Raw genomic sequence first — 62626 nt, 5'->3', positions numbered from 1 at the left:
ACCCATCCTCCGCGAGCTGCACTGGCTACCTGTCGGTCTCCGGGTGCACTTCAGAGTACTGATGACCACCTTTAAAGCACTCCATGGTAGTGGATCTGGGAACTTGAGAGACCGCCTTCTGCCGATTACCTCCCTCCGACCGATTAGATCGCACAGACTGGGCCTCCTCCGAATTCCATCCGCCAGTCAATGTCGACTGGCGACTACACGGAGGAGAGCCTTTTCTGTTGCAGCTCCGACCCTGTGGAACGATCTCCCCGTCGAGATACGTACCCTCACCACCGTCCAGGCCTTCCGCGTAGCCCTTAAGACCTGGCTCTCCCAACAGGCCTGGGGATAAGCCCTCAATTGCCCCACCCGAGTGTTGAATGTAGAATGCATGTTGTGTTTTTACTACTTATCTTGTTTATATATTGTTTATTTTGTATTGTACCCCCTCCCTAATGGTTGTGAGCCGCCCTGAGTCCCCTCAGGGAAAAGGGCGGCATATAAATTTTAATAAAATCTAATATATATATATATATATATATATATATATATATATATATATATATATATATATATATATATATATATATATATATATATATATATATATATATATATATATATATATATATATATATATATATATATATATATATATATATATATATAAATAAATAAATAAATAAATAAATAAAGGCAGAAGCCGGGGGTTATATATAATTTGAGGAAGGGCAATATCAGTTTTGGGCAATCCACAAAGCCAAGTCTTATTTGCAAACTATATTGCCCACAATCCCCAAACTCCTACATCATAAGTGTCATCAGAAGATTTGCACTCCTCTTTGTCACAGTCAATGATTTTAGCCTCAGCACCTGTCTTTCTCAGGAGGGGGCAATTCCCGAAGAATGAATACCCAATACAATAAATCACAATAAGGGTAAGCACACTCACTAAAGCAATAGATAGTGCAGTTATGGCTATGAATACTTGACTTTCCATACCTTGACAGGTGCTCGGACTTTCCAATACATCTTATATCTAATAAATGGAACATTGTCCTCCTCCTCCAAATCTTCAGCCATAGGTAGAGGAGTCAGCTTCCCAGGGTGACTCCCAGTAAGGCCTCTTCTTCCCTGTTTGTAGAATGCTCGTTGCAGGTAGGACAGTTATAGGGGGCGCTTCTTCAAGCGTACCACTAGAGGTTGGGTCTCGTCCTGGTCTACCTTCCAATTCTCCTCAGCAGCTGGCTTAACTGGTGTCTAGTGAATCCAAAACTTGGATTCCAACACTCTTACTGCAGGTGGAGAACACATGACCACACTATATGGGTTCTTCCACCTGGGTTTCAAGTTCTTTCCTTTCCAGTGTTTTACCCAAACTCTGTCTCCCACCTGAATATTATGACTAGAGGTGTTCAGAAATGGTGGACTGAGGGACACACAGTATTGCTGGATTTCTTGTATTTGCTTATTTAATTCAACCACCATTTGATTCACCCATGAGGTCCCCATTTGACCTAGGTCCCCTACGTGATTTTTCAAGTTAGCACTTATAACTGGGGGGTCCAAACATCATTTCAAAAGGAGATAACCTAATTCCCTTTCATGGAGTGCATGCACAGACCAAAGTGCCAGCGGCAATGCATTCCCCCATTCAAGGTGAGTTTCAAGACACACTTTGTCCTTGAGTAAGATTCTACTCACTTTAAATCTACAGTTGCCTGGAGTTTCTCTGCTTTAGAATATCTGGGGCTCAGTCCCCTTCGCATTTCCAATGCTGCATAAGCTGTCATGTCAGGGTGGCTCTGATCCTCTCGGGTTTCTGACAGCTTTGCTTCTCTGTCAGCTGCTCTTCCCTTTTCTGCTGGATCCGACCATCCAGCTTGGAGACATAAGCCACGGGCTGCTGCCAACTTCCCTTTTCTGCTGGATCTGAACATCCAGGTTGGAGATTGTGTAGATCCCCCATATGACAAACTTTAAATCAAATTTAAGTTTTATAGTGGAAATCCAAGTTTGTTCTCTTGTAACTTATAGGTGCAATTATTCTTTTAATTCCGCGAAGGCTTTTTTATTAAATTGCCATCATAATATGAATGCTCTTACTGTCAACTTAGAGGGATGCGGTGGCTCAGTAGCTAAATGCTAAGCTTTTCCATCAGAAAGGTTAGCAGTTTGGCAGTTCGAATCTCCAGCAACGTGTAACGGAGTGAACTCTGGTTACTTGTCCCAGCTTCTGCCAACCTAGCATTTCCAAAGCACGTAAAAAATGCAAGTACAAAAATAAGGGCTACCTTTGGTGGGAAGGTAACAGTGTTCCGTGCATCTTCAGCATTTATTCATGCCAGCCACATGACCACGGAAATGTCCTCAGACAGCACTGGCTCTTCGGCTTTGAAACAGAGATGACCACCGCCCCCTAGAGTCAGGAACGACTGGCACATATGTGCGAGAGGAACCTTTACCTTTACTTTCAACTTTGTCATTTGCTTGTAAAATATCCCCAGTGTTTTGAGAGGTGTCTTACTTTAATTTCATTCAACTCTCACATCAATATTGCCCTTTGAAGAGGAAGATTTCCCCAAAGAGCTCTTTTTCTACTATGAAACAGCCTGCTAGCCCCACCTCCCAGCTAATGACTCATTCGGGTGCTCCAGAAAAAAGGTTTTCAAATGTTTGCAATTTTTGAAAAGTTTATTATAAAAAAAATATTTAAATTCTTTAAAATCCACTTTTAAAATAAAAGTGTTGTTTCCTTTTTAGAATTTTTTTTTGCATTTTTTAACATTCAACTAATCTGCCAGCAGATGTTCCATCATGGGGGAATCCGTATATGCATGGAATCTGGAAATCACTTTAATCAGAAGGCAGACCTTAATGGATCCACCGAGGGGATCCTACCAATGCTTCCATTCCCCCACTCCAGTCAGAACTGAAGAAGCTTCTTGGATGAGAAGTAAAATGTCTTCAATAAACAAACAATCAAGAAAGTCCAGTTGCCTCAAGAAAAAAACATTTTTGGGTCAACCAGGACCTGGATGACTGAGAATCTCCATAGAAATATAAGCCCCATCAATGAAGTGTGTGGAAAGAGCTTTCCCCAAAAATACGTATTCCCCAAAAATACGTAGTCAAAAGCATGAAGCAATATCCACGCATGAAATGTGGAAGGAACCTCAGGTGATGGACTTCGTTTTCTTCCCATCAATGGATTCATTCAGCAGAGGGACCCTATAAATGCATGGAATGTAGAAAGAGGTTCTGTCAGCCCTGTAGTCCTAATTCCCATCAAAATACCCCCACAGAAGAGAAACCAGATCAGGGCACAGTGTTTGGAAACATCTTCACTCTGAGCATTTTCCTGGCAGACCATAAAAGAACCCACACAGCTGAGACTATGCCCTCTCTTTACTCCTCGTTCCCATCTCTTCACCCCTTCTTTCAAGGAGTGCCAATTCCCCACATGCTGTTACAGGTAGTACTAATGGTGCTGGATGAGGAGAGAGAAAACCTGGATTCTAATCTTGCTTCAGCTACGGAACCCACGTGGGGGCTGTTCTCTGAGCTTGGTGGTTTTCTTGCAGACCTTTCATTACCAAACTGGGTAACATCATCAGGACTGAAGAGAAACCATGCCTTGTTTTCCCCAGTGCAAGTCCTGAAGAGCAGTACAAGACTCTGTATTCAGAATAAGGCTACCTGTCAGGTGAGCTCATGGATGGGGGTGGAGGGAATGCTAGGACATTTTGTTGCAGCACTGAGGATTTTACTTCCCCCCCCTTTTCATGAATGATATGTGGACCCACAGCCCTGCATGGCCTACTTACCACTGGAGGCATTTCAGAATCCTGGCTGCTGGCTGTAATAGAGAGGTGAGAAAAAGCAAGATTCATGATGATGTGGAGTGTCCTCTTCTGCCAAACAATATAAGGCAGGGGTGTCAAACTGGATTTCATTGAGGGCTGCATCAGGGGACCTCGGGGAAGGGGAGGGGATGTGGCCAGGGTGGGTGTGACCAGCTGGGGGTATCGTCCTGCAGCCCTCTGCCAAAAAAAAAGGAGCTCACAGTCCTCCTGGGCTCCATTTTTCCTGGCAGAGGCACTGCAGGCTGTTTCTTGGCTGTTTCTCAGCAGGTGAGATCTAAGCACCCTAAGGGCCAGATTTGGCCCACAGGCCTTGAGTGTGACACTAGTGATCTAAGGGATCACACCAGGGGTGACATCCAGCAGGTTCTGACAGGTTCTGGAGAACCGGTAGTAGAAATTTTGAGTAGTTCAGAGAATCAGCAAATGCCACCTCTGATTGGCCCCAGAGTGGGGAGGGAATGGGGATTTTACAGTATCCTTCACTTGCCATGCCCACCAAGCCATGCCCACCAAGCCATACCATGCCCAAAAGTTATGCCACGCCCAACAAGCCATGTCCACTGAACCGGTAGGGGAAAAAATGAATTTCACCACACAAGAAATGCAAAGTTCTAGGCATCTCCCACATGTATTCCCCCTTTTAGAAAAACATCAAAAGAGTTTCCTTTTGCCACCTCATAACAACCATCTTCTAAAAAAAGAGTTTTTCAAAATATGTTCCTCAAGAACTGAATGGATATAACTTTTTTACAAAATGCCCTCAAATGCTGTTTTGTTCACTTTGGTCCCATCTTCTGTAGAGTCATTCTGCCCCGGCACTCGTTCCCTCCCATTTCCCAAAACAAGATTTTATGAAAGGCTGATTGTTAAGCACAGCTGGCACTTAGTTTCATTTATTGCAGCTTTTCTATCTCTATCAAGAGCTTTGCCTCTTGATCCAGGCTGGGGAAAAAATCAATGAATGAAACCCTTGATCAATGGGGACCAACTTTTGCCACCATCTGCATATCTTTCAGCTCATTTTTTTTACTGTGTTTTATTGTGAAGCGCCCAGAGAGGTTTGGCTATTGGGCTGCTTAGAAATTCTCATGAATAAATCCATAGCTACATGAATATGTACAAACCTCCTTCTTTGAAGCCACACAGCTTAAGCTCATTGTTGAGTTCTTTCCAATCTTCTAAACAGAAGCCACAATCTTGGCAGGCCTTGTGGTTGCACTGGATCCTGGGAATTACTAGAGCTACTGAGCGATCTGCAAAAAAGACAACTCTGCATTCAGTCATACAAGCCCTGATCCTCTCACACTTGGACCACTGCAATGCACTCTACATTTGAAGACTGTCCGTAAGCTTCAGCTGTTACAGAACACAGGCAGCTCTTGGGCAGCTCTTGGGGCCCCTAAGTAGAGGTGGGTTCCGACCGGTTGAGTCCGGTTCTGCTGAATAGGTAGTAAATATCTGGCATACCTTTCCCAACTGGTAGTAATGGCAGCCTGGTCAGACCCCTGAACCGGTTCCCCAGTCACCACTCGCTTGCCCAGCCCCACCCAGTCTCTGCTCTGCAGCTTGCCTGGTTAAGCACTGCATCCCTGATCTGTCTGCCAGGTAAGCCAGCGAGTTGCGGCTTAGCTAGCTGCCCCTGCTCCCTTGCCCGCAGCCCTGCCATGCCTCCTGGCTTTCCATGTGGCCTTCTCGGCATTTCTGTGACCATCTTGCAATGACAGGCAAGCAGAAGGTTGCGTGGAAGACAGGGAAGCATGGTGGGACTGCTGAGAAGGGAGCAAGCAGCCTACTCCCTTCCGCGTGGCCTTGCCATGCTTCCCTGACTTCCAGGTGGTCTCACTGGCGGTCCCCCATGCCCACCTGTCTTCTGAGGTTGGTGTCCAGCCTGGCTTGGCCAGTGGGTGGGCAAGCGGCCCTTGGTGGAAACACGGATGCTGTGCTGGGGCTGAGAGGGGTGGTGGCAGTGATGCTGCGGGAGGGCATCCGGGGCTGCTGCACATGCACCCGCTTCGTTTCTTCAAAGACAGAGCCCCCCTGCTGCAGGGCAATCCAAAGAGGGGAGGGGATGCTGCAGAAAAGGCTGCCTTCCACCCGGGCTGCATGCCTCTCGTGCCGGCTCTGTGGGGCTTCAGGCTCCAAAGCAGCCCACTGGCTTCCCACCAAACCACCTGCCTGCTCCTTGGCCATGCCACTGCTTACTTCTAGTGAAGAAGCAGAGCAAGAGGTGGAAGCCACTGTGGGGTGGGTGGGTGGGGCACCCGCTCATGCCGGGAGTGAGCTGCAGCCAAATCTCCTCCCCAATGGAGTGCCGGACTCCGCAGTCCAAGTTCCCAGACTAGTGCCAATGGTTGGATGGGCCAATCTGGGCACATTTCTGAGAGTTGGACTCCTCCCTCATGGCCCAGCCAGGTTTCAGTAATACATGCCAGGTCTGCCCCCTCGTCTAATAGTAAGTCCCGGATGAGGGGAGCTTTATGGACCACAGAGCTGGCATTTAGCAACAGCAGTCTGAGACCAGGGCCTTGATTTCCCATGTCACCTGGTTCCCGAGTTGAGCTATCAGGGCCAGAACAAGGGATCGCTGTGATGTAGCGAACGCTCCTTCCCCAGTAATGGCTAGCCCTGAAGCTCCCGTCGTAGCTGCCCCTCCCAGTCGTGACCATAATGCTCCGGCCCACCCCCATGCCCGTGGACCCCCCTCTATCTCTCAAGGCCCCTGCTCTACTCAGCAGGCCATTCAACTCAGACATTCCGGGATGAGAGGCGGATCCGGGCCCCACTTCTGCTTCCACACTCAGTGGAGGGGGCTCCAGGCCGCACTCTCAATCCCCTCATACTTGCCAACCAAGCATTCTCCACATACATACCCCACAATAGTTTAAAAAGATACAATAATACAATAAAAATAATTATGCTAATTTAAAAGAAAGTGGGATCATTCGCTCACAGACATACACATACACTCCACATACTAAAGAAGAGAAGAAAGAGGGATTGCGCAGATATTAAATTAGTGTTGAAAATTGTGCGAGTAGATCGTTAGTCCATAGGGTGAGGACACACAGTCAGGTCAATGGCAGGGGGATGCAGAGGAAATAGTTTGTCTTCTCTCCCAGACAGTGTGGTAGAGGGAGGCAGAAGTCTGGGCGGCCGAGATGGTGTCCCGCAATAGTCGGGACAGGGCAACAGGATTGAATCCAGGAGTCCAAAGTCCAGAGTCCAAAGTCCATAAGCATAAGCAAACGCAGGGAGAGCCAGATGGTAAAAAATAATAAGATGGAAAAACTCTGCAGCCACAAAAAGGGCGAAGGAGAGGCCACAGTGTGGAAAAAGTCCATTCGAATGGAGAGGGGGGGGGGCGCCCGGAAGGATCGTAATGATGATACGTAAAAAACAACTGTCCCCTCCATCCAACGCCATACAAAGCAACCACCCCACTCTGAGGAAACAGACGGCGGGCCGATGCCACTCTGAAAACTCCAAGGGCTCTCCCAAATGCAGAGAATAAGGACAAAGGCTGCCAGGATGGCGCAAGCCAAAATACGATGAAGAACAAGGGAAGGGGCGCCTGGGATGGTCGTGGCGGCGGTAGCAAGGCCAGCCACCTGGTCCCATTCGGCACCATCTAGACCGTCCACCCCCTCATTGGCAGATAGTGTTAGCGTGGCCCCAGAGGTTCTGTGAGTTTCCCAAGTCTAAAAGTAAAGTCCCAAGTCCAGAAATAAAACAGAAAACCGCTGGGAGCAGCGCTGTCAACGCAGCGCCGCCATCTTCACTGTCAAAACGAGAGAAGATGCAACAGCAACCGAGCAGGCTGGAGACCAGCCAAAGGAAGCAGCCCCCCAGCTGATTGTCTGGCCGAGACCCCCAGATCATGTTCTACCATACGAGTCCTTTCTTGCGGGGCTCACCGCCAGAGATCAGGGTGTTTTTCCGGCGTTTCTTTGCCTATCTTGCTGGAGCACGGAGCTGCTGGCCATTCCCAAACTCGCACATGCACAGAAGGAAGTACAAACACTTCAACTTCTGAGACTTCCGGGCATTGGAATAGGGAATGCCATGCCCACCAAGCCATGCCCACCAAGCCATACCATGCCCAAAAGTTATGCCATGCCCAACAAGCCATGTCCACAGAACCGGTAGGGAAAAAATGAATTTTACCACACAAGAAATGCAAAGTTCTAGGCATCTCCCACATGTATTCCCCTTTTTAGAAAAACATCAAAAGAATTTCCTTTTGCCATCTCATAACAACCATCATCTAAAAAAAGAGGTTTTCAAAATATGTTCCTCAAGAACTGAATGGATATAAAAATGTACTCAAATGCTGTTTTGTTCACTTTGGTCCCATCTTCTGTAGAGTCATTCTGCCCCGGCACTCCTTCCTTCCCATTTCCCAAAACAAGACTTTATGGAAGGCTGATTGTTAAGCACAGCTGGCACTTAGTTTCATTTATTGCAGCTTTTCTATCTGTATTAAGAGCTTTGCCTCTTGATCTGGGCTGGGGAAAAAATCAATTAATGAAACTGTTGATCAATGGGGACCAACTTTTGCTACCATCTGCATATCTTTCAGCTTAATTTTTTTACTGTGTTTTATTGTGAAGCGCCCAGAGAGGTTTAGCTATTGGGCAGCTTAGAAATTCTCATGAATAAATCCATAGCTACACAAATATGTACAAACCTCCTTCGATGCAGGCATACAGTATAAGGTCTTTGCGAGTTTCGAGTTCATTCATCGAGAGTTTCCAACCTTCTGAACAGAAGCCATAGTCTTGGCAGTCCTTGTGTTTGCACCTAATCCTGGGAGTTACTTCAGCCACTGGGCGATCTGCAAAAAAGACAACTCTGTATTCAGTCACACAAGCTCTGGTCCTCTCACACTTGGACCATTGCAATGCACTCTACATTTGAAGACTGTCCATAAGCTTCAGCTGGTACAGAACACAGGCAGCTCTTGGGCAGCTCTTGGGGCCCCTAAGTAGGTGGGTTCCGACCGGTTCAGTCCGGTTCTGCTGAATAGGTAGTAGAAATCTGGCATACCTTTCCCAACTGGTAGTAATGGCAGCCTGGTCACAGCCCTGAACTGGTTCCCCAGTCACCACTCGCTTGCCCAGCCCCACCCAGTCTCTGCTCTGCAGCTTGGCTGCTCAAGCGCTGCAACCCTGATCTGTCTGCCAGGTAAGCCAGCAAGTTGAAGCTTAGCTAGCTCCCCTTTCTACTTCCCCGCAGCCCTGCCATGCTTCCCTGACTTCCAGGTGGCCTCACCGGTGGTCCCCCATGACCGTTTGTCTTCTGAGGTTGGTGTCCAGCCCAGTTTGGCCAGTGGGTGGGCAAGTGGCCCTTGGTAGAAACACAGATGCCGTGCTGGGTCTGAGAGGGGTGATGGCAGTGATGCTGCGGGAGGGCATCCGGGGCTGCTGCACATGCACCCGCTTCGTTTCTTCAAAGACAGAGCCCCCCTGCTGCAGGGCAATCCAAAGAGGGGAGGGGATGCTGCAGAAAAGGCTGCCTTCCACCTGGGCTGCATGCCTCTCATGTCGGCTCTGTGGGGCTTCAGGCTCCAAAGCAGCCCACTGTCTCCTCACCCTGCTCCTTGGCCATGCCACTGCTTACTGCCAGTGAAGAAGCAGAGGAAGAGGTGGAAGCAACTGTGGGGTGGGGGGGCACCCGCTCATGCCGGGAGTGGGCTGCAGCCAAATCTCCTCCCCCCTGTAGTGCCAGACTCCACAGGCCAAGTTCCCAGACTAGTGCCAATGGTTGGATGGGCCAATCTGCAAAGAGAGCAGGCAGGTGGCTGTTTTGGAGCCCGGAGCCCGACAGAGCCGGTACGAGAGGCATGTGGGCCCTGGTGGAAGGCAGCCTTTTCTGCAGCATCCCCATCCCCTCTTTGAATCACCTGCAGTGGGGGGGGATCTGCCTTTGCAGAAATGGGACTGGCACATGTGCAGCAGCTCCTGGATCTCCGCTTGCCTTCCCAGAGGACTTTCTTCCTTCTCCCTCTGCCAAAAGAAAGAACATCCCATAATCCTGCTGGTCCTGGAGGGCGGAGTTCTGGGATGGTGGGATATTCTTGCTTTCAGCGGCAGGACAAGGAAGAAAGTATTCCAGGAGATCAGGGGGTGGACATGTGTAGGAGGCCTGGGACATTTGCCTGGTGCCTGCCCTCCTACAGCACTTTCTTCCTCCTCCCATTGCCGAAAGAAAGAATACTCTGCTGTCCCAGAACTGCACTGCAATGGGGAGTTCTCCTGCATGGATGTGGCCGGTGGCAGCAGTGCCAACACCAGCAACAGAGCGCACCCTGCTTTCAGAGGCCCATTTACCTAGCCGAATCAACCACCTCAGCACCAACAGACAGTGGGATCATCTTTCTTTCGGCGGCGGAAGAAGGAAGAAAGTGCTCCAGGAGGGCAGTTGGTGCTCAGATGCAGCCGTCCCAGGACATCTGCCTGGTGCCTCTCTCAAAGAGAACAAGGCAGGTGTCACCCCTCCCCTAAGGTGGCCCATGTTTCGTGAACTGCACTGGTTTTCAATTTGCTTCTGAGTCCATTCCAAGGTGCTGGTTATCACCTTTAAAGGCACACTTTTCTGCCTCCTTCTCCATCCAGCTCAGTTTTATTTTAACTGCATTTTTAAATTTAAGGCTTTCATTTATTATTTTACTGGGTTTTTTGCTGTTCCTTGGCTGTTTCTCAGCAGGCGAGAGGTAAGCACCCTAAGGGCCGGATTCGGCCCACAGGCCTTGAGTGTGACACTAGTGGTCTAAGAGCCAAGGTGGCGCAGTGGTTAAAAGCAGCACTGCAGGCTACTGCTAGATCAGCAGGTCAGCGGTTCAAATCTCACTGGCTCAGGGTTGACTCAGCCTTCCATCCTTCCGAGGTGGGTAAAATGAGGACCCAGATTGTTGGGGGCAATATGCTGACTCTCTGTAAACCGCTTAGAGAGGCCTGAAAGGCCTATGAAGCGGTATATAAGTCTACTGCTATTGCTATTGCTATTGCTAAGGAATCACACCAGGGGTGAAATCCAGCAGGTTCTGACAGGTTCTGGAGAACCAGTAGTGGAAATTTTGAGTAGTTCGGAGAACTGGCAAAAGCCACCTCTGACTGGCCCCAGAGTGGGGAAGAAATGGGGATTTTGCAGTATCCTTCCCTTGCCATGCCCATCAAGCCATGCCCACCAAGCCACACCACGCCCAAAAGCTATGCCACACCCAACAAGCCATGTCCACAGAACCGGTAGGGGAAAAAAATGAATTTCACCACACAAGAAATGCAAAGTTTGGGCATCTCCCACATGTATTCCCTCTTTTAGAAAAACCTCAAAAGAGTTTCCTTTTGCCACCTCATATCAACCATCATCTAAAAAAAGGTTTTTCAAAATATCTTCAAAAGAACTTCCTGGGAGGAGCTTGCTGATGGTGGCAGCTTAAAATTAGCTGCCCCCGAATTCCTGGTCACGTATCTGTTTAGATGATCATCCATCTGATGTCTTAACAGGTTTCTTATCCTTCAGGCAAGAATGGAAGAAGATATAGTTTTGCTGGCAAATGCCCTTCAATTTTTGCAGCTTTTGTGCCTGCAGAGAGAGGGGGGCCAGCCCAAAGCAAAACGGCGTCCGTGCTGGGAACTTCAAACTGCCTTGTGCAGTACAAAGTAAGATCTCTCCCACTCAGTTCACAGCTTTGATTTATTTGATTTTAATATGAGCTGAATCTGTTTATGTGGACATTAATTGTTTACCAAGATCCTAGCTTCTTTTTTTTACAAGATCTTCCTCTGAAAATCTATTTACTTACAGGCTTTTAAAATGGCGCCGAGCTGGCTGGATTCTCCGGTAACAATGATTATCTTCTTAACCTCCTTGTTAAATGCTACAGAACTCTAAAACTTCAAAGGAGTGTCTTATCACCTGTTTCACAATTGGCCAGTAGAAACTTTTTAATTAGTTTCATTTTCACAAGACTTCCTTTCTCTCATTAATCTTGCTTATCTGGAATTTAAATGGTGATGAATCTGCTGAACTGTCTTGTTACAATGATTATCTTCTGAAAGTTTTGCCAAGCCTCAAATTTCAAAGTAAAGGGAGAAATTCAGCATCTTTACTTATAGCTGCACAGTCAGGCAGCAGAGTTTTATTAATTGCTGGAAGATAAAATTTGGAATGGCCTCAAAACCAAATCCTAATTTGAAACCGTCGCCCTCTATTCCCAGGGGCACATCCCCAGTGCCTGGCACAAGGTTGCAGTTTCCGCTCCCTACGCCCCCTGCTGGAGATTTGTTAACACAAGAATTCTTTTTGAATGAATTAAGTGACACAGAGACAATTAACACAGAGACAATTAACACAGAGACAATTAAAATGGAAGATAAACTTAGAGATCTTAAAGAGGAGATAAAATAGGAGATAAAACAGGAGGGAAAAGAGGAAATAAAAGAAATAAAAGGGGAAATAAAAGGATTTAAACAGGAGTTGTATGAGAAAATCGATGCCAGGGTTGTTAAAATTAAAGATGAAATGCTGGGACTTGTAACTGTATTGACAGAACATGTTTCCGGAATTGAAGATAGTCTAGAGGATCTTAATGAGGCTAATACCAACTTGACATTGAAAACAGAGGCGGTGGAACAAAAAGTGGAAAATGCTGAAAAAGAAATTATTATGATACAGTATAGACAAATGGAGCTGGCATTAAGAGTAATGGGGCTGCGTGAGGAGAAACAGGAGAACCTGAAACAGATCCTATCAGAAGCCTTTGACCGCCTGGTGGGAAGACCAGGGACTAACCATGACTGGCAGATTGACAAAGTTTATCGCGTTAACTCCTGGGTGGCAAAGCAGAAACAGCTTCCTCGAGACATCATTATATACCACTACAAGAGAGCTTAGAAATATGGTACTACAAGAGTCTTATAACACTAAGCTTCAAATTGGCGGTCAAGACCTGATTGTTTTGAAAGAGATACCACCTCAAATGTTAAGAGCCAGGAGAGACTACACTTTTTTAGTCGAAGAACTCAGAAACTGTCAGATACAGTATAGATGGGACACACCATTTGGTATTATATTTACATTTGATAGGCAAAGATATCGCCTCAACTCTGTATGGAAAGCCCGAGATTTTTATCATAATATTTTGAAGGCTGGATATCCTGCATTATCTGGACCTGGAGAAAGACCACAAGAAGGACAGGACAGACAGCAAACTACACAACTATCAGATAAGATGGAGCATCTCTCTCTTCTAGAAGCGCAAGGTGTTATGGAACAAAGACCTAGCCGTATGATTACTAGATGAATGGAGAAACAAGCAAAAAAGCAACAACATCAACAATCACCGGCCATCGATCAAGGAGCTACAATAACAAGTCTGGAAGCATTGGGAGGAACTAGGCCTAAGGTTAAACAGGCCATGCAGGAAACTCTAAAAATGCTTCAGCCAACCAAAGATGACAACTAAGATCTTAACATGGAATGTCAATGGATTGTATTCTCCACAGAAGAGAAAGAAAATACTTCACTGTCTTAAACAGTTTAAGAATGACATAATTTGTTTGCAAGAAACTCATATTAAATCAACTGATCAAAAATATTTGATTAACTCAAAACTTGGTCAACATTTTGTAGCTTCTGCTATGGAAAAGAAGAATGGTATAGTTGTATACTTAAGAAAAGACATGAAAGCTGAATTAATTGAAGCAGATCCCTTCGGAAGATATATCGCTTTAGACCTAATCCTAGAAGGGAAAAAGACATTACTTTGGGGAAATTATGCTCCTAATCAACAGCAAGATAGATTCTATAGAAAACTTCATGCCAATTGAGTACAGTGGGACTATAGGTCCTGTATACTATTGGGTGATTGGAATGGTGTGATAAACACTAAGAGAGATAAGAAGACTTCTCGCCCAAATACTAAGATGCGAGCAAAGCTATCCAAACCTTTTTTTGACATGATGGACGACTTTGAATTGAGAGATATTTGGCGAGAAAGAAAGGCAGAGGAATATGATTTCACTTTCTTCTCTGATAGACATCAATCCTTTTCAAGGATTGATTTTATACTAATCACTAATGATTTGCTTTCTAGGGTCAAGAAGACAAAGATTGCGGCTAGGGTCCTTTTGGACCATAACCCAGTTTGGATGGAGTTGGGAAGGATAGTGCAGGCAAGAAGGTCTTGGAGATTGAATGAAAACTTATTTAGATATGAAAAGTATATTAATGATTGTAAAAAATTGTTATCTGAATATTTCGTTTTGAATATGAATAAGGGTACATCTATGGAATTCGTATGGGATGCAAGCAAAGCATATATGAGAGGAGTGCTGATGAATATAAATAAAACATATAGATATAAACAAGGGTTAAAACGAACAGAATTGGAAGAGGAAATTAAGAGAAAAGAGTTGGAGTTAACAATGAATCCAGGCGATACAAAGGTTAAGGAAGCTATCACCATATTAAAATCTCAATTTGACATGTTGATCTCTGACCAGGTAGCCACTAATTTATTATATGAAAAACACAATACCTTTTGTAACGCAAACAAACCTGGCAGATGGTTAGTTTATCAGATTAGGAACAAAAAAGGAAAACTCGAAATATATCTAAACTGATTTACAGAGGGAAGGAGGTGTTTCAACAGGAAGAGATTCAAAAGGTATTTCGGGAATTTTTTTACAGAATTGTATAAAGGGGATAAAATTAATGGTCTAGATATAGATAAATATTTAGATAAAGAGAAAATACCTTCAGTTAGAGAAGAGCACAGGCAAAAATTGAATCAACCAATAACCTCGGGGAAAATCCTGCAGGTAATTAAGCAATTAAAGTTAGGGAAAGCACCAGGTACAGACGGTTTGACAGTGGTTTACTATAAAAATTTACAGTTAGAAATGGTAGAACCTCTTAGAGAATTATTTAATATGATTCAAACGGAAGGTAAAGTGCCTCCATCTTGGAAGACAGCGTTTATATCTTTGATACCCAAAGAAGATCAAGATACTACCCAACCAAAAAATTATAGACCTATTTCATTACTTAATGTAGATTATAAAATCTTTACTAAAATACTAGCAAATAAGTTAATGCTGGTTATTCAACAATTGATACACACTGACCAAACAGGTTTTATACAGGGGAGACAGATGAAAAGTAATGCCAGATTAATTATTAATGCATTAGAATATTTGGGAAAGAACAACCAGATCCCTGCTGCATTTATATTTTTGGATGCTGAGAAGGCCTTTGATCGAGTTAATTGGCAATTTCTGTTGAAGATATTACAAAAAATGCAGATAGGAGATAATTTTTTACAGTCAATTAAAGCAATATGCCAACAGCAAACAGCACAAATTATAGTCAATGGAAGTTTAACGGACTCTTTTCAAATTGGAAAAGGTACAAGACAGGGCTGTCCTTTGTTCCCGCTATTGTTTATTATAACTTTGGAAGTATTGTTGAATAAAATACGGGGCTTGGATGGTCTAAAAGGGATTAAGATTAGGCAGCAAGAATACAGAGTGCGCGCTTTTGCGGATGATTTGGTCATAATATTGGAACAACCGCAGGAATCCAGTAGGGTTTTAATGAATACGATTAATCAATATGGTCAAGTATCTAGTTTTAAAATAAATTTAGGAAAAACCAAAATATTAGCTATAAATATGAATACTAAACAAAAGGAAGAACTAGGAGGGATGCTAGGATGTGAGGTGGTCAAAAAAGTCAAATATCTTGGAGTCAATATTTTAACCTCAAACGGGAAATTATATAAGCATAATTATAAACCACTTTGGCATAGTATACAGATAGAGATGAAAAAATGGGAGAAATTGCACTTATCTTTGCTGGGTAGGATAGCGGCAGTGAAAATAAACATTTTACCAAAATTTTTATTTCTTTTCCAAATGTTACCTATACTTAAAAAATATGCGAATCTTTTAGAATGGCAGAAGGGTATCAACAAATTTGTATGGGCAGGAAAGAAGCCAAGGGTAAAGATGAAAATAATGCAAGATGTACGCGAGAGAGGAGGATTGAAACTACCTAACCTAAAATTATATTACAATGCAGTGGCGCTGTCAGCATCACTCCATTACATAATTAGGAAAGAAAGACTAAGAGACTCCATGGGAAGGAAATCCAAAGTACTTTTACTAATTATAAATGGTAAGCAAGCAGTTGCGAAGCAAAGTCTGCTTAATTAGGCGCGAAAGCGGTTGATATATAGAATAGCCCATTCCCCACCCCTTAGGATCATAGCTCCAGGACAATCATAAGTCCTTCAAGTGTCAGGTGTGAGATAACTTCAAAAAGACAGGCCGTTGATGCAGGCGGGAAACACACACGCATGCGCAATCCCAACGTCTGGTACATCCTAGAACATTCCTCCAGCACATCAATTAACCCCTCCCAAATACCAGCCCCCCCTCCCCGTTTCATGGCAGCTGAAGCAACAGCAAGGCAGAAGCTGACAGGCGCTATCTGTAATTAGTGATTGGACTCATTTTACTAATGATAGAATACTGAATATCGAGGGACACGATCTGGTATATGGTTGGCATGCTTACCTGTTATTCAACAAAAAACTGGATAAGAAGTTTAAAAGTCATATTTTAAGAAATGCTTTACTGCGGGTCTGGAAAAAATACCAATATAAATTAAATGCAAAATACCCATGTGGGCAATTCCTAGACATACAATTGAAAATATGAACATAGCACAAAAACAGGATAGAACTACCTATAGACAGCTTCTCATTTTGGAAAGGGGGGTACTACAACTAAAATCTTTAGAGGTATTAAAAGAGGAGAAGGTAGTTCAAACATGGTTCTAGTATGGGCAATTACAGGCCAGGTGGAAAATAGATCAAAAAATTGGTTTTATCCAAGCTGAAGATAATTTGTTTAAACAAATAAGAGATCAAAGCTTAATGCATATAAAGAGGATATATAATGTATTAATACAGATGGATTCGGAAACAGAATTAGTTAAAGATTGTATGATAAAGTGGGCTCAAAATATTGAAGAACCAATAATGTTGGATACATGGGAAAGAATATGGGTAACAAATGTGAAATTCACACAAGCTCAAAATCTGAGAGAAAATTTTTACAAGATGTTCTATAGATGGCATTTAGATCCTAAAAAGTTGGCTTCTATGTATCCGAATGTACAGCTTAAATGTTGGAGGTGTGGTTCTCTCGATGATACATATTATCATATATGGTGGACCTGCCAAAAGGTTAAGGCATTCTGAATAAAAATATGGTGGATTATGCAAAATATTTTTAAAAGAAGGATAAAGTTTACTCCTCAGTTATTCTTACTAGGTATATGTACTGACTTTACAGTGGTAGAGACTAACTTGATTCTGCACCTAATAACGGCAGCAACACTGTTGGTGGCACAATACTGGAAGAAGGAAGACTTGCCTACAACTCAAGAATGGACATTGAAAGTTACAAACTTAGCCAAGATGGCTAAAATATCGGCATATCTTAAAGATCACTCAAATGAGAGATATAAACGAGACTGGAAAAAATGCATTGACTATATACAAAATAAATACGGGACCAAGAAATTCCAGTTAGCTTATGCTTAAGATCAGAAATGATTTAAATTGTTTAAAGTTAGTTCAGCAAGAAGAAGCTAAGGTCAATGTAGAATGTCATTAATTTCTTTATTTCTTTTTTCTCAATAGATTTTAGACTGTGTTTGTTAAAAATCCATACCGTGTACGGGTTCTGGGAAGTCGGGGGGGAGGAGGAGGGGGGGTGGGGGGAGGGTGGAGGGAGGGAGGGGTATACATTAGGCTGGACAAGAATTTGGTGTCAAACTAGAATTATTTTGACACACAAAAAATTGTACTTTGATGTCTTACTGATTGAAGAATGATGAAATGTTTGTTTTAAAAGAAATAAAACTTTTGAACTGAAAAAAAAAAACTCTGAGAAGAGTCAAGTCAGGATAACATTGTGGATCCCCCACACTTTTTCCATTGAGAGAGATATTAGAAGCTGGAAAGGAGGGTTTTTGGGGTTTTTTTTGTTACCAAGGATAGCTACTTTATATTTCAAGAGGCTTTTATATGCAGTTTTTATTTAAACTCAACATTTCAGGTACCAACTCTGTGTGAATTAACTTCAGTAGGAGAATCATCACATACTTGTTCCTGGACTAGGTCTGGTCTCAAGAATCACTATCTCCCGTCAATTCAGAAACTAAGAAAAATGAGTAGTCCTTTTGGCAATTCTATGGAATGGCATGTGTTTGGGGAAAATATTTAATATATGTTTGGAATGTTTGGAATGTTTATTAACATTTATAGGCCGCCCTTTTCCCTGAGGGGACTCAGGGCGGCTTAAAAATGGGGGAAGGGGGGATACAAACAACAGACACAAAATAATACATAAAGATAAAAATAAAAGCAACATTCATTCATCATTCGGGTGGGGACAGCTTATCTTTATCCCCAGGCCTGGCGGGCTAGCCAGGTCTTAAGGGCTATGCGGAAGGTCTGGACGGTGGTGAGGGTATGAATCTCCACGGGGAGATCGTTCCAGAGGGTCGGAGCTACTACTGAAAAGGCTCTCCTCCGTGTGGTTGCCAGTCGACACTGACTGGCAGATGGTACTCGGAGGAGGCCTAATCTATGCGATCTAATTGGTTGAAGGGAGGTAATTGGCAGGAGGCGGTCTCTCAAGTACGCAGATCCACTACCATGGAGGGCTTTATGAGTGACAAGTAGCACCTTGAAGCGCACCCGGAGATCAACAGGTAGCCAGCGCAGCTCGCGGAGGATAAGTGTTATGCGGGCGAACCGAGGTGCGCCCACAATCACTCGCGCGGCCGCGTTCTGGACTAGCTGAAGTCGCCGGATGCTCTTCAAGGGCAGCCCCATGTAGAGCACATTGCAGTATTCCAGCCTAGAGGTCACAAGGGCCCGAGTGACTGTTGTGAGGGCCTCCCAATTCAGGTAGGGTCGCAACTGGCATACCAGGCGAACCTGGGCAAATGCCCCCCTGGTCACAGCAGTCAGATGATGGTCGAAAGTCAGCTGTGGATCCAGGAGGACTCCCAAGTTGCGAACCCTCTCTGAGGGGTATAAAGTTTGACCCCCCCAGCCTGAGTGATGGAACACTGATCGAATTATTGGGAGGGAAACACAACAGCCACTCGGTCTTCTCCGGGTTGAGCACAAGCTTGTTAGCCCTCATCCAGTCCATAACGGCCTCAAGACCCCGGCTCATCACGTCCACCGCTTCATTGAGTTGGCACGGGGCGGACAGATACAACTGAGTATCGTCCGCGTATTGATGGTATTTTATCCCGTGCCTTCGAATGATCTCACCCAGCGGTTTCATGTAAATGTTAAATAGTAGGGGGGATAAGACCGAACCCTGCGGCACCCCATATGGTAGGGGCCTAGGGGTCGATCTCTGCCCCCCCACTAACACCGACTGCGACCTGTCCGAGAGGTAGGAGGAGAACCACTGCAAAACAGTGCCTCCCACCCCCACCTCCCGCAGTCGTCGCAGAAGGATACCATGGTCGATGGTATCGAAAGCCGCTGAGAGGTCGAGGAGAACCAGAATAGAGGGATGGCCTTGGTCTCTGGCCCTCCAGAGATCATCGGTCAATGCGACCAAAACGGTTTCTGTGCTGTAACCGGGTCTGAAGCCCGACTGGAAGGGGTCGAGATAGCTTGCTTCCTCCAAGGACCGTTGGTGCTGGAAGGCCACCATATCTAGCTGATATTGGGAGAAATCATAGACAATCCAATATTCTGTCTTTATTTTTTTAATTTTGAACTCACTTGAGATATTCTTGCCAGCTGATTTCATATTGTAGAATTGTTTCCATATACTGGTAATAAATGAACCTGGTTTAAAAAAAAAAAGAACTGAATGGATATAACTTTTTTACAAAATGCACTCAAATGCTGTTTTGTTCACTTTGGTCCCATCTTCTGTAGAGTCATTCTGCCCCGGCACTCCTTCCTTCCCATTTCCCAAAACAAGACCTTAGAGAAGGCTGATTGTTAAGCACAGCTGGCACTTAGTTTCATTTATTGCAGCTTTTCTATCTCTGTCAAGAGCTTTGGCTCTTGATCCGGGCTGGGAAAAATATCAATGAATGAAACTGTTGATCAATGGGGACCAACTTTTGCCACCATCTGCATATCTTTCAGCTTAATTTTTTTACTGTGTTTTATTGTGAAGCGCCCAGAGAGGTTTGGCTATTGGGCAGCTTAGAAAATCTCACGAATAAACCCATAGCTACACGAATATGTACAAACCTCCTTCTATGCAGCCATGCAGCATAAGGTCAGTGTGAGTTCCGAGTTCTTTCATCAAGAGTTTCCAATCTTCTAAACAGAAGCCACAGTCTCGGCAGTCCTTGTGTTTGCAGTTGATCTTGGGAGTTACTAGAGCCACTGGGGGATCTGCAAAAAAGACAACTCTGCATTCAGTCCCACAAGCCCTGGTCCTCTCACAATTGGACCACTGTAATTCACTCTACATGTGAAGACTGTCCATAAGCTTCAGCTGGTACAGAACACAGGCAGCTCTTGGGCAGCTCTTGGGGCTCCTAAGTAGAAGTGAGTTCCTACCAGTTCAGTCCAGTTCTGCTGAATAGGTAGTAAAAATCTGGCATACCTTTCCCAACTGGTAGTAATGGCAGCCTGGTCACACCCCTGAACTGGTTCCCCATTCACCCCTCGCTTGCCCCACCCTGCCCAGTCTCTGCTCTGCAGCTTGCCTAGATAAGCACAGCATCCTTGATCTGTCTGCCAGGTAAGCCAGCGAGTCACGGCTTAGCTAGCTGCCCGTGCCCCCTTCCCCGCAGCCCTGCCATGCAGCATGCTCCCCTGCCTTCCATGCACCCTTACTGGCATTTTCGTGACCAGCTTGCAATGGCAGGCAAATAGAAGGTTGCATGGAATACAGGAAACATGGCGGGACTGCTGGGAAGGGAGCAAGCAGCCTACTCCCCTCCCCGTGGCCCTGCCATGCTTCCCTGACTTCCATGTGGCCTCACCGGCATTCCCCCATGCCCTCGTGTCTTCTGAAGTTGGTGTCCAGCCCGGTTTGGCCAGTGGGTGGGCAAGTGGCCCTTGGTGGAAACACAGATACTGTGCTGGGGCTGAGAGGGGTGGTGGCAGTGATGCTGCGGGAGGGCATCCGGGCCTGCTGCACACGCATCCGCTTCGTTTCTTCAAAGACAGAGCCCCCCTGCTGCAGGGCAATCCAAAGAGGGGAGGGGATGCTGCAGAAAATGCTGCCTTCCACCCGGACTGTGTGCCTCTCGTGCCGGCTCTATGGGGCTTCAGGCTCCAAAGCAGCCCACTGGCTTCCCACCCAACCACCTGCCTGCTCCATGGCCATGCCACTGCTTACTGCCAGTGAAGAAGCCGAGCAAGAGGTGGAAGCCACTGGGGGTGGGGGGGGGGCACCCGCTCATGTCGGGAGAGGGGTGCAACCAAGTCTCCTCCGCGCCGGGTGCTGGACTCCACAGGCCAAGTTCCCAAATTAGTGCCAATGGTTGGATGGGCCAATCTGAAAAGAGAGCAGGCAGGTGGCTGTTTTGGAGCCTGTAGCCCCGCAGAGCCGGTACGAGAGGCATGTGGGCCCTGGGGGAAGGCAGCCTTTTCTGCAGCATCCCCATCCCCTTTTTGAATCACCTGCAGTGGGGGGGGGGTGTTTCTGCCTTTGCAGAAATGGGACTGGAACATGTGCAGCAGCTCCTGGATGTCCGCTTGACTTCCCAGAGGACTTTCTTCCTTCTCCCTCTGCCAAAAGAAAGAACATCCCCCTATCCTGCTGGTCCTGCAGGGCGGAGTTCTGGGATGGTGGGATATTCTTTCTTTCAGCAGCAGGACAAGGAAGAAAGTACTCCAGGAGGTCAGGGGGTGGACATGAGCAGCAGGCCTGGGACATCTGCCTGGTGCCTCTCTCAAAGAGAACAAAGCAGGTGCCACTCCTCCCCTAAGGTGGCCCATGTTACACTGCAGTTTCACGAACTGCACTGGTTTTCAATTTGCTTCTGACTCCAATCCAAGGTGCTGGTTATCACCTTTAAAGGCACACTTTTCTGCCTCCTTCTCCATCCGGCTCAGTTTTATTTTAACTGCATTTTTAAATTTAAGGCTTTTATTTATTATTTTACTGGGTTTTTTTCTACGTTTTATTTAAAGTCTGTAAGCTCCGCAGAGTAGCCTTTCATGAGATTTGTGGCATACAAGTTTGATAAATGTCCCAAAGGTGCTTTTTCAAAGGGCATTCTGATTTTTCTTCAAGGATGATTTGCTTCTCATCCAAGAAGCTTCTTCAGTTCAGAAGAACTCTCTAAAAGAATGCAAAGGTCCAGCTCTTGGCAAGAAATATAAATACAGGGAATTCCATTCTCCACCATCCAGTCAAAGCTAAAGAAGCTTCTTGGATGGGAAGCACAGTGTGTCAGGTCCCCAAAGGGATTAAAGAGTGAAAATGAGCTTAACACTTTACACAGACTTTTCAGATTCCACTTGGCTTCTCTGCAATCACTGTCTCTCAGTAAAAGTTTCCTTATGAACTACCACCATTTCAATGCTTTCCTGAGAAGATAGATGAGGCTGGTCCTTACAAAATGTTTTCAAGGAAAAATTTACTTGGACTTGAATAAGGCATTTTGAAAAGGTAGATAACAAGCTACTTCTTAGAAAGCTAGAAAAATGTGGGATAGAAAGATGGATTTGTAATTGGCTGACCAACTGCACTCAGTGTCCATTCCTCAATGGAACTGCATCTACATGGAGGGAAGTAAGCAGGGGGTACCACAAGGTTCCGCCTTAGGCCCAGTACTCTTCAACATCTAGCCATTGGGCTGTATGTTGGTGACTGGGTGTTAAGTACTTGGAGTGATTCTTATGTAAATAGCATTATAAGTAGTTTCCACTCAGGTCCTCTATTACCTACAGGAACTCATTCAAACCTGATTGGTCGATGGCCTTGCTTGAGCCCTATAACAGAGCTGCTGCCAGGCAGGGTCTTTGCTGGTTATCTGAGTTACTAATAAAGAGCTGTTCTTACTGACGCCTGAGTCTCCCTCATCCGTTCCCATGATCTAACACTGGCGACGAAGATGGGATTGGAAGGCAACTAGGCACGAAACAACCCAGCAAGCAATCCAGCTTGGAGCGAAGCACGGCAGTGAGCAACCATCTTAAAAGCAGCAGATTTGAATCAGCTACAAGCAAGGTACGCGATGATGACGCATGCCCCACCAACTCCGTTTGATCCAGCCACTGAACACTGGGAGTCCTACATGATGAGGTTTGACTGCTTCCTTGAAGCAAACGACCTCCTCGACTTTTCTGAAGGCTGGAAGAAAGCTGTGTTCTCAAGCTCCTGCAGACCCAAGGTGTTTGAGACGATGAAGGATCTCTCTGAGCCAACGCCACTTCATTTGGTCGCTTGGTCGGTTCTCCAACAGATGCTGAGGATGCACTATGCTCCCAGACCATCTAAATACATCTGGAGGGACGAATTCAACCTCTGGAACCAAATGGAAGGTGAGTCGATAAATCAATATGTTGCTGCACTCCGAAAAACTGCAGCGTATTGTGAATTCAGGGATCTGGATGAGTTCCTCCTCGACAGCATAATTGGTGGTGTTCAGGACACTCGTTTGCAGAGAAGGCTGCTTGCGAAGACTAACCTCACACTCCAGATGCCCTCAATGAAGCCAGGGCTACCAAATCCTCGACCAAGTTGACGGAAACTCTACAGAAACAGAACAGCCCAAAGAGCACGCGCAAAACCACCAGTGTACATCACGAGACTGGAGGGCCTGAGGCGTCAGACAGCGATGATGACGTATATCACATGCACAATGATCGCAAGGAATCGGCACAGAAATTCAAATGGCAGTTTCCACCCTGCGCCACCTGCAGAGGCAATCATCAGTGATCAGGTCGCCGCTTCAGGGACTCTATCTGCCAGCACTGTGAATGGAAGGGGCACATCGCCAGAGTCTACAGGAGAAAATTCCCAGCAGCCAACCAAAATCCACGACATCCACCGACGCACTCAAAGCTGACTCACCCGGACAGCAAAGCTGAAGATCTATGGAGATGGACACAGGGTCATTGCTGACCATCATGTCCTGGGCCACTCTCAAGAAAATCATTGTCAACCTGAGAAGGCACAAGCTGTGAGTTCCAGACATAGTGAGCAAATATCAAGGGAACCGAGTCCGGGTTCTTGGTCAGGGCACCTTCTGGGTGCAATACAAGGCATTCAGTGGATTACTTCCCATAACGGTAGTGAGCGGCATGTTGCCAAGCCTCCTAGGACTGGATTGGTTCAAACCACTGGGCCTTGAAGTAACCGGAATCAATTCCATCCGGGCCAACAGCACCGAAGAACTCTTTAGGGGGTTCGCAGACGTCTTTAGCACTGGTCTTGGTAAGTATGTGGGGACCTCCATATCATTCAATCTGGATCCCAATGTAGCTCTGATTAGAATGAAACCCAGGAGAGTGCCTTCCGTTTTCCAACCCAAAATTGACGTAGAATTGGACAAGTTAATTGGCCAGGGGATCCTAGAGCCAGTAGATCATGCCGGATGGGAGACCCCTATAGTGATTCCGGTCAAGCCGGACAGTCAGTCTGCACCTGTGTGGACTATATGTGTACAATAAACAAAGTGCTGCAATAGAGCACTTAACCTGTACTTATTGTACAGCATTTACTGCAATCATTGGGGCCCTGCAAAGTTTTTGCAAAACTAGACATGGTGCAGGCATACCTGGTTGCCTGTAGATGGCACCACAGCGGAGGCCCAAACCATTGTGACGCATAGGGGTGCCTTTAAATGCAACCGCCTACAATTCAGCATTGGTATTGCCCCTGGACTGTTCCAAAGTGTCATGGAATGACTTTGCAGGGGATACCAAGAGTTGTCCCATATTTTGACGACATATTGATATCCGCCGCAAATAAGGAACAACTAATTAAAAGAGTTAGAACTGTTTTGACCAGAATCAGTGAAAAGGGCCTCCATTTTAAAAAGGAAAAGTGCCAAATTAACGTGTTGTTAATGAAGCCTGAGTCTGACTCATCCGTTCCTATGATCTAACACCGAGACAGAGGGGAGGTGATGAAAATTTACTTTTAATTGGGAAGGGGGGAACCGGCGTTAACTTAGAGCCGGTTTTCCACCAGGAATATGCCAATTTGATATGTCCTAATAAAAATATTGTTTGAGGAACCTTTCTGCCTTATTGAACAGTTGTATTACTTGCAGTCCTGACACCTGGCCATGTAAACGTTGATGGGCAACAGGTTTTCAAACACTAAAAGTACAAAAACTTCACCTTCTGAGACTTCCGGGTATTGGAATAGGGATCCTGGGCTGTCCATAGGCTGGCTGATCGTTCTCACTCCAGTCTCTGTTGCTCCTGCTTCAGCCGGTGTCTGTAAAGAAAATGAAAATGAAGGAAGTCAGCAACCCAGTTCATATAAGTGATGGGTGTTTTCTGTCCTCCTATCACCACAATCTTAACAGTCCCCCCAATGCTCTTCCAAGCCCCATTTCCTTCTCCCCCCTCCAATTCTTCCTGGACAGAGATTGACCCCTAGGCCCCTAACGTATCGGGTGCCGCAGGGTCCTGTCCCCCCTTCTTTTAAATATCTACATGAAACCACTGGGTGAGATCATCCGACGGCATGGGATAAAATACCACCAATATGCGGACGATACGCAGTTGTATCTGTCCGCCCCATGCCAACTCAATGAAGCGATGGACGTGATGTGCCAGGGTCTTGAGGCCATTAGAGACTGGATGGGGGTTAACAAGCTTGTACTCAATCCAGATAAGACCGAGTGGCTGTTGTGCTTCCCTCCCACTAATTGGCCCAGTGTTCCATCTCTCAGGCTGGGGGGTCAAATTATACGCCCCTCAGACAGGGTCCGCAACTTGGGAGTCCTCCTGGATCCACAGCTGACTTTCGAGCATCACTTGTCAGCTGTGACCAGGGGGGCATTTGCCCAGATTCGTCTGGTGCACCAGTTGCGCCCCTACCTGAACCGGGAGGCCCTCACAACAGTCACTTGTGCCCTTGTGACCTCTAGGCTGGAGTACTGCAATGTGCTCTACATGGGGCTGCCCTTGAAGAGTATCCGGCGACTTCAGCTGGTCCAGAATGCGGCCGCGCTAGTGATCGTGGGTGCACCTCGCTTCACCCACGTAACACCTATCCTCCGCGAGCTGCACTGGCTACCTGTTGCTTTCCGGGTGCGCTTCAAGGTGCTACTTGTCACCTACAAAGCCCTTCATGGTATTGGGTCTGGGTACTTGAGAGACCGCCTACTGCCAATTACCTCCACTAGACCGATTAGATCACATAGATTAGGCCTCTGGCAACTACCCGGAGGAGGGCCTTCTCGGTGGCTGCTCCGACCCTCTGGAACGAACTCCCCGTGGGGATTCGTACCCTCATCTCCAGACCTTCCGCACTGCCCTTAAAATCTGGCTGTCCCAGCAGGCCTGGGGCTAAAGATCCTAACCCCACCCGAATGGTATGATAGTTGTGTTTTCTTTTAACAATGTATTGTTTTATGTTCATAACTTGTTTTGTCCTCCCCTTCCCCTAACTTGTGAGCCGCCCTGAGTCCCCTCAGGGAAAAGGGCGGCATACAAATAAATAAACTATAAACTATAAACAGAACCCTGCTCTCCCTTTCCTCACCCCACTCCTGTTCCTTCCCTGTCTCCCACTCCTCCCTCTGAGCTGGTGGGCCAGCAGGACTGAGCTGGGCTGGATATTTCTTGCAGAGCAGTTGACCAGAGTGTGTCCAGCTGTCTTGGGGATCAATTTCCCACCCCAACAACCTTCATGGTTTTGAGTTTCTGTTGTATTCCAAGTCCAGAGTTTTGTGTTGTGGGGTGCCACAGGGTTCGGTCCTGTCCCCCCTCCTATTCAACATCTACATGAAGCCGCTGGGTGAGATCATACGACAGCACAGGATAAAGTACCATCAATATGCAGATGGTACTCAATTATATCTATCTGCCCCGTGCCAGCTCAGTGTAGTGGCGGACGTGATGTGCCGATGCCTGGAAGCTGTCAGGATCTGGTTGGGGATGAACAAATTGGTACTCAATCCCGACAAGACCGAGTGCCTTTGGATGTTGCCCCCGAGGGACAGTTCAGACAGTCCGTCCTTGATCCTGGGGGGTGAAAATTTACACCCCTCAGAGAGGGCTCGCAATTTGGGGGTCCTTCTGAATTCGCAGCTGACACTTGAACACCATCTTTCGGCTGTGACCAGGGGGGCCTTTGCCCAGGTTCACCTGGTACACCAATTGTGGCCTTACTTGGACAGGGGGGCACTTCAGACGGTCACTCAGGCCCTTCTCACCTCAAAGCTCAATTATTGCAATGCGCTCTATATGGGGCTACCCTTGAAAAGCGTTCGGAGACTACAGCTAGTCCAGAATGCAGGCGCGTGAGCGATATTGGGTGTACCGAGATACACCCATATTACACCTGTCCTCCGCGAAATGCACTGGCTGCCAATTGGTCTCCGGACGCAATTCAAGGTGTTGGTTATTACCTTTAAAGCCCTACATGGCTTAGGACCAGCCTATCTGCGAGACCGCCTACTGCCATACACCTCCAGATGGCCGATAAGATCCCACAGGGTGGGCCTCCCTCGGATACCGTCAGCTGGACAGTGTCAGCTGGCGGGCCCCTGGAGGAGAGCCTTCTCTCTGGCTGCTCCGACCCTGTGGAATCAGCTAACCCCAGAGGTCCGGACCTTACCCACTCTCATGGCCTTCAGGAAAGCCGTTAAAACCTGGCTGTTCTGGCAGGCCTGGGGCTGTTGACCTTAGTGTTAAGGTCCAGCCCCGATTAGAACGTATGTGTGTTGTGAATTTTAAACTATTTTTTACTTATTTTTCTTTTCTTTTTTCTTTTTTTTCTTCTTTCATTGTAAGCCGCCCGGAGTCCTCCGGGATTGGGCGGCCTATAAATTTAATAAATGAAATGACATGACTCCAGCAATTATCAGACTCACCTCTACAGTTACTTGGGGTTGAGGAATTGTCTGTGATTGAATCTCACCTTCTGTACCAGAAACAAGGGGGAAAGCAGCCATTTCAGAAGAAATATAATTAGATTTCACTTGCTGGGATATATTTTTCCTAAACCGCCACCACTGGCCTGATAGATGACAAAAAAGAGAGGACATCTCATTTATTGCTTAGGTAAAGAGCTTTTGCCTGACCTGGAGAAGGATTTATGTTTAAGACCTTGAAAGGCTCAGATGATACAATTGTCTGGATTTTAACTCAGTATCTTGAAAATAGCAACAGCACTCGGATGTATATACCGCTTCACAGTGCTCTACAGTCCCCTCTGAGCAGTTTAGAGAGTCAGCATATTTCCCCCAATAATCTGGGTCCTCATTTTACCGACCTTGGAAGGCTGGAAGGCTGAGTCAACCTTGAGCCTGGTGAGAATTAAAGTGCCAAATTTCAGTCAGCAGAAATAGCCTGCAGTACTGCATTCTAATCATTACACTACCTCGGCTCTTAGAGACAAGAAGGAGGGAGAAAGGAGTATCTGTTATCCCATTATCTTTATGATGGCTGAAGGGCAAAAATGTTGGTTGAGAAGATGTGCTGGACTACGAGAAAATGAAAAGTTAACATCAAAATTAAAACTCCCCAGGTTCCTCTTAGAGATCTTACAGGACATCCCAATTCTTGATTGACAAGATGTGCTCACCACATATATAAAGGAACATGCCTGGTGGTTCTTGCCCAGTGTTGTCCTCTACCCCTACTTGCAATTTTTACCACTGCACCTTCTCTCTTTTGTCTGTTCTAGGGATGAACATTCTGGAATTACAGGAAATTGAAAAATGGCTGCATAGTTTCTTCTTCCTTTGTGACTCCCATTGAAAATGTTGTTGGTGGGTCAGGGGCTTATGGTGGGTCAGTTTATGACCACCTGCCTCTCCCAACTCACTGTGGGGCAACTCACTGGAGCCAACTTGGCATGGAACAACTCGCAACAGGATGTTAAACTAATATCAAAGAAATGCTGCACAAACATCTATGTTACATGCACTGATAACCCCATTAATTTTAGATCTGTATCAATTAATTCTCTGTCCCCACTGTTCAGTTTAAAAGTTTGTCCAGAAAATCTGTGAATTTAATGCCAAGTAACTCAGTCCCTTTCTTGGATGGTGCAAACCATCTCTTTTGTACAGTTTTTCATTGGACCAACTGCAGGCATCATGACTAATAAAACCAAAGCCTTCTCTTTTACATCACTCCTTTAGCTGCACATTAAACTCTGCTACACACTGGCCCTTCCCTCTTTGTTCCTTATATAATGGTAAAACCTCTGAAAAGATAAGCCTACAACCTATGCTACTAAGTTCATACTCCAAGTTCTGGAAATCATTCTGCACAGAAAGTACAGATGGGACAGATCATTTGTGCCAAGATGTATAATAGCATCAACATCACAGTCCTTACTGGCATTCCTGACTATTTAAGAATATGCCTCTTGTCTCTGCTGGCAGAAGCACCTGGCAGACACCTGACCTCTTTCAAAACCTCCATATCCTTTCCTACATTTACATCCCTTACCATTGAATCACCAACCAGAAGATGACTTCTCTTTTTGGATACCTTGCTCTTCTTGTGTGACTGATGTGTAATATCTGTTTCACACTTTCCCCTTTCAAAAGTAACTTCTTCATCTTAGACCACGATCCCCTGCTTATTTGAGTCATCATCATCTATCTTGACCTGTCACTTTAGTGTCCCTATTAAGGTCAGCAAGGACACTGTATCTGTTATGCTGGGACAGAGCGAAAGCTTTGTGTTTGTGGTCCACAGCTCTCACCCTGCCAGATTGCACGGTTATCCATCCTGCCCTTCTCTGGCAGGATCTTTGTGGTAGAGGGGGCTGATAGCGTGGCAGCTCAATAGAGTGGAATGGCTGAATTGGGCACCTAATTTCTCCTTGGAGAGCACAGATTAGAGATTCTAGATAGGTGATCTGTCCATGTAACTAGTAATTTGTTTACAGTATCAAAATTTGGGGACAGTATCAAAATTTGAAAAGAGTACTGCGAAAGACAGCTGCAAAACAAGGATTGCACGAACTAAGCCAGTCATTTTGAAATCAAATCAAATCACAATATCAAGCACACTAACCCTGAATGTATTATTACTGTTTTAGGCATGCGGGCTGCTACCTTTCTCCTCTGTACTCCCACTCAGTCTCCCTCACTCACAGCCAGCAGCTCCTCCCACCAGCCCCCCAGGAAGTTAAAAACTGGGAACTTACATATCAGGAAGAGAATCAAGATCATGGCAATCACAATTCCCAAGGAAATCCACCATATTCTAGCTAAACAGGGAGAAGAAATATAGTTCCAATTAGACAGATGCTGAGGTCCCTGAAGTGGAGATGCTGAGCAACAGAAGCATTTCCCAACCTGCACTGGCCTTCAGAAACTGCCCCCACCTACAGCCCCTCCCCTCCAGGCTATAGATGGCAGAGGGAATGGCCTTGAAGGGCAGAAGGAAGAGCCATCACCAAGGGTTCTACCACAAAACCGCGATGCCCTTATCCGCGCCGACATAAGTGCGGAGGCAAATCCGCGGGGTCTGAAGCGCTAAGAAAAAAACGACCCTACCGCCGCGACAACAGCGCGGTGACAGAAGGGCGTTCTACATGCTTCGTTCTTTCCCTCCAAATGTAGCCCTCCTCCTCCAGCTGACAGCGGCAGCGGGCACGGGGCAAAGCGGGCTGCCCAGCAGCAGCAGCCCGTGGGAACGGTCCAGCTCAGCCGCGGGGGGAAGCAGGAAGCGGAGGAGGACGCGGCAGCGGCTGAGGCTCTCCCGGGCCGGCGAAGCGGGCTTGCCCGGTGGCGGCGGCCGCCCATCCAAGGAGATGTTGTTGAGGAAGAAGAGGGCGGCCTGCCTCTGCCGGGCAAGCCCGCTTCGCCGGCCCGGGAGAGCCTCAGCCGCCGCCGCTGCTGCGTCCTCCTCCGCCGCCAGCGTCGGCAGCCCTGCTCGGGCCCCCCGCGGGCTTCCTGCTGCCCCCCGTGGCTGTGCTGGACCCTTCCCGCAGGCTGCTGCTGCTGCTGGGCAGCCCGCTTTGCCCCGTGTCCGCTGCCGCTGGAGGAGGAGGGCTACCTTTGGAGGCAAAGAACGCCCTTCTGTCGCCGCGCTGTTGTCCCCGCGGTGATGATGCGCGGTGATGACGTCGCGACTTTAGCGACACGATTTAATCTCCGCTATTTTGCATAGCGCGGTTTTGTCGTGCCACGTCACCAAGACTGATTAGATGAGGGTGGCTTCAGCCTGGGCCAAGAAATCAGATTAAGGAAAAATTACAAACCCTTCTTGGTTCCCCTGAAGAGAAATGTTCAGATTGCAAGATTCTGTAAATTTCATTTTATACTACAGATAGTCCTCAGTTCACAATCAAATTTGAGAACAAGTTTTCTGGTGCTGAGTCAGTTGTTAAGTGAATTTTCCTCCATTTTATGATCATTCTTGCCACAGTTGTTAAATGAATCACTGCAATTGTTAAGGCAGTAACATGGTTATTAAGTGAATCTGACTTCCCCCTTGACTTTGGTTTCCAGAAGGTCACAAAAGGGGATCAGGTGACCCTGCAACTGTCATAAATATGAGTCAGTTGCCAAGTGTCCGAATTTTGATCACGTGACCATGGGGATGCTGCAAGGGTTCTAACTATGAAACGGGTCACAAGTCACTTTTTAAAGTGCCGTTGTAACTGGGAACGGTCACTAAACAAACTATGGTAAGTCGAGGACTTCCTGCAAAAGAAGCACCATGAGACTGGTTTCTTCTGCCAGTCTATCTTGTTGGATTGACAAAAGACCAGTGGAAAAAGTCATTGAATAACATGGGATAACTTCTTAAGACCAAATAATTCTATCAGAAAGGAAAACTCTTTCAGTTTCATAGCCTCATATCTTTTCAGATTTCCAGATCATCTCATCTCTCCCATTGCTAAATGCAGGACTAGATATCATAGCTCTATCTGAACAGTAGAGATGACACTTATCTATGTCTTCATCATCCAACCTCTCACCTGTTTCCTCCTTCAAGGCCAAGACCAGGGGCTCCCGCAAGCCCTTGTGCTCCAGGTAACACCGCAAGTGGTCCCTCTCCTTGGGGTCGATCTCAATGCTGAGCCAGACATAATAGGTCCCATCTGAGTTGGGGGCCACGTTCCTTTGTAGGGTCTCATACTGGAAGACCTCTCCATCCCTCCTCCAGGTGGCCTGGATCTCCTTGGGGTAGAAGCCAAAGGCCTGGCAGATGAGGATCTCCAGGCTGCCATCCACCACCTTGCGAGTCACCTTCCCCACCGGAGGCTCTGCAGAAACAGCAACACCTGAGTTCCTGGGATTTCTAGAGTTTCTGGCAAGTTGATTTAAATATCAAGTCCTCCTTTGGTCCCCCTCTCCCTCTTCTCCCTCTCCTCCTCTGAACCTCTGGTACCCACAAAGATGGGAACATTGAAGCTCTTCCTTTTAAAAAAACCAAATATATAGGATTCGGGGTAAAGTTGTCAAACTGATCAACATAAACCCTAATTTGGGAATTGATTCAGCCCCCCCCCCATTGAATTTGCTCAAGTTCCCCATAGGAATCAGGAAGTGATCTTTTTCTTCTGACCCAAAGTTGGTTCCTTTTGCTTTCTAAGATTTTCTCATTGCAATTGGACTGGATCTTATTTTCCCACTCAGTTTCTTTGTCTTTCAAGTCCTTATTTTGGGATCATTGAAGATTATTTTCCTTCTGTAATATGATGTGAGATTTCTCCTGAATCTCTGCAATGTGTGTCTTGGCTATGTAGGGTAGAAATAATATGGGGAGGGGGAGCCTACAGAAACATGCTCAGTGGAGACCGTCTTTTGCCACTCACCAATCCTCTGCAGAACCTCCTTCTGGTAGGACAGGTATCTCTGAAGCCACTCAATGCAGGTCTTCTCCAGGAAGATTTTGTTTCCGTGGGACCACCTTGGGTCCTCCGCCCACTTCTCCTTCACCTTCTCGGCCTGAGGCTGAGTTGTCACCCATGTAAGAGTCTCCTTGTCGAAGCTGATGAAGTCCATCCCATCGTAGCCATAATGCAAAAATCCTCTTTTGCTCCCATCTTCCCTGAGTTCACAGCCCAAATTCACCTGCCAGGTGTGACGCCCTGAAAGAAATCCAGAAAGAATGGATGTGAATGAAAAGGGTCCAGCATTCCTCTCCTAAGACACAATTTTATTCTACCTCTCATTCCTCCCAGGGAGAGAAACCCGATTTCCCCTTCCCCTCTTTATCCTACAAGGAGAAATGTCTTTTACCTCAGTTAACCCTGTTGGAGCCATGGTGGCGCAGTGGTTAGAGTGCAGTACTGCACGCTACTTCTGCTGACTGCCAGATGACTGCAAATTGGCAGATTGAATCTGAACAGGCTCAAGGTTGATTCAGCCATCCATCCTTCTGAGGTCCATAAAATGAGGACCCAGATCGTTGGGGACAAGATGCTGACTCTGTAAACTGCTTAGAGAGGGCTGTAAAGCACTGTGAAGCTGTATATACATTTAAGTGCTGCTATTACTATTGAGGTCAGGCCATGAAGAGTTTTTAAGTGAGAGAGATAATTGGGGGTGGGGATTTGGGGGTCTTCTTTCCTTTTCAGGAGTCATTGCTGTCCCTGGCTCTGCTTAGAGCCGAGGTGGCGCAGTGGTTAGAGTGCAGTACTGCAGGCCACTTCAGCTGACTGCTAACTGCAGTTCGGTGGTTCAAATCTCACCGGCTCAAGGTTGACTCAGCCGTCCATCCTTCTGAGTTGGGTAAAATGGGGACCCAGATTGTGGGGGCGATATGCTGACTCTGTAAACCGCTTAGAGAAGGCTGAAAGCCCTGTGAAGTGGTATATAAGTCGAACTGCTATTGCTATTGCTATTGCTTACCTCCAGCATGGTAGTCCAGTTTTGATAACTTATCCAGGTCATCCCTGAAGACCCACTCAGGGGCCAGAAACATCTCCTTCTCCACCTCCTCCACCCAGGGCACCAGAGGCTCCGTCTTCCTGGTGAGGCTGTCAAAGCGGATGATGGGCTGGTCATTCAAGTAGCCCCTAATGAAGAACTGGTTCTGGCCCTGAGTGGGCTCTGAGAGTTGGCGGTAGAAGTAGGACAGGGAATGGGAAGGAGAGGCTGGAGAGGGAAGAGGGAGAAGAGCAGAATTGTGGGGGTCTGTACTACAACACCATCCCCTTCAAGCACTTATTAGAGAGGACTGTCAAGCAGTATCAAGCTGTACAGAAATCTATGTGCTATTGCTATTATCAGAAACAGCCCCTCCCCAACAGGTTCTCTAAACTGGAACAAATGAGCTGAGGATCTTTCCAGTGAGGGCAAAGCTTGATGATAAGGGTGGAGCTGGATGGTGAGGACTCCGCCCAGGCAGGAGAAGGAAGGACCAGGAGAAGGACGGCAGGGCTGAAGTCTAAAAACTTCTTTTTTCACTTCTACTCTCTGTTCTCCCAGAAATAAAAATGGGGGCTGATTACAAATCCGTTACTAAAGTTTTTTTAAACTAGGATCGCTGAATCGCGAGAGGAGGAGGATTTTTCCTTCTGGGAAAGGCGTTTGGGACTGAGCGGGGAGGATGGGGGAGAGAAAGACCCAGCTCAGGACATGAGACCCCCTCCCCGTCTGTTTCCTTTCCCCCTCCCCGTCGCAAACTCACCGCAAAGAGTCCCAAGCACGAAGGACCCCAGCACAACTCCCAAGAGCAAGAGGGGCGCCCGGGGCAGCAGCATCGCTCTCCAACCAGGCGCCCCCGTGCACCTCCAACCGAAGACGCCCTCCGTTAATTCGCTTAGGCGCTGCCCCCGTTCGGGTCCCGTCCGGAACCGCAAAAAAGTCCAACTCTGCCAAATTTCTCCGCTCCGTCCGGGTCCGCGAAGAAGAGAGAACAAAACGCTGCTCCCTTATTGTCTTCCGGGGGTCCTGGAAGGAGGGAGGGAGGGAGGGGTCCCAAGTGAGACGATGTCCAGACCCAGGCAACGGTAGAGCTCAAACCTCCTGGTCACCCCGGTTGTGTGAACGATGCCCTCCTCGCTCATTCTTCTTCTGAGGCTCTCCGATCGATCCCCCTTCGCCCCCTAGGCCGTCTCGGACTCCGCTTCCTTCCGCCACTCCCCTGTTTTATTTGTACCTGCAACCGAAGACAAAGCTCCGCCAATGACAGTCCTCCGAGCTCCGCTGAAGTTCTCCTCCGGTTCAAAGTCTACGGATCTGTGGCTGCACGTTGATAAAAGTTTGTTTCGCACAGTAATAAAAGGCGCAATAAATGGAAAGAGGTGGCAGGTGCTTCCGTCCTTCTGAGACTAGCTACAGTGTTCTAACCAGATCTTTGGGGGTGCGGTGCATGTCTGCTGCAGGAATCTAACCTGGAGGATCGTGAGACTGGAGCTGGCACTCTCACTCAACGACAGAGGGTCAGGTGGTGTTGCAGCCAAATCTGGGCAAAATGATTCCTAGCCAGGATTTCACCCAGTCCTCCAGTGGGAAGGGGCAGGTTTCAATGGAGAGAAGAGTCTAAGCCCCTCCCTCAATTAAACAGTCTCCCTGGAAATTTTAGTTTTACCTTATTTTTATCTTTTGTTGAAAACCTTTGGAAAGTTATCCCACCCTTGAAACGAAATTGTGGGCAGTTTACACAGAACAAAACATAGTATATACGCTTAAGGGAAACATCATAAAACCAAAAAAGAATAAAAGGGAATAAAAAAGAGATCACACATCCTTCCACTCTGACCTACCCAGTGCTTGGGGGAACAGGCAGGTCGTGTGTGCCCTCTAGAAAAAAAAACAAACAGGGGAGGAGATGTGACTGTGCTGATGCTACTTACTTTCATATATGGTGGACTTGTAAAAAGGTTAAAGCATTTTGGATAAAAATATGGTGGATTATACAAAATGTTCTTTAAAAAAGGATAAAGTTTACCCCTCAGTAATTATTACCTAATTACCTAATTATACATGTGCCAGGGATATGCTGAAAGATGAGGACGATAAAGATGTTGTGAGGTGGGATTGTTATGGTGTTAGATGCTTGGAACAGTTTATAAAGAAATTTATAAATCATAAGTTTAAAGGTTGTACTTTTATTGCACACAACTCCAAAGGTTATGATGGATACCTTGTACTGAGGCAGCTGATCCGAGAAAAGGTTAAGGTTCAACTTATAAGTCAGGGGGGGAAACTACTGTGTATTACCCTTCCAGACTATAAGATTCGGTTTATTGATAGCCTCTCATTTTTAACCACTTAAATTATCCAAATTACCCAAAGCTATGGGGTTTCAAGGCTGCAAAGGATATTTCCCTCACTTGTTCAATACAATGGCCAATCAAGACTACGTGGGGCCACTCCCTGAAACCAAGTATTACAGCCCAGAAACTATGATGCCCGGGGAGAGAGAAGAATTCCTGAAATGGCACACTGCTAATAGAGGTACTGTGTTTAAACTAAAGAAGGCTCTGGCTTACTGTTGCAGACAGGATGTAGATATATTAAGAGAGGCCTGTATTCGATTTAGGGATCAGGTGATGAAAATGACTGAGCGTGAGTACCACAGTGGGGTCGGGTTGGATATTGTTGAGGAGATTCAATGCATTGACCCCTTCCAATATATCACATTGGCATCTGTCTGCATGGCGCAGTACCTGTTCATGTATTTGAAAAGCAATACCATTGGACAATTATCACAATACACAGAAAAGGTATTCGGCTCCAGCAATTCAATGGTTGTTGTATATAGAGCACACTGAGAAGCTCAATATTCAACATGCTCTGAAGGGTGGTGAAAAGAAAGTGGGCAAATATTTTTTGGATGGTTTCGCGGTCATAAATGGAACCCCCACAGCTTTTGAATTTCACGGGTGTTTTTTTCATGGGTGCCCTGTCTGCTACTCTGAAAAAGACTTCAACAAATTACTTGATTCAACATATGGTAGCCTGCACAGCCGTACTAGGATTAAAGAATACCTCAGGTCACAGGGTTATGCTGTGCGCTGCATCTGGGAACATGAGTGGCGTGCCATGGTGGAGGATGACACCTCTTTGAAGCAGTTTCTAGTTGAGAATAAGCTCCCAGCTCCTTCGAATCCTCGAGATGCTTTTTTTGGTGGTAGAACAAATGCTACATGCCTGTACTACAAACCAAAACCTGGTGAACAAATCTTATACTACGATTTCACCAGTTTGTACCCTTTTGTGAATAAGACCAAGGAGTATCCAATTGGGCACCCTCAAATCATCTATCAAAACTTTGGGGACATAAAGCAATATTTTGGGCTAGTCAAAGTCAAAGTGTACCCGCCAAGGAATCTCTATTTCCAAGTCCTACCTCACAAATCAGGGGGCAAATAAATGTTTAATTTGTGCGCAACCTGCACAGAAAAACTGCAAACCTCCCCCTGTAAACACAGTGATGAGGAAAGAGCTCTGACCGGAACATGGTGTACTGTTGAATTGAATGTAGCCTTAGAAAAAGGTTACAGAATTGTTGAAATCTATGAGATCTGGCATTTTGAAAAAACTTCAAATGAGCTATTTTCAGGCTATATGAACATGCATCTCAGACAGAAACAGGAGGCCAGTGGTTACCCTGAATGGTGCAAAACAGATCAGGATAAAGAGCAATATATTCAGGATTACGAAAAGATGGAAGGGGTCCATTTACGACGTGACCACTTTGAAGTAAATCCTGCCAAAAGACAGATTGCCAAACTCTTTTTAAATTCATTGTGGGGCAAGTTTGGGCAGAGCACCAATCACCTGACCACATCAGTGGTGACAAACCCTGAGGAATTATTCAAATATCTTTTTGTGCCCTATTATGATGTTTCTTCGTGTGAGTTTGTGGATACAGAGACAGCTGTCATGACATGGAAAACTGCCAAGAACCAACCCACCAAATCCTCATGCACTAATGTATTCATTGCCAGCTTTACGACCGCTTATGCACGGCTAGAATTATACAGACTACTGGAGGGGCTGGGCGATAGGTGTCTGTACCATGACACCGATTCAGTCATCTTTGTAAGTAGAGAGGGGGCGTGGACACCCCCTTTGGGTGATTATTTCGGACAACTGACAAGCGAAATTCCACCAAACACTACGATAACAGAGTTTATTGCGGCCGGCCCCAAAACGTATGCTTATGCTTTATCCAATGGTGAAGCAGTGGTAAAAGTGAAGGGTAATGTAGGGTTTTTACAGTGAATCATCTGGATGGTCCTTAGAACTGAGGTTACACGTGTAAGTAGAAACTGCATCAATCTGCAGAAAATATTTGCCTGTCAGCTAATCTTTGCTCTTGCAGTGTTCCCAGGGATGTTCGAGGACACGGGATGATACAAAGTAATAACCTGCAACATTTTATTCACTTATTTGATAATACTTGATTTACTTAGCTATTACAACGTGAACATTCTCACGAACATCAATGATGTAAGGACTAACCAATTATTGTGCCTTGGAGACTTGTTAGCCAATAATGAGATAATACGTAGAGCTCTAAGAAGCTGAAAACACTATAAGAATGATGTTTCATGATTAATAAGTTTGCTGTGGATTCTCATGTTAATTCTGGATGCTCAATAAACTTTGGTTGATTCAGCTATCCGTGAGTGGACATTCCTTTCATCCTCAGCCTCGGGAACCCTAAATGCAACATTTTGGCGCCCGAACAGGGACCCGTACTTCGTCCAGAGGAGGACAGACGCGTCGTCAGCCCAAGGGCTTTTCTTAGTAAGTATGGGATCTTCGCTTTCTCAAGAGCAGAGGAAGCATGTTAGTGAGTTAGGGTATCTTCTTAAGAAGTCTGAGTTATGTGTGTCACAAAAGGCTCTTTTTCGGCTGGTCCGTGAAATTGCTTTAAGTTGTCCTTTCTATCCTATACAAGGTTCTTTGAAGTTGTCAGATTGGGAAAAAGTTGGCAAGGTTTTGCATTCTGAGCCTAGGAAAGATGTAGATGTTTTGCACGCTTGGCATTTGTGTCGGCATGCTGTAGAAATGTTTGGTCAGAAAGAAGATTCTGTTTCTTCCTTATCATCCCCTCCTTCTCAACATTCTAATACTGTGATTTTTCCTCCACTGTCTGAAAAAGAAATTTCTTCTTTTGATCTTAAATCTGAGTCTGAAATAATACCTTCTTCTCCTCCTTCTGACATTATGATAAAGCCTCCTCCATCTCTTCCACCTCCTCCTATTCCCATTCCACCTTCTCTACCTCCTCCTATTCCTCCTCCTTTTTCTCTTCCTCCTATTCCTCATCCTTCTGCTAATATTCTTCTAAAGTCTGCTTTTCAGAAAATGGTAGAAAATTGTAAATCAGATGTTAATATTTCTGGAGAAGAGTTAGCTGATTTGTTGTCTGTGTGTCCGGTTCAATATCAACCAGGGCCACAACCAGGTCAGCAGATTGCTGAGTGGGAAGGTTTGCCATTTCAGATTTTAAGGGAGTTAAAGAAGGCTATTTCTGATTATGGTATCACTGGAAATTTTACTAAAGGTCTTTTGGAAGGAATTAAGAATGGCTATACCATGATTCCGCAGGATTGGAAACAATTGTTTAGAATGATTTTGACTTCTATGCAGTATGTTGTTTGGGAAAGTGAGTATTTGCGTCATTCTCAGGCAGCTGCTTTAGGTAGTGGTGGAGTTTACACAGTGGAACAGTTGTTTGGATCAGGTCAGTTTGCAGATATTCCTAATCAGGTTTTACTTCCTCCTGCAACTTTGGCGGTAGTTTCTGAATGTGCATTCAGGTCTTTTCTCAAGGTTCCTCAAGCCGGAGAACCTAAAGTTAGCTTTTCTAACATACGCCAGGGAGTGAATGAACCTTATGCTGATTTTGTGGAGAGACTTTCAAAAGCTTTGCATCAACAGTTGGATAATCAGGAAGCGGCTGGAGAATTGCTTCGTCAGTTGGCTATTGAAAATGCTAATGTGGACTGTAAACGTGCTTTGCAGCCTTTAAAAGCTACAAATCAATACACGTTAGCAGACATGTTACGTGTTTGTCAGGATGTAGGTTCTCAATCATATAAAATGAATTTGTTGGCTGCAGCGATTCAAAGAGGGAGGAAGCCTCCAGGGAACTGTTTTAGATGTGGAAAATTAGGGCATTTTCAGAAAGATTGTCGTTCAACATCAACTGGTAGTGAGCGTCCTGTGAAGAAGTGTCCTATTTGCAAGAAGGGTTTTCATTGGGCAAATCAGTGTAGATTTCGTTTGAGTTCGGGAAACGGCCAGGTGGGTGTGGCACCCACCCAGAAAACAAAGAGTGCCTTTCCCGTTGTGAATTTTCCTCCCCCCTCTCTTGTTCCTCCTCCCTCTCTAGCGCTTCCTCAGCCACAGCAGGTAGTGCTGGGATCGATTTAATTACTCAAGCTGATTTGGATTTTAAATTTCCTTTAGAGGTAAAATTGGTTGCTTCTCAATACACTGGTCCTCTTTCTTCTGGTTTGGTTGGCATCATCTTACCACGTTCTTCTGCTCATAAATTGGGATGTTTTGTGGTTCCAGGAGTTATTGATTCTGATTACACTGGAGTGATTCTTATGCAAATTTGGGTTAACATTCCACAATTTCTTCCTAAAGGATCTTCTGTAGCACAACTTCTTTTGCTTCCCTATAAAATACCTAACCCAGGTACTGGAAATCGTGGTGATTCTGGATTTGGTTCTACTCTTACTTCTATAGGCCTCTTGCAGTCTATTAATTCTCATAGACCACTTCTTACTTTGTATCTTAATAAGCAACCGTTTCAAGGTTTGTTGGACACAGGAGCCGACGTTACTGTCATCTCACTTTTACAGTGGCCTGTCCAATGGCCTAAACGTGATGTTAATTCCTTGTGGGGCATTGGTGGGTCTACAAATGCTTGGCAAAGCATTCATTCCATAGCCATCACGACCTCTGCTGGTAAGTCTGTATCCTTACATCCTTACATTTTAGATATTCATACTAATATTTGGGGTAGGGACCTTCTTTCTCTTCTTAATGCTCATTTGATTTTGGATGATGGCGCTTCCTCTTAAATGGCTTTGTTCTACACCTGTTTGGATTGAGCAATGGCCTCTATCTTCTGAAAAATTGATTGCTTTGCATTCCTTAGTCCAGGAGCAATTGGCTGCTGGCCATATTGAACCTTCTACTAGTCCATGGAACACCCCTGTCTTTGTTATTAAGAAGAAAAGTGGAAAATGGAGATTTTTATCTGATCTTAGGAAAATAAATGAATGTATTCAACCAATGGGACCTTTACAATGTGGTCTTCCTAATCCTAATTTAATCCCACAGTCTTATAAATTATTAGTTGTGGATTTGAAGGATTGTTTTTTCACCATTCCTTTGCAGTCACAGGATAGAGAAAAATTTGCATTCACTGTGCCTGTTTTAAATAATAGTCAGCCTACACAAAGATTTCAATGGTGTGTCTTACCACAAGGTATGCTAAATTCTCCTACTATTTGTCAATATTTTGTGGATCAAGCGTTACAACCTTTTCGTGATCAATTTCCTTCTTATCTTATTTTCCATTATATGGATGATATTTTAATTGCAGGTGAAAATCTTGATGAAGAACAAGTGCTACAACAATTGACTACCATTGTAGCAAGCAGAGGGCTTTTTATAGCTCCTGAAAAAATACAACGTTCTGAACCATATTCTTATTTAGGTTTTAAAGTCTTACAATCTTCTTCCATTCCTATTTTACCTGAACTTAAGGTGCAATCTTCATACACTTTGGTTCAGTGGCAAAAACTTTTAGGTACAATCAATTGGGCTCGTCCATATTTTAAAATTTCTACAGGAGAAATGTTACCTCTTTTCTCTCTATTAAAAGGTTCCAAAAAACCTGGAGATTTGGTTTCACTTACTGTTTTGCAAAAGAAATGTCTCCAAGAAATTCTAACTAAATTTAAATTGGGATATGTTGATAGAATTGCTTCTATAACCAAAAAGTTGTGGTTAGCAATTCTTCCTACATCACCTTTACCTACTGGATGTCTTTATTCTATTTTGGATGAAAAAGTGATTCATATTCATGAATGGTTGAATTTGTCTGCTTCTCCTCCTAGAAACATTTTTCCTTATCAACAGGCTTTAGAAGAATTGATTATGAAAGCACGACGAAGATCTTTGCAATTAATAGGTCATGATCTGGATGGAATAGCTTTCACTCGTACTAAACTTGAACATGAACATTTGATGACCATTTCTGATTCATATCAAATTGCATTTTCCAATTACCTTGGTGATATTCAATATTCTTTACCTAAAGATCCTAGAATAGTTATTACAAATACATTGAATCTTTCATTTTCTTCTATTTTTACTCGTTCTCCTCTTCCTGAAGCATTAACTATTTTCACAGACGGATCACCCACTCGTGGAGTTGTGGTTTGGACGGATGGTCAACAATGGTTTTCTAAATTCACTTCTGTTCAGACATCTGCCCAACGTTCTGAGTTGGCAGCTGTTATTTTGGCTCTGAGATTATTTTCTGATCAACCTATTAACTTAATTGTTGATACCAAATATGTTTTTCTTGCAATGCAATCTCTTCCTTATGCTTATTGTGCTGTTTCTCTTGACGTTAATCTTTTGTCTTTATTTTTATCTTTAAAACATGTTTTGGAAGCACGTGTCTTTCCTTTATATGTTGAGCACATTAGGAGCCATTCTCCTTTTCAAAATCCTTTGACGGAAGGAAATAGACGAGCTGATGAGACTCTCAAAGAAGTCACAACTCTTTTTTCAGATCCTGTTGCTAGTCATTCATATTTTCATCAAAATGCTAAATCTTTGGCTAAACAATTTTCTGTTCCTATGTCTCAGGCTCGTGACATTGTTCGAGGATGTACTTCTTGTCAACAATTTGCTGTTCCTTTTCCTATGGGAGTAAATCCTCGAGGAACAAAATCTAATCAAATTTGGCAAATGGATGTTACACAATTTGCTACCTTTAAACCATTCACTTATTTACATGCATCCATTGATACATATTCTCATTTTTTGTGGGTCACTGCTGCTAGACATGAGCGCACCTTTGATGCCATGTCTCATTGTCTTTCTGCTTTTTCCGTAATGGGACGACCAATTCAATTAAAAACTGATAATGGTCCTGCGTATACTAGCAAGGACTTTAATTCTTTTTGTCAACAATGGAACATTCAATTGATACATGGAATTCCTTACAATTCTCAAGGGCAAGCTATAATTGAGCGAGCTCATCGTACATTCAAAGCCACATTAACTAAATTGGTAAAATCTGAATCTGGTCCTTTCAATTTGAGAAAAATTCAAAATTTGATCTCTATTGCTCTTTATGCGTGGAATTACTTAATTTTTCTAGATTCCTTTTCAGACATTCCAGTCAAGTTTCATTTTCAGATGTCCCCAGGTTATAAGTTGATCATGGTTATAAGTTGGACGAGGTTACGCTGCAGTTGAGGATTTGCAAACAAAGCAAGCTGTGTGGATTCCAGGCCGGTGTGTTCGTCCTTATCATGGAAAAACAAATGATAGATCCAAGGATGCAACGTCCTCCAATATTGCCTTGGAATCACCTTGAAGATCAACATCAATTGAAAAAATCCTTTTTTCTCATGTGTTGTTTTCTCTTTTTCTTTTCTTTTCCGGTTTCTACTAACTCGGAAACAATTCCTGCTCTTCCTCTTAGTCCTAATCTTTGGATTCGTCACGCTCAATATATGTTTTTGATTCATGGTCATAATATAACTTTATATTATGAACCTCCTATGGCTCTTGGTCAAGTTGCTTTTATTCCTAATCTAATTAATTCTTCTGCTTTCATTGTTTCGCAACTTCAACATATTTCTTCTTCTTGGCTATTTTCTACTCCTCCAAATGAATTAAATTCAGTTAGATGGAAGTATATTCGCATTAACCAATTTACTAGAGGCTTATGTTTTTGTTGTTATGCTCGTCATAATTGGTTTAATCAATGGTCTGATTACTCAAAAGCTAAACGTATTTTAGATAAAGTAGGGAATTATAGTTATTGTACTCAGAAATATTGGTTATGGGGTACTATTAAAACATCACAAGGGCATAACATCATACCTGAAATGTATCCTGAAAATTTTCCTATTTTTCAAACTGTTTTTTCTAATACTGACACAGGTGGATCAATCTGTGCTGGATGGCAATTAAAAGATCCTACAATGTGGTTTTTCTTTGATAAATATGCAACTAACGTACACCCTCAAAACTATCAATGTGCTGCCATTGGATATTTGTCGTTACCTGTACAAGTGGGTGCTTATGGAAGTTTACCAACTAGAAAAAGACGTGCAGCCTTGGGATCAAAATGTTCTGATGAAGTTATTATTGATACTCAATTTTCTTCATTGCATACTTTTGGACGTGCAGTAGTTGGAGCAATAACTGGAACTATTTCTTTGGGATCATACCCAGGAATATTAACTCAAGAAAATAGACATTCTATTTTAGGTCTTACATGCCGATTGGAGAAATCTATTAATGCTACTGCTGCAATTATTAGAGACTTGCAAAATGAAATTGAAGAACTTAATCAAGATTTAATGCAACAACGTTTTGCTATAGACTATTTGCTAGCTCGTCAAGGTGGATTTTGCACTTTAGTTGGTCAACGTGCTTGTGCTGTGCATTTTCATTCACTTAATAGAACTATTGAAGATGAATTAGCTAATTTACAAGCTTCTATAAAAAATAATGTACATTATGAATTTTCTCCTTTTGATTGGTTAACTAGCTGGTTACCTAATATTTCTTGGTTAAAACAATTGTTTTTCTATGGTGTGAGCATAATTGTATTACTTATACTTTGCTGTTGTTGTATGCAATGTGTTCCTTCATTTTTTGCTATGTTTTTTGCTATGTTTCGTAAGTCTCCTGCACCTACTTTGAATATGATTCAAATGCATGCTCTTGAAAAATCTCTTTTATCGTCATTAAAAACAAAAAGAGAGGAAATGTAGGGTTTTTACAGTGAATCATCTGGATGGTCCTTAGAACTGAGGTTACACGTGTAAGTAGAAACTGCATCAATCTGCAGAAAATATTTGCCTGTCAGCTAATCTTTGCTCTTGCAGTGTTCCCAGGGATGTTCGAGGACACGGGATGATACAAAGTAATAACCTGCAACATTTTATTCACTTATTTGATAATACTTGATTTACTTAGCTATTACAACGTGAACATTCTCACGAACATCAATGATGTAAGGACTAACCAATTATTGTGCCTTGGAGACTTGTTAGCCAATAATGAGATAATACGTAGAGCTCTAAGAAGCTGAAAACACTATAAGAATGATGTTTCATGATTAATAAGTTTGCTGTGGATTCTCATGTTAATTCTGGATGCTCAATAAACTTTGGTTGATTCAGCTATCCGTGAGTGGACATTCCTTTCATCCTCAGCCTCGGGAACCCTAAATGCAACAGGGTATCATGCTAAATTGTGGTAATAGCAGTAAAGTTAACTTTGACAGTTTGAAAGATTTGGTAGATGATTATTGTCTGCCTGATGCAAAGAGAAAAAAGGAGATCAGTGTAGAATAGTTGGGAATTGTCAGGGTTAAGAAACAGTGGACCTTAGAAACGAGGGTCCTCCGAAAAACTTTAAAAGTTGTGTATAATAAAAGGTTATTAAATAGTGAGGATTACTGTACACTGCCTTACAGTTATTAAGGATTATGGAAAACATTGCACAATTTGTACACCCTTTTTCCTGTATTATAAGTGGTCCGTCCAATTCTGGTAAATCTTTTTTTATCAAACAAATATTAGAACATAGTGATGGGGTATTGTCTCAAACTCCTCAAAATATTGTATGGTTTTATAGCTGTTGGCAACCTCTGTACAAAGAACTGCTTAATAAATTCCCTTATATTAAGTTTATGGAAGGTCTTCCGTCTTCTTTTGAAGATGATGTTTTGTTTCCGCCAAATCAAGTAACTCTAGCTGTGATAGATGATCTCATGGCATCTGTCGGTGACAGCGACCAAATAGAGAAGGCTTTTACACAGTACGTTCATCACAGAAATCTGAGCATTATTCTCATACTACAAAACCTGTTTTTTCAAGGTAAGAAAATGAGGACAATAGCTTTGAATTCCAAATATTTGGTTTTATTCAGAGGCCCCTGTGATCAAATGCAAATTGTCACACTGGCCAGGCAGATGTATCCCACTAACACAAAGTATTTTTTAGAAGTATTCCAAGATGCCACGCACAAACCATACGGGTACCTATTAGTAGATTTGTCAGCCAGCACTCCAGAATCCTACAGGCTAAGAACGGGGCTCTTCCCCCCTGATTGGCCTACTGTTTACACAATGAAAAAGAAGAGTAAAAAGTTGTAACCCAGTTATCTTAGCACTAGTTCATTTAAGATGTCAGAGAGGTTACGTAGAAATTGGGGGCTTTTAAAAATCTTAGTAAAGTCCGGACCAAGACAGAGAAAAGCCATTTTATGCAATGCTAATAATGACCTGGTGGGGTCAATAGCAGAAATAGCATTGAACACCCTAAAAGGAAATCTTCCTCTGAAACCTTCACAATTCCGGTCTCTAAAGAGTAAGAAGGGTATCATTAAAAAGCTGAGCGATAGAAAGGTTTCACTCAAAAAGAAGAAACAGATCATACTTCAGTCGGGCGGCTTTATAGGTCCCTTGCTAGGGGCTGCTATTCCTCTGTTGACTAGCCTGTTAGCAGGGTAAACCATGGACCATGCAGAGAAAATGTATCTGGTGTCGCGTCATCAGATGGAGCAGCTACAGGGCAGGATGCCTACTATGGGGACTACAGCCACTAACTGGTTGGATGATGAGATGCGCAACATACTTCAGAGGCATGATTTGAGTGAGGATGACAAGATTAAGCTCTACAATTCTGTACTGCAGAGGTATCTAAGACTGACCAGGCAAAATGAGTCTGAAAAGGCAAACTGAATCTCATTTATCCACCGGGGGAGCCTCAACCACTTCCAACATTACCAGAGCAGCCGCCACAAACAACTCCACAGACCACCGCTATGGATGATATCCTAAGCGGTGTGAGCACTCGTTATAGAAAAAATGCAGAACTTTTGCTGAACAAAATGAAACAACACCAGGACGTCTCAACCTGCGATGATCGGGGTACCTTTTTATACAAAGGTGTACCTATTCTCGGTACTAATATTTTAGACTTGGTGAAAGGCGCCTCGCAACACCGAGCCCCTACTGAGAAGCGGAAACCTAAAGGATGGGATGATTTTATGAATGCTATGGCCGAAGTGAATGTTCCAACTTCTGTGTTGGGGTCTACTGCTGTTAAAGAGCAAATAGAAAAGTTGAAAGATACTCTGGTTGTTAAGGATGAAACTGCTGCTAGTCCCGACTCTGTTATGACAGCACCTTTTGGGGCTCAGAAGACTATGTTTACAGGAACACCCTCTAGCCCTTGGACAATAAAACCTAGAAGCCAGCTCAGGTTTGGTGACTGGCTCAATTTTTAAAATGAATAAAAACACAGTGATCATTAAACATTTAAGTCTTTTTCTTTATTTTACAGTAAGGCATGCATGCCTGCATGCACTGGTGACGGTTACAGGGTCCCAGTTCCCTCCCCACCTTTATAGTTTTTACAAACAGCTTTACCATTTGATCATTTTTAATATCTACATTGGAGTACATCTTTAAAATATTTTCATAGGTTACTCCTTTAGTACGGTTCAGCAGAAAAAATGCACAGTGTTGTCCGCAGGTCACAGCACTGGGGTGTTGCAATTGGTGTTGGTGAAATGTGTACTTCTCAGCTTGCTGCTCCAAAAACATCACTATGGTGTCAGGAAAGTCATGGCTATCCGGAGGTCTTACATAAGAATCAAAAAATTCACCATATCCTGGAGATGGAAAGTAGAGGGCCAGCCAGTGCTCCCCAGGAAGAGTGTGAGGATGGGTATTTATGATTAATCCAAAAGGTCTTTTGGTGATCTGTCTCTGGGGTAACAGGTCACAAGGGTAGACCCCTAGAAAGGCCTTATTTCCGGAGAACAAGTGGAGGAGCTGCTGTGTGTCCATACTCACATATAATCCCTTTGGAACGATCTCCCCGTGGAGATTCGTACCCTCACCACCCTTCAGACCTTCTGCACAGCCCTCAAGATCTGGCTATCCCGTCAGGCCTGGGGGTAAAGATTATAATGCGCCCCCACCCGAATGCTGAATGAATGTTGCTTATTTTTAAATTACATGTTATGTTATATGTGATTGTATGTATCCCCTCCCATATAAGTTGTTAGCCGCCCTGAGTCCCCTCAGGGAAAAGGGCGGCCTATAAATAAACTTATTCTAATTCTATTCTAATTCTAATCAAAAAGTACATTCTGTGTGTGACTTATTTCAATAAGGTTTTCAAATATTGCATAGAGTATCATATTAACGGTGTTGGGGAGGGGCTGTGTAAATCTAATTTCGGCTCTGAGGTTGCCGTTCCTGATCAATGAATAGTGCTCAGAGCAGCCCTGATCAGGACTCAAGTCAAAACAATACAAAGTATACCCTCGGTTAAACTCTTCCCGGCTGATTAACAACGGTCTGTCTTTCATGCCTTTGCCTGTTGCTTGCACCATCTGCATGTACTCTCTCACAAAAAGACCATGCTCATAATCGGGCTGAAGAGGCTTTGCGAGGATCTGTTCACCATCACAATGCAGGGCGCAGAAATTGACATTGCAGTGTTGAAAATTGAATGGATTTCTTTCATAATCCCCACTAAAAGCGGTATTGTCCATAATCTTTTATTGGCTATACAGAGTTCAGAGGATTATGCCCCCTCCATCAGAAAAAATATCCCTCATCATCACTATCAGAAGCAGAATATAGAGGTGCATAACATGCTATTTTACAATTCGTTGAGTCTGTATTCCACAATTCACGTCCGCAGTCACAAGCAAAACAGTCTTTACATGAAGACTTAGATGAAACTTTTATTAAAACGTTTGACTTAACTAAAAATGTCTTCCTTTTTCTTCTTCTTCTTAAATATGATTTATTTATTTATTTTTACTTCAGAAGTTTGATGACCGTTGTACAAACTAATCCAACCTAAATGTAGAGGAGGAGAAGAAGGGGAGGGGATTTAAAAAGAGCAGAGGAAAAAGAAAAGAAAGCATGAAGAAAACATAAAGAAAGGGATGGGAGGGAGGGAGGGAAGGAAGGAAGGCACTTTATGTTGAAACAGAAAATATTATATAAGGAAGAAATTGGAAATAACTTAGGAAGGAAGGAAGGAAGGAAGGAAGGAAGGAAGGAAGGAAGGAAGGAAGGAAGGAAGGAATTGCACTTAATATTGAAGGAAAAGAGAATGAAGGAAAAAGTATTGGAAGGATTGAAAGAAGGAAGGAGGAACAAAGAATTAGACTTAATATTGAAATGGAAAAGAAAATATAATGAATGAAAGAAGAAGTATAGGAAGGAAGGGAAGGGAAGGAAGGAAGGAAGGAAGAAACAAAGACTGTTGAAACAGAAAAGATAATATAAGGAAGAAAATGGAAAGACGTATAGGAAGGAAGGAAGGAAAAAAGGAAGACAATGTTGAAATGGAAAAGAATATAAGGAAGAAAATGGAAAAAAGTATAGGAAGAAAGGAAGAAATGTACTTAATATTGAAACAGACAAGGGAATGAAGGAAAAAATATTGGAAGGATTGAAAGAAGGAAGGAAGAATGGAAGGAACAAAGACAATGTTGAAATGGAAAAGAATATAAGGAAAAAAATGGAAAAATGTTAGGAAGGAAGAATTACACTTAATATTGAAACAATTGAATATAATGAAGGAAAAGGAAACAGGAATAAGGGAGGGACGGAGGACTTCAGCTCCCAGAATTTCCCTGGCTGAAGAATTCTGGGAACTGAAGTCCACCCCTCGTAAAGTGACCAAGGCTGGGAAAAGAATCCGCACTAGTAGGGACAATGCAAGCTATGCTTCACCCCGTCAGTCCATCTTAGCGTGCAAGAAAGACATCAGACAACGCCATAGTTGCTATGGTAGCATTTGGCTATGCGCAGCGATGCTCTCCTGGTCTTTATGGGTGGGAGGGGGGCAGTTGAGCTGTGATGCTAATCCCCTCGTGGGAACACAGAGGGTGGGAGAAGAGAACCAAAGAACTTCAAACTCCAAGGTTCTGGAGTGGAGAATAAGGGGATCAACTTTGTCTAAATGATATTGACATATAAAGAACGGTTGTAGGAACTGGGTATGCCCAGTTTGATGAAAAGAAGGACTAGGGGAGACATGATAGCAGTCTTCCAATATCTCAGGGGTTGCTCCAAAGAAGAGGGAGTCAAACTATTCTCCAAGGCACCTGAGGGCAGGACAAGAAGCAATGGATGGAAACTAATCAAGGAGAGAAGCAACCTAGAACTAAGGATAAATTTCCTGACAGTGAGAACAATTAACCAATGGACCAACTTGCCTCCAGAAGTTGGGAATGCTCCAACACTGGAAGTTTTAAAGAAGATTTTGGATAACCGTTTGTCTTAAGTACGTAGTGTAGGGTTTCCTGCCTAGGCAGGGGGTTGGACTAGAAGACCTCCAAGGTCCCTTCTGTCATTCTATTCTACGATTAGGGGACTGGAGGCTAAAACATATGAAGAATGGTTGCAAGAACTGGGTATAATGAAAAGAAGGAATTGGGGAGACATGATAGCAGTCTTCCAATATCTCAGGGGTTGCCACAAAAAAAGAGGGAGTCAAGCTATTCTCCAAAGCACCTGAGGGCAGGACAAGAAGCAATGGGTGGAAACTAATCAAGGAGAAAAGAAACTTAGAACTAAGGAGAAAATTCCTAACAGTTAAAACAATTAACGGAACAGCTTGCCTCCAGAAGTTGTGAATGCCCCAACACTGGAAGTCTTTAAGAAGATGTGGGATAGCCATTTGTCTTAAGTGGTGTAGGGTTTCCTGCCTAAGCAGGGAGTTGGACTAGAACAGTGGTCCCCAACCTTTTTATCACCGCGGACCAGTCAGACGAGTCTCCCTCCCTCGGCCTTCCGGACCGGCGGGTGGGAAGGCGGCCATCCTGGGCGCGCGTTCCGCAGGGCGGGGGAGGGCTTCCTTCACGCCAAGGCCGACAGCCCACGAGGCCGCCCCGCCTCCTCGGCCGCCGGGGGAAGGGAGGGGAAACTGACCCCGCGATCCGCTCGCTCGGGCAGCCCTTTTTCCTCGCTGCAGTTCGGCGGGGAAAAAAGATGGTGCCGTGTCCTACTTCGGGCGGGTGGGCGGCTGGCGCGGCGGAGGCCGGCTGCTTCCGAGGGGGTGGGCCTCCGCGCCGCGCTCCATGAAGGGAAGCAGAGGAGAAGGCGGGCTGCGGCCGAAGGGCCCCCGAGAGCCCCGCCGGCCTGACGCAAAAAGCGCTTCGGCGGAGCGGTGGGGGGGAGGGGCGGGAAGTAGGTGACACTCCAGGAGGGGGGGCAGAGCTGCGCCGCGAGTCTTACGTAAAGCCCCCCCTCCCCGCCTCGGCGGAGGAAAACATCTCCCACCTGGGTGGGGCTGCGCGCGAAGCGCCTCTCGGAACGGCGAAGCTCCCCAAGTTCCCCCGAAACGGCCGTGCTGCGCCCCTCCCCCCCGCAACCTTAGTTTCTCCTTGGGAGGAAAATGCAGCGCCGCCACCCTCTCCTGCCCCCCCCCCCATCATTCCACGGGGCAGGCGGGCCGGGCGAGTCCGCGGACAAAGTTTCGCCTCCCAGGCAGCCTCCGCCAGCAGCATCCCAAGTTCGGGCCGAGGCCGCCGCCGCCGCCCCCTCCCTCCCGGGGCGAGCAGAGCAAGAGGGCAGGGGGGAAATCGGGCCTCCCCTCGCCCCCCCCCAGCCCCGCACATCTGGGGCGGCGGGGGGGGCAGAGAAAGTTCATGAGGACTACAAAGTTGCAAATATGGCCCCCGGCGGCTGCGCGGCCCGGTGCCAGGTACTCCACGGCCCGGCACCGGTCCGCGGACCGGGGGTTGGGGACCACTGGACTAGAAGACCTCCAAGGTCCCTTCCAATTCTATTTCTATTGTATTCTATTCTTTCTCTATTCTATTCTAATCTCTTCTGAACTAAATGTTTATCTAGAACTCAAATAAATAGCTGCTTTTTGGTTTTATTTTTTTTAATATTTATCAGTCTCTCTTTTATTCCATACTTCTGGTTGAAAGACTATTCTATGTCATGCTAAACAAATGCATATTCTAGTGGCGGCGGGAGCTCGTTGGCATCTTCAGCAGAAGCCCTGCCTCCTGTGAAAAAACCGAAGATGGAGCAGATCCACGCAGATGACGTTGCTGCAACATGACTGGAGGAGGAATTCTGGGAGTTGAAGTCCACAAGGCTTAAAGCTGTCAGGTTTGAAGACCCCTGGGTTTTTTTTCCTAAAGGGTTAGGGGTGCGAAGGTCTTGTAACTTGACAGCTTTAAGACTTGCACACTTCAATGCCAGAGTTTCTGAGCCAACATTTTGGTTGCTAAGCAGGACTGTTGTTAAGTGATACTGATATTATATAACACTTTTAATTAAGCGGGTACCTTGAATAAACGTAACTTTGAGTTTCAAATAATACTGATTTCGTTGTTGTCTTAGGTGACATCTGTGAAAAAAATTCAGGTGCTCAGGCATGAAAATGTGCCGCTCAAACACTATACTTTTCCGCTCACACTGAAAAAAAATTAGAGGGAACATTGGTGGAGGTTTTGCACTCTCTCCAGGTCAGCCCCGAACATCCACTCAGGGACCAGACAGGTCTTCACCGCCACCCACTCCATCCCAGCCACCAGAGGCTCCATCTTCCTGAGGAGGTTGTCATAGCGAGTGATGGGATGGTCACCCAGGTGATGACGAACCGGTGCAACCCATGACTAGTTTCGGACACTTACAGGTAGGAATGACAGGAGGAAGTGCTCAGAGGAGACTGTGAAGAGAAGAGAATTGGGGGGTCCCGACTGAACCTCCACTCTCCCCCTTGTTATTGTCCCCCGGTAGCAACGAAGCAGATCTGCATGGCATTGTATATCTGTCTCGATAGGTATATAAATGGAAATAAAAAATAGACGAAGCAAAATTAAATAAAACACCAGATTTAGAACACCAAACTTTCTGAAACCAAGCTCCGCGATGCACAAGGGAAACAAGAGGGAGGGAGGAAGGGAGAAAAGAGATCCCTTTTCGCTCCCTCCTCCCCCAGGTCGCAGATCCCACCAGAAACTAACCGCTGCAGCCTTCAGGCACCAAGGATCCCAACGCCGCGCCTAGGACCAAGAAGGGCGCCCGGGGAAGCGGCATCGCCGTTCAAAAACGCGCGCCTTGGCGCCTGAGAATGGAGACACCTGCGTTCCTCCAATGGCAGCGCCGCTTTCCGCCCCCACCCCGCCCCTTCTGAGCTCCGCTGAAGTCCTTGCTCGAGTCTAAGTCGCCGAGTGAAGATTCAAATCAGCGCTGCCCCTTTGCTGCCTTCCGGAGCCCTGGAAGAAGCAGCGGCGGGGGGCTATCCAGACGCCGCGCACAACACGCAGTGACCCCCCTCAAATTCTCCCAGCCAAGTTCAGCACTCAAACGACCTGGACATCACGGTTGTGTGAACGCAGCCTCCGCGACTCCCCCCTCCCCGCCACAAGTGGCTATTTCTTCTTGCAAAGCCCCTCCGAGAGACCCCAGTTCCTCCCACAGACGCCGCTGGGGACTTTTCTGCAGGATCTGGCTATGCTTTCCTGGTGCTGTTTTCCTTCTCGATTTCTCTGAGGCCTCCGGAGACGCCACCCGTCCTTCTAGGAGCGGAAAATAGGGATTTTTTCCTTGGGTCTATAAACATGTCCCTGTTGTTCTGCAATATAATTACTATTTCGCTCTATTCTTTTCTTCTCCCGATCTGGTTTTTTCCCTCTTCTGTTCTTTCCTTTCTCTTTTCCTATGCTGCCCCCTCTCGGTTGAGTTCTTTTATTGCTCTAAAGCAGGGGTCCCCAAACTTGGCAACTTTAAGACTTGGGGACTTCAACTCCCAGAATTCTCCAGAGCTAGCTGGATAATTCTGGGAGTTGTAGTCCACAAGTCTTAAAGTTGCCAAGTTTGAAGACCTCTACTCTAAAGTACCGGGCCACATGCGGCTCACCCAAACCATTAGTCCAGCCTGCACAGGACCATGAGGTCACCCTGCCCACCCTTCGGCACAGCGCAGGTGAACCCCGCTGGTCTGGAGGCAGGGGAGGTGAAAAATGGGGTGCACAGAAGGCCCAGGAGGCACAAAAATAGGTAAAAATGGCAGCTTTTGGCCAAAAAAATGGGCCATTTTTGCCCATTTTTTGCCAGTAGAATGCTTCTGGAGTTGGGGGAGGTGTAAATGAGGTGCACAGATGCCCCAGGAAGCCAAAAATGGGCCCCTTTTCACCTCCCCACCCCCAGAAGATAGATAAAGAGAGAGCTAAAGGGAGGGAGGGAGACAGAAAGAGAGAGAGCGAGAGAGAGACAGAAAGAGAGAGAGACAGAAAGAGAGAGAGACAGAAAGAGAGAGAGACAGAAAGACACAGAGGGAGACAGTGAGAGAGAAGAGTGAGACAGAAAGACAAAAAGAGACAGAGAGAGAAGACAGACAGAAAGAGAGGAGACAGAAAGAGAGAGAGATAGAAAGAGAGAAGAGAGACAGAAAGAGAGAGAAAGAAAGAAAAAAAGAGACAGACAGATAGACAGAGAGAGAAAGAGAGAGACAGACAGACAGATAGACCAGTGTTTTTCAACCACTGTGCCTCGGCACACTAGTGTGCCGTGACATAATATAAGGTGTGCCGTGGGAAAAACACTTTATATATAGTCAATATAGGCACAGAGTTAAAAATTTTTAACATTTTCTAATGGTGGTGTGCCTCGTGATTTTTTTCATGAAAAAAGTGTGCCTTTGCACAAAAAAACACTGAGATAGACAGAGAGAGAGAGAGAAAGAGAGAGGGGGAAGAGACAGAAAGACAGAGAGAGACAGAAGGAGAGAGAGAGAAGAGATACAGAAAGAGAGTGAGAGAGACAGACAGACACAGAGAGAGAGAGAAAGAAAGAGACAGAGGGAGGGAGAAAGAGAAAGACACAGAGAAAGAGACACAGAGAGAGAAAGAGACAAACAGAGAGAAAGAAAGACAGAGGGAGAAAGAGACAGACAGACAGACACAAAGAGAGAAAGAAACAGAAGGAGAGAGAGAAAAGAGAGACAGAAAGAGACAGAAAGAGTGAGAGACCGACAGAGAGAGAGACAGAGAGAAAGAGACAGAGAGAAAGAGACAAAGGGAGAGAGAGAGAAAGAGAAAGGCAGAGAGATAGAGAAAGAGAGAAAAAGAGAGAGAGAGAGGGAGAGAGAGAGAGAGAGAAGATAGTCAGGAACATCCATGAGGTAAAACAGAGCACAGAAGAAAAAGGCGGGAAAAAGGGAAATGCCCCCTTCTCACCCAGCAACCAATCAGAGCGCAGATCACCTCATGCGGGAGCCCACACTCTCTAACCGATCTACTACAACTGGGTATTCTTGCCTATTGTACCCTTGGCTGTTCCATCTACTAAATTTAATATTTTAACATTTAAAGTGTTCAGAAGAAAGAGACCTAATAAAAAAGGAGGTGGAGTTGCACTATGTATAAAAAATAACCACACCACTCTAGAAATACAATAGAACAGTGTTTTTCAACCACTGTGCCGTGGCACACTAGTGTGCCGTGACATAGTGTAAGGTGTGCCGTGGGAAAAACACTTTATATATAGTCAATATAGGCACAGAGTTAATTTTTTTTAACATTTTCTAATGGTGGTGTGCCTTGTGATTTTTTTCATGAAAAAAGTGTGCCTTTGCACAAAAAAGGTTGAAAAACACTGGTTTAATGGACTGTTAAATTGGCCACGCCCACCCAGTCATATGACTACTTAGCCACCCCCCAAGCCGGTCCGGTCCCCAACAGTCTGAGGGACCGTGAATTGGCCCCCTGTTTAAAAAGTTTGAGGACCCCTGCCCTAAAGCCACAACCTCTCCTGGGGCTGAGCGAGGCTCGCCTGGGCCACCTCCCCTTCCCCTCAAGGCCTTCAGGGAGGGTTCACCATAAGGTCTAGCGGCTTCTCCCTGACTTAAATTGCAGAAAGGGAACCTACGTCTATACATGTTTGCACATCCTGTCATTTTCCCTTCTCATTCAGGGAAGTGAAACTCGGAGAGAAAGTGCATGCATGCGCATGTAAGGTACTGCCTGCAGGGAATATCAGGAAAAATCTGTCACTTATTCCATGCTGAGTTGTTCCTTATTATGAAAAGCACCAGATTTGGAAAAGAGAAACATGGGAAACAGGGTGTTGGACTTCAAGAACCCCATAAAGCTGTGGCTGCTGGTTGTGCCTGGGGCTGCCCCTGGAGACTGTCTACAGTCGTGCTTCTCAACCTTGGCAACTTTAAGCCACGTGGACCACAACTCCCAGAGTTCCCCACGGAGAAAGACTGCTCAGGCATGAAAATGTGCTGCTCAAATACTATACTATTCCGCACAAACTGAAAAAAAATTAAAGGGAACATTGACTGTGAGAGAGACCTTGAAGTCCTGTGGATGATCATTTAAATATGACCCAGTGATGTGTGATAGCAGCCAAGAAAGCTAATACAATCCCACATTGTAAAAAAAGAGAAGTATAGAATAAAAACCATGTGAAGTATCAGTATGCTTTATAAAATCTTAGCACATCTGGAATACTGCATCCAGGTTTGCTCACCACATTATAAAAGAGTTGTTGAGACTTTGGAAAAAGTGCAGAGAAGGCCAACTAAGATGATTAAAGGTCTGGAAAATAAAACATAGGAAGAATGGTTGCAGGATTAGGGCTTGGTCAGTCTAGAGAAAAGAAAGACTATGGGGGGACAGGATAGCAGTTTTCCAGTATTTGAGAAGCTGCCACAAAGAGCAGGGGGTCAATTTATTTTCCAAAGCACCAGAAGGCAAGACAAGAAACAATGGATGGAAACCTGGATAGAAGAAACCTGGAATCAAGGAGAAACTTCCTAACAGTGAGGACAATTAACCAGTGGAACAGCTTCCCTTCAGAGGTTGTGGGTGTTTCATCACTGGAGTTTTTTAAAGAAGAGACTTGTCTGAAACTGCATAGGGTCAGATTAGAAGATCTCCAAGATCCCTTCCAGCTCTATTTTGAATTGAATTGAAATTTAGCACACAGTGGCTGTAGCTATTATGCCTTGCATCCACTAGTGTGAATATCCACAGGTTGATCTGGGAACAGACCAATTTAATATATTTTAATTTATTTGGTGCGAAATCAATTTTTACATTTATACTGATATATTTATTGCTTATTATTTAGCGCATAGTGGTAACAGAGGCAAGATCTTTTGTCTACCAATGTGGTTCTCCACTGGTTGATCTGCTTTTGAACCCCTGGTTGACCTGCAATAAATGAAAGTCAGATGACCAGCCTTCCTGCTCAAGGATGCCTGTCCATTAAAGTGATGGACGCAATGCGGGCACCAAGTGGCTTGGGAATACTTTTAGTGCAGGAATGTTATTGATCCGGTAAAGATCTCCCATAAGCTTTAGCTGAACTTTAGCTGTTACTATGACTACTGAAGATGAACAGCATTAATACAGGAAAATATTTGTAGCTCAAGGTTGACACGCAGGGTCCTTGGTGCTCTCTGAGCTTGCTTGTTTTCTTGCAGATATTTCATTACCCAAACTAGGTAACATAGCAATAGCAATAGCAGTAGACTTATATACCGCTTCATAGGCCTTTCAGGCCTCTCTAAGCGGTTTACAGAGAGTCAGCATATTGCCCCCAACAATCTGGGTCCTCATTTTACCCACCTCAGAAGGATGGAAGGCTGAGTCAACCCTGAGCCGGTGAGATTTGAACCGCTGACCTGCTGATCTAGCAGTAGCCTGCAGTGCTGCATTTAACCACTGCGCCACCTTGGCGCAGTGCTGCATTTAACCACTCGCCAACATCATCAGTGCTGGTAAGAAGTGGGGTTTGTTCTCAGTTTATATTCTGTCTGTTTGGAGGGGGGGATTCTTTGATGGGGCTGTTTGCTGTTAGCTTCTTTGGCAGTTTCTGATTATTTGATTGTTGGTCAGAAGTTAACCTTGGAGTTAATCTATGCTGTCCCTGGTGCTGATTACTGGTGGAGAGGTTTTTTTGTTCCTTTTGAGCTGGTTGATTGTCTCTTTTGCAGAGTTTAAGCATCCATGACTGCATTGCTCCTCAGCACACCTGACTTAACCAAATACATGAAAATTGAAACACCCAAGATTATGGATCTCATGAACCGCTGCTTAACTACAAATTTCCAATTTGATGGATATATTTACTAACAAATTACTAATGACAACAATCAAGTAAACAATACCTCACTCAAGGAATTGCCAAAGAGGTCAACAGCAAACAGCCCAACCGAAGAGTCTCTAAGACCATTCCCACCAACACTTCTAGGGCAAGACACCAGAATATAAAGCTGACAGCAAACCTCACCCCTTAGTAGCACTGATGATGTTGCCTAGTTTGGTAATGAAATGTCTGCAAGAAAACAATCTCAGAGAGCTGCAAGGACCCCTGATGGACTTACTAGATGCATGATATTGCTCTTCATGATCATGAGATGTGCATTTCATGGCAATGTGTACTTTTCAAAATGGTATAAAAGGAAGTCCACTATGGAGTAGAGGTCTCCCATTTGGGAACCTGTTTCTTTTTAAATAAAAATCTTGTTCTTTTTCACCCATTCGGCTTGCAAGAGATGTGTGGAAACTATTCAATTGATTGACCCATAGAGAGATAACTTAGTTCTATTAGAGCAATCCTGTAGATGAACAATGGAAATGGTTTTTCTTCCTTGACATTCCTTAATTGCTCCCCTCTGTTGATTTATGAGAGATATTTTCCTGCCTGTTTCATTGCATTACTTCTTCCTTTTGGTTTCTATGGAAACACATAGAGGACCTCCAAGAAGGATGTTCTCCATGGTGCTGCCCCAAGATTTGCCACCATCGACCTCTAAGATGCTGAGCTTGTGAATCAAAAGGCCATCAGTTCAGCGGCTCGAATCCCTTATGCCGCGTAAGGGGGTGAATTCCTGTTACTTGTCCCAGCTTCTGCCAACCTAGCTGAAAGCATATAAAAATGCAAGTAGAAAAATAGGAACCACCTTTGGTGGGAAGGTAACAGCGTTCCTTGCGCCTTCGGCATTAAGTCATGCCAGCCACATGACCACAGAGACATCTTTCAACAGCGCTGGCTCTTTGGCTTTGAAATGGAGAGGAGCACCACCCCCTAGATTCGGGAATGACTAGCACATATGCAAGGGGAATCTTTTTACTAAAGCATCACTCTGCCTCTCCCTCTCCTCCTCCAACAGCAATCCCTATGCTTGGAGGTTGAAAGATCCCCAAGGAATGGAAAGGTCCTGGTATCAACAACAATAATATTTTATTTTGTTGATTCACTTTCCCAGAAAGGGGAAAGTGGGGGTGGTGGGGGCAATGGGACATTTTCTTGTGCTTTGCTTCATGCACTGTCTGGAATGTTGTCCTCTCCCCCCCCCCCTTACACACCTGCACAATTTCACATCTCTTGGTGCTGCACCATCCGCAGAGCCTCAAACCACCAAGAGAGGCTCCTAAAGAAGGATGAAAGGGCAACAGATGGAGAGATGGTGCAGATGTTCATTTGCAGAGCTTCTGAGAAGAGCCCTGTTTAGCAGCTTCATGGAAGTCACCAGAGGGGCACCAGATGGGGGGCTTCTTCCAGGGGTTTGGGGAAGTCCCACCCTGGGCCTCTACCTCCTTCTTTCCCCTCCCCATAGCATCCTTGCAGAAACAGGACATCCAGAACCTGTTGAGGGTTCCTGTGGACCATGTTGACCCAGGATGTCTGTGGAGATGCTCAATCATCCAGGTGAAGGTGTTCCCAAAGGTTTGTTTTCCAAAAGACAACTAGATTTTCTTCATATTTTCCCCTTGAAAACATTTCTCTTCTCCTCAAGTATCTTCTGGAGAACAGAAGAAGCTTCTTGGATGAGAAGTGAAATGTTTTCAAGAAAAAAACCAAGAACGTCCAGTTTCCTTTTGAAAAATCACCTTTGGGTTAACCCAGGATCTTCTACTTTTGCTGCTTCCTTCCTGCCTGTTGAGTTTGTGGCAGGCGGGGGAGGGGATGATGGAGAGGAAAGTAAGGCAGGAGAGAAAACATTTTCCCAAGCAAACAGGAGTTTTCATGCCTCTTACACAAACACACACACCCCAATGACTGGGAAAAAGAAAGCGCTTTTTTATCTCTGCACTTTGGACTGGGCGAAGAACTTCAACGAACATCTGCCGAGAACTTGGTGGAGCTGGAAGGAGGCGCACGGCTGGTGGGCGATGTCACTGAGCTGGGCGCCCCTCTTGTTCCTGGGGGCGGCACTGGGGGCCTTGGTGCCGGCGGGCTGCTGCGGTGAGTTCCTGGGGTGTGTGTGTGAGGGGAGCTCTAGGTTGGGTCTCTCTCCCCGTTTCCCTTCCCTCTCAAACCCATTGCCCAGAAGGAAACCTCGTAACAATTGATACAATTAATCAGTGGAACGACTTGACTCCAGAAGTTGTGGGTGTTCCAACACTGGAGGTTTTTAAGAAGAGATTGGACAACCATTGGTCTGGAATGGTAGAGGGTCTCCTGCTGGAACAGGGGGTCGGACTAGAAGACCTCCAAGGTCCCTTGCAACTCTTGTTATGTTCTACCTTCTTTACCCCAGGTTTAATCCTTTTTTTTTAGTATTTCATTTGTAATCCGTTTGTATTTCTGAGAAAAAGCTAAAAGCAAAAAGAGTAGTTCAGAGTTCAGCTCTGTCTGCTTCCTCCTTGTCCTCTGACCTCCTGTTCTCTCACCTGCCCCAGGGACAAAGGACGCAGCTACCTGGAACAGTCCTGGAGGATATCAACCATGACTGCCTTTGGAAGGACAGATCCTGAAGCTCAATCCTTTGGCCAACTAATGAGAACAGAAGACCCCTAGGAGAAGACCCTGGTGTTGGGAAAGATTGGGGACAAGAGGAGAAGGGGAATGCCAGAGGAGGAGAAGGGTAGATGGCAGTGATGTGCAGTGAGGTTTATGGCTGGTGAGGCACTGATGTCTGAGCATTCTCTCATCTCCCCCAACACCCCACTGACTAAAGGACTTTCTTTCACCCGCCTGTGCCGCGGCAGAGCTCAGGCGAGCGAAAGAAAGTGCTTTAGTCAGTGTCGCAGCAGAGGAGAGAATGCCTGAGCATTGCATTTATTAAAGAAAAAAGAAAAAAAGGAAATTTGAAGGAAAAGAGGGAACGTGGGGTGGGGGCATCAGAAACGGAGAAAGAGGAGGAAGAGTGAGTGTGACGCTGCAGCTTTAAACAGAATGACAGAGTTGAAGCCTCTAAAAATGCGCCCTCTACTATGAGGCAGGAGAACTGCGTGCCTCAACTACCTCGGGATTTTTAAGCTTTTAACTCTCACTTAACTCTGCTCCAGCTCCTAAAAATTCAGACTAGAAGTCAGACTAGATGAGACATGCAGTTCTCCTGCCTCATAGTAGAGGGCACTTTTTTTAGAGGCTTTTTTAAACAGGCAGTCATTCATGGTGAGGCAGCAGCTAACTAGCCTCACCTCAGCACTCGCCTTTTCCCTTTTACATTTTCTTTTCTTTTCATGATTGACAGTGGTGAGGCCTCCCCTGGCTCTCCTGACTGCACGTCACTGGTAGATGGTGCCATCTACACAATGGACAGGAGTTTGGGCCAAGTCCAGGAGACAGCAGAGGACAGGAGAGGGGCATGGCATGCTATGATCCAGGGGATTACAAATAGTTGGACACAACTTTGACTGAACAACAAAGTGGCCTGGAAAATCCTGAGGTCCATTTCCCCTCTGGGCAGGAGCCGATTCTCCAACTTACTTTTTCAATTCCATGCCAATTGGGTCTCACCGACACTCCCCACAGTTGCCAAGGGGGTTGTGATGTGGGCCTCTCCCCTGTTTCCAGGGTCAGCTAAAGGGTGCTGGAGTCTGCCTTGTTGCATTTAAAGGTGTGAATCTTCAAATGCAGGGCAGAAAGAGGGCAGCCCATTTGTGTGGGGGGGGGGATGACTGCTGAATGACCAGATGTTGGAGGGAATGAAGCTGCAGTTCAGAGCCCCTAATTCTGCCCTTCTCCCTCTTTTTCTCCAGGCTCCCTCACATACTCCCTGTGGTACTTGTACCTGCCAGAACAAAGCCAGAGGCTGTCTCAGTCCTTCATGAGGGGCTACTTGGATGACCAGCCCATTGCTTACTATGACAGCCTCACGGGGAAGATGGAGCCTCTGGTGCCCTGGATGCAGGAGGTGGAGGAAGAAAGATTCCAGACCCTTGAGTGGCTGTTTGAGATTGACCTGGAGAACTTATCAAAACTCAACCATCAGACAGGAGGTGAGCAAAAGCAGTGCCACCTGTAGCCTTCAGTGATAGAAAGCAGCATAATGGGGAGATTTTCTTTCCTGCAGTGGGGAGAAAAAAACAAATTCCCAATTTTCTCCTTCACCTGGAAATTCTTCCTGGCCTGGCTGGATGCATCACACACTGGCCACACC

At 45.2% G+C, this 62626-nt stretch overlaps 3 protein-coding genes across 4 annotated transcripts; 2 read left to right on the top strand and 1 right to left on the bottom strand.

The window, feature by feature from the left end:
• Positions 1–2663: 2663 nt before the first annotated feature.
• On the bottom strand, positions 2664–35090 carry LOC106546432 (zinc-alpha-2-glycoprotein-like). 2 transcript variants are annotated; one of them, XM_087711260.1, is made up of 13 exons: positions 34672–35090; positions 33891–34136; positions 32852–33127; positions 32012–32299; positions 30230–30292; positions 27936–28081; positions 25228–25327; positions 20167–20313; positions 19684–19749; positions 8542–8688; positions 4979–5107; positions 3816–3847; positions 2664–3219 (listed from the first exon to the last, which is right to left on the bottom strand). In XM_087711260.1, the coding sequence occupies exons 1-13, from the start codon at positions 34742–34744 to the stop codon at positions 3202–3204; spliced, it is 1731 nt and encodes a 576-aa protein (XP_087567386.1). In that variant the 5' UTR covers positions 34745–35090; the 3' UTR covers positions 2664–3201. The 2 variants fall into 2 exon arrangements, with proteins under 2 accessions (XP_087567386.1, XP_087567387.1); XM_087711261.1 differs by lacking the exon at positions 19684–19749.
• LOC148047179 (uncharacterized) lies at positions 25345–27804 on the top strand. The gene is made up of 4 exons (XM_087711114.1): positions 25345–25382; positions 25788–26229; positions 26910–26932; positions 27537–27804. The coding sequence occupies exons 1-4, from the start codon at positions 25345–25347 to the stop codon at positions 27742–27744; spliced, it is 711 nt and encodes a 236-aa protein (XP_087567240.1). The 3' UTR covers positions 27745–27804.
• Positions 35091–41709: 6619 nt separating the features above from the next.
• Positions 41710–45394, top strand: LOC148047178 (uncharacterized). The gene has a single exon (XM_087711268.1). The coding sequence runs from the start codon at positions 43514–43516 to the stop codon at positions 44987–44989; it is 1476 nt and encodes a 491-aa protein (XP_087567394.1). The 5' UTR covers positions 41710–43513; the 3' UTR covers positions 44990–45394.
• Positions 45395–62626: the final 17232 nt, after the last annotated feature.

Source organism: Thamnophis sirtalis, unplaced genomic scaffold (genome assembly GCF_051295495.1).
Source record: "Thamnophis sirtalis isolate CommonGarterSnake01/CBP01778 unplaced genomic scaffold, rThaSir2_p1.2 scaffold_3, whole genome shotgun sequence".
NCBI lineage: Eukaryota > Metazoa > Chordata > Lepidosauria > Squamata > Natricidae > Thamnophis > Thamnophis sirtalis.
The sequence above is the reverse complement of the archived record's forward strand: the minus strand, read 5'-3'. Positions and strand labels throughout refer to the sequence as shown.

Excerpts from the sequence above, each read along its gene's own strand:
- LOC148047178 (XM_087711268.1), top strand. The coding sequence starts at position 43,514 with ATGGAAAAACAAATGATAGATCCAAGGATGCAACGTCCTCCAATATTG.
- LOC148047179 (XM_087711114.1), top strand. The coding sequence starts at position 25,345 with ATGAAGGAAGTCAGCAACCCAGTTCATATAAGTGATGG. Across the intron at positions 26,230-26,909 it reads TGAGAGACCGCCTACTGCCA|TCAATTATATCTATCTGCCC; the intron begins ATTACCTCCACT and ends TGCAGATGGTAC. Across the intron at positions 26,933-27,536 it reads ATTATATCTATCTGCCCCGT|ATGGCCGATAAGATCCCACA; the intron begins GCCAGCTCAGTG and ends ATACACCTCCAG.
- LOC106546432 (XM_087711260.1), bottom strand. The coding sequence starts at position 34,744 with ATGCTGCTGCCCCGGGCGCCCCTCTTGCTCTTGGGAGTTGTGCTGGGG. Across the intron at positions 33,128-33,890 it reads ACTGGACTACCATGCTGGAG|GGCGTCACACCTGGCAGGTG; the intron begins GTAAGCAATAGC and ends GATTTCTTTCAG. Across the intron at positions 28,082-30,229 it reads CTTGATTCTCTTCCTGATAT|GCCAGTGGTGGCGGTTTAGG; the intron begins GTAAGTTCCCAG and ends GTCATCTATCAG.